Raw genomic sequence first — 72,089 nt, 5'->3', positions numbered from 1 at the left:
GTCGAAAGCCAAACCTGATCCACCAGTACGTACACCGAGCGTTTGAACCATTCGTCCAGGAGCTTCGATCTGGCTCTGATGCCACGGTGCCCGAACCGGCTGATACCCCAGTACACACTGGAAAGGAGAGAGGTTAGTGGAGGAGTGGCGGGATGAGTTTTGGGCCATCTCTGCCCAGGGGATGAACGTTGCCCACTCCCCCCGGCCAATCCTGGCAATATGACCTCAGAAACTACTTACCCTCTGGGCAGGTGCCTGGGAGCCTTGCACTCGGTGCACACCGAGCAGGAGGAAACATAAACCCTCACGTCCTTGGCCAAGGTGGGCCACCAGTACCTCCCACTAAGGCAACGCATCGTCGGAACGATGCCAGGATGACCAGAGGAGGGTGACTATGGCCCCCAATAGATCAAACAGTCGCGGACAGCGGACGGAACGTACAGGAGCCCAGCTGGACACTGGGAGGGAGTGGGCTCTGTGCATAATGCCCGCTCGATGTCTGCGTCCAGCTCCCACACCACCGGTGCCACCAGGCAAGAGACCAGAAGTATGGGAGTGTGATCCATGGACCGCTCCTCTGTGTCGTACATCTGGGACAGTGCGTCTGCCTTAGCATTCTGGGAACCTGGTCTGTAGGATAGAGTGAAAACAAAACGGGTAAAGAACATAGCCCACCTTGCCTGGCGAGGGTTCAGTCTCCTCGCAATCCAGATGTACTCTGGAAGAACAGACATTTCTCAGCCTTGACGTACAGGTCATGCTCCAACAGTCGACCAAGCACCCTGCGCACCAGGGACACATGCTCAGCGCATGTAGCGCTGGCTGTGCCAAGACGTTGCAACATGGTCGCGTGCTGCTGAAGGAGGGAGGGCGTCTGCTCCTGCTGACTCCTTTCTTCGGGTGAGTGATTCTGTAAAGGCGCCTGTGTGTAGCTGGTGAGATAAGTCAGGCGTAGGACAGCAGATATGAGTAATAAAATACTTTACAAAAAAATTCAAACATAACACGTAATTTACACGGCCACACAAATAAGGACCATAATACAACAAACAATCACTCACAAATACAACATGTAGAACAGGGGGTTAAATAGTAAACAAGTAATTGATTAAGTGAAGTCAGGTGTGATAAGACAAAGACAGAACAAATGGAAAATAAAAATAAAAAAGTGGATCGGCGGTGGCTAGAAAGCCGGTGACGTCGACCGCCGAATGCCACCCGAACAAGGAGAGGGACCAACTTAGGCGGAAGTCATGACACATATTCAATCAATCCCTATCCCAGTCTGCTGTTCCCACATACTTCAAGATGGCCACCATGTTATGCAGGTGAATGAGGACCCAAAAGCGACTTGGCGAAAACAGAGTCTTTAATCCAGTAAAGTAAAAATACAATCATAAAGCACAATTTCCACTCGTAATGACGAGAACAGACTGGAGACTCGATCTTGAACTGCAGGTTGCCTCGGGAAGGCACTTGAACGTAGCAGACTCAGACACCTGCTCACCACGCAGCATCTGAGGGAAACACGACACGACAGGGCGATACACAGACACAGCACGGTGAACAATAGACAAGGATCCGACAGGGCAGAAACGGAAAACAAGGGGAGAAATAGGGACTCTAATCAGGGGAAAAGATAGGGAACAGGTGTGGGAAGACTAAATGATTGATTAGGGGAATAGGAACAGCTGGGAGCAGGAACGGAACGATAGAGAGAAGAGAGAGAGGAAGGGAGAGAGAAAAAGGGGAACGAACCTAAAAAGACCAGCAGGGGGAAAACGAACAGAGGGAAAAGCAAAATGACAAGACAATATAAGACAATACATGACAGTACCCCCCCACTCACCGAGCGCCTCCTGGCGCTCTCGAGGAGGAACACTGGCGGCAATGGAGGAAATCATAGATCACAAACGGTCCAGCACGTCCCGAGAAAGAACCCAACTCCTCTCCTCAGGACCGTAACGGAAAAACGAAAAAAGGGAAACTAGGGTACTACTCTAAAAAAAAAAAATGAGACACGGGTAGAGAACTGAAAGCTTTAGAGCAAACAGGACCAAACAGGCCAGGAGAGTAACAACTAGGGACAGACTGAGACACAGCAAGGGCAGGAACAAGAACAGGAGAGATGCGATGGCAGGGAACAGACTGAGACCCAGCAAGACCAGGAGCAGAAGCAGAAAAAAATTACCAGACTTCTTCTGCGCGCAGTCCGAACACGCAGCCACGAAACGGCGCGTGTCACGCTCCTGAGTAGGCCACCAAAACCGCTGGCGAATAGAAGCAAGCGTACCCCGAACGCCGGGATGGCCAGCTAACTTGGCAGAGTGAGCCCACTGAAGAACAGCCAGACGAGTAGAAACAGGAACGAAAAGAAGGTTACTAGGGCAAGCGCGCGGCGACGCAGTGTGCGTGAGTGCTTGCTTAACCTGTCTCTCAATTCCCCAGACAGTCAACCCGACAACACGCCCAACAGGAAGGATCCCCTCGGGATCGGTAGAAGCCACAGAAGAACTAAAGAGACGGGATAAAGCATGAGGCTTGGTGTTCTTAGTACCCGGGCAATAAGAAATAACGAATTCGAAACGAGCGAAAAACAACGCCCAACGAGCATGACGCGCATTCAGTCGTTTGGCAGAACGGATGTACTCAAGGTTCTTTTGGTCAGTCCAAACGACAAAAGGAACGGTCGCCCCCTCCAACCACTGTCACCATTTGCCTAGGGCTAAACGGATGGCGAGCAGTTCGCGGTTAGCCACATCATAGTTACGTTCCGACGGTGACAGGCGATGAGAAAAATACGCACAAGGGTGGACCCCATCGTCAGTATCGGAGCGCTGGGACAGAATGGCTCCCACGCCCACCCCCGACGCGTCAACCTCAACAATAAACGGTTTAGTGACGTCAGGTGCAACAAGGATAGGAGCGGATGCAAAACGCTTCTTGAAGAGATCAGGACAACAATCATACGACCGGTGAGGAGGAAGGGAGTTGGTTCTGGACCGACTGAAGACCGTGCGCAGACCATGATACTCCTCCGGCACTCCTGTCAAATCACCAGGTTCCTCCTGAGAAGAGGGGACAGAACAAACAGGAGAAATAGCAGACATTAAACACTTCACATGACAAGAAACGTTCCAGGAAAGGATAGAATTACTAGACCAATCAAAAGAAGGATTATGACACACTAGCCAGGGATGACCCAAAACAACAGGTGTAAAAGGTGAACAAAAAATCAAAAAAGAAATGGTCTCACTATGGTTACCAGATACAGTGAGGGTTAAAGGTAGTGTTTCATATAATATACTGGGGAGAGGACTACCAACCAAGGCAAACATGACCGTGGGCTCCCCTAACTGTCTGAGAGGAATGTCATGTTCCCGAGCCCAGGCTTCGTCCATAAAACAGCCCTCCGCCCCAGAGTCTATTAATGCACTGCAGGAAGCTGCCGATCCGGTCCAGCGTAGATGGACCGGTAAGGTAGTACAGGTACTTGACGGAGAGGACCGTCTAGTAGCGCTTATCAGTCGCCCTCCGCTTACTGATGAGCTCTGGCCTTTAACTGGACATGAAATGACAAAATGACCAGCGGAACCGCAATAGAGACAGAGGCGGTTGGTGATTCTCCGTTCCCTCTCCTTAGTCGAAATGCGAATACCCCCCAGCTGCATGGGCTCAACACCTGAGTCAGTGGGAAAAGATGGTAGTGTCGGAGAGAGGGGCTCTCTTCTATGAGCTCGGTGACGAAGATCTACCCGTCGTTCAATGCGAATAGCGAGTTCAATCAAAGAATCCACGCTGGATGGAACCTCCCGAGAGAGAATCTCATCCTTAACCTTAGCGTGGAGTCCCTCCAGAAAACGAGCGAGCAACGCCTGCTCGTTCCAGTTACTGGAGGCAGCAAGAGTGCGAAACTCTATAGAGTAATCCGTTATGGATCGATTACCTTGACATAGGGAAGACAGGGACCAGGAAGCTTCTTTCCCAAAAACTGAGCGATCAAAAACCCTTATCATCTCCTCTTTAAAGTTCAGATAATTGTTAGTACACTCAGCGCTTGCCTCCCAGATAGCTGTGCCCCACTGCCGAGCCCGACCAGTAAGGAGTGATATGACGTAGGCAATCCGAGCTCTCTCTCTTGAGTATGTGTTGGGTTGGAGAGAGAACATTATATCACACTGGGTGAGAAAGGAGCGGCACTCAGTGGGCTGCCCAGAATAACATGGTGGGTTATTAACCCTTGGGTCCGGAGGCTCGGAAGACCCGGAAGTAGCTGGTGGCACGAGACGAAGACTCTGATACTGTCCTGAGAGGTCGGAGACCTGAGCGGCCAGGGTCTCAACGGCATGCCGAGCAGCAGACAATTCCTGCTCGTGTCTGCCGAGCATCGCTCCCTGGAACTCGAGAGTAGAGTAGAGAGAATCCATAGTCGCTGGGTCCATTCTTGGTCGGATCCTTCTGTTATGCAGGTGAATGAGGACCCAAAAGCGACTTGGCGAAAACAGAGTCTTTAATCCAGTAAAGTAAAAATACAATCATAAAGCACAATTTCCACTCGTAATGACGAGAACAGACTGGAGACTCGATCTTGAACTGCAGGTTGCCTCGGGAAGGCACTTGAACGTAGCAGACTCAGACACCTGCTCACCACGCAGCATCTGAGGGAAACACGACACGACAGGGCGATACACAGACACAGCACGGTGAACAATAGACAAGGATCCGACAGGGCAGAAACGGAAAACAAGGGGAGAAATAGGGACTCTAATCAGGGGAAAAGATAGGGAACAGGTGTGGGAAGACTAAATGATTGATTAGGGGAATAGGAACAGCTGGGAGCAGGAACGGAACGATAGAGAGAAGAGAGAGAGGAAGGGAGAGAGAAAAAGGGGAATGAACCTAAAAAGACCAGCAGGGGGAAAACGAACAGAGGGAAAAGCAAAATGACAAGACAATATAAGACAATACATGACACACCATTGTTCCTATTCTCAAGAAAGCCAAGGTAACTGTACTAAATGACCATAGCACTCACTTCTGTCATCATGATGTGCTTTGAGAGACTAGTCAAGGATCATATCACCTCCACCCCACCTGTCTCCCTAGACCCACTTCAATTTGCTAACCGCCCCAATAGGTCCACAGACGATTCAATCGCCATCATACTGCACAGTGCCCTATTCCATCTTAACAAGAGGAATACCTATGTAAGAATGCTGTTCATTGACTACAGCTCAGCATTCAACACCATAGTACCGTCCAAACTCATAATTAAGCTTGAGTCCCTGGGTCTTGACCCCTGTCCTGTGTAACTGGTTCCTAGACTTCCTGAAGGGCTGTTCCCAGGTGGTAGGAAACAACATCTACACTCCGCTGATCCTCAACACTGGGGTCCCACAAGGGTGTATTCTCAGCCCCCTCCTGTACTCCCTGTTCACCCACAACTGCATGGCCATGCACGACTCCAACTCAATCATCAAGTTTGCAGACGACACAACAGTGGTAGATCTTGATTACCAACAACGACGAGACATCCTACAGGGAGAAGGTGAGGGCCCTCGGAGTGTGGTGTCAGGAAAATAACCTCACACTCAATGTCAGCAAAACAAAAGAGATTATCTTGGACTTCAGGAAACAGCAGAGGGAGCACCCCCATACCACATCGATGGGACAGCAGTGGAGAAGGTGGAAAGTTTTAAGTTCCTCGCACACAGACAGTGTGGTGAAGAAGGCGCAACAGAGCCTCTTCAACCTCAGGAGGCTGAAAAAATGTGTCTTGTCACCAAAAACCTTCACTAACTTTTACAGGTGCACAATCGAGAGCATCCTGTCAGGCTGTATCACCGCCTGGTAAGGCACCTTCACCGCCCACAAAGGCAGGGCTCACCTTAGGGTGGTGCGGTCTGAACAACGCATTTACCGGGAGCGAACTACCTGCCCTCCAGGACATCTACAACACCCGATGTCACAGGAAGGCAAAAAAGATCATCAAGGACAATAACCACCCGAGCCACTGCTTTTTCACCCTGCTCCCATCCAGAAGGCGAGGTCAGTACAGATGCATCAAAACTGGGACAGAGAGATTGAAAACAGCTTCTATCTCAAGGCCATCAGATTGTTAATTAAACAGCCACCACTAGCACAGGAAGCAGCTGCCTACCTACAGAGTTGATATCATTGGCCACTTTAATAAATGGAACACTAGACACTTTAATAATGCCACTATGAGAATGTTTACATATCTCACAATACTTATCTCACATGTATATACTGTATACTGTATACTACACTATCTATTATTTACTGTCTATTGCATCTTAGCTGCTCTGTCACTGCTCATCCATATATTTGATATTTATATATTCTTATCCCATTATTTTACTATATTGTGTTTATTTGTTGTGTTTATTTATTTTGTTGTAGAATTTGTTAGATATTAGGTTTTGTTGTGGAATTGTTAGATATTACCTGTTAGGTACTACTGTACTGAGGAATCTAGAAGCATAAGAATTTCGCTATACTCGCAATAACATCTGCTTCTTGTGAATAGCAAACTCACATTTTGTGAGTAATTTTTATACGACAGGGCAGCTCTAACCAACATCTTCAGTCTGGTCTCATTGATTGGACTCCAGGTTAGCTGACACCTGACTGCAATTATATTTTGGAGAAGTCATTAGCCTATGGGTTCACCTACTTTATCCAACCTGCACTGTGAATGTTAAAATGATGCATTCAATATAGGCAAGATAAATAAACTCAGCAAAAAAATAAACGTCATCTCACTGTCAACTGCGTTTATTTTTAGCAAACGTAATTAACATGCACTGCATCGCAGTGCCTAGCTGTGCCACCAGAGACTCTGCGTTCGCGCACAGGCTCTGCCACAGCCAGCCGCGACCGGGAGGTCCGTGGGGCGATGCACAATTGGCCTAGCCTCGTCCGGGTTAGGGAGGGTTTGGCTGGTAGGGATATCCTTGTCTCATCGCGCACCAGCGACTCCTGTGGCGGGCCTTGCGCAGTGCGCGCTAACCAAGGTAGCCAGGTGCACGGTGTTTCCTCCGACACATTGGTGCGGCTGGCTTCCGTGTTGGAGGCGAGCTGTGTTAAGAAGCAGTGCGGCTTGGTTGGGTTGTGTTTCGAAGGACGCAAGGTTTTCGACCTTCGTCTCTCCCGAGCCCGTACGGGAGTTGTAGCCATGAGACAAGATAGTAATTACTACTTCATTAACATGTGTAAATATTTGTATGAACATAACAAGATTCAACAACTGAGACATAAACTGAACAAGTTCCACAGACATGTGACTAACAGAAATGAAATAATGTGTCCCTGAACAAAGGGGGGTCAAAATCAAAAGTAACAGTCAGTATCTGGTGTGGCCACCAGCTGCATTAAGTACTGCAGTACATCTCCTCCTCATGGACTGCACCAGATTTGCCAGTTCTTGCTGTGAGATGTTACCCCACTCTTCCACCAAGGCACGCACCTGCAAGTTCCCGGACATTTCTGGGAGTAATGGCCCTAGCCCTCACCCTCCGATCCAACAGGTCCTAGACATGCTCAATGGGATTGAGATTCGGGCTCTTTGCTGGCCATGGCAGAACACTGACATTCCTGTCTTGCAGGAAATCACACACAGAACGAGTAGTATGGCTGGTGGCATTGTCATGCTGGAGGGTCATGTTAGAATGAGCCTGCAGGAAGTGTACCACATGAGGGAGGAGGATGCCTTCCCTGTAATGCTCAGCGTTGAGATTGCCTGCAATGACAACAAGCTCAGTCCGGTGATGCTGTGACACATCGCCCCAGACTATGACGGACTCTCCACCTCCAAAATGATCCTGCTCCAGAGTACGGTCCTAGGTGTAATGCTCATTCCTTCGACGATAAACGCAAATCCTACCATCATCCATGGTAAGACAAAACCACGACTTGTCAGTGAAGAGCACTTTTTGAAAGTCCTGTCTGGTCCAGCGATGGTGGGTTTGTGCCCATAGGCGTCGTTGTTGCCGGTGACCTGCCTTACATCAGGCCTACAAGCCCTCAGTCTAGCCTCTCTCAGCCGATTGTGCGTTCCTGGTGTAACTCGGGCAGATGTTGTTGCCATCCTGTACCTGTTCCGCAGGTGTGATGTTTGGATGTACCAATCCTGTGCAGGTGTTGTTACACATAGTCTGCCACTGCGAGGACAACCAGTTCTCTGTCCTGTCTCCCTGTAGCGCTGTCTTAGGCGTCTCACAGTACGGACATTGCAATTTATTGCCCTGGCCACATTTGCAGTCTTCATGCCTCCTTGCATCATGCCTAAGGCACATTTTGTTATGCAGGTGAATGAGGACCCAAAAGCGATTTAACGGAAACAGAGTCTTTATTCCAGTCTTAAACAAAAGCGATAATCCTGGATATTATCTAGGTAAATGCAAAAACAGGAAAACTGAAATCCACTCGTCAGTAGAGAGGAACGACTGGAGACGCGACCACAGACTGCAGGTCGCTTCGGGAAGGCACCGGCCGTAGCTGACATTGACACCTGCTCACACGCAGCATCTGAAGAAGGTAAAAACACGACAGGGCGGAACAAGGACACAGAACAGCGAACATCAAAACAGGATCCGACAAGGACAGAAGCGGAAAACAGAGGGAGAAATAGGGACTCTAATCAGAGGGTAAAATAGGGGACAGGTGTGAAAAGAGTAAATGAGGTAGTTAGGAGAATGAGGAACAGCTGGGAGCAGGAACGGAACGATAGAGAGAGAGAGCGAGAGAGGGAGAGAGGGAGGGGGAGAGAGAGGGATAGAAAGAGGGAAAGAACCTAATAAGACCAGCAGAGGGAAACGAATAGAAGGGAAGCACAGAGACAAGACATGATAATCAATGACAAAACATGACACATTTACGCAGATGAGCAGGGACCCTGTACATCTTTCTTTTGGTGTTTTTTGAGTCAGTAGAAACGCCTCTTTAGTGTCCTAAGTTTTCATAACTGTGACCTTAATTGCCTACTGTCTGTAAGCTGTTAGTGTCTTAACGATCATTCCATAGGTGCATGTTCATTAATTGTTTATGGTTCATTGAACAAGCATGAAAAACGGTGTTTAAACCCTTTACAATGAAGAGCTGTGAAGTTATTTGGATTTTTACGTAAGTATTCTCACCCCTGAGTCAAATCTTTGGTGAAGAAGCACCTTTGGCAGTGATTACAGCTGTGGGTGATTGTGCAACATTTGCCCGTTATTCTTTTAAATATTCTTCAAGCAATGTCAAATTGGTTGATGATCCTCGCCATGCAACCAATTTCGGTTCTTTCCATAGAATTCCAAGTAGATTTAAGTCAAAACTGGAACTTGGCCACTCAGGAGCATTAACTGTCTTCTTGGTAAGGAACTCCAGTGTAGATTTGGCCTTGTGTTTTAGATTATTGTTCTGCTGAAAGGTGAATTCATCTCCCAGTGTCTGGTGGAAACCAGACTGAACCAGGTTTTCCTCTAGGATTTTGCCTGTGATAAACTCCATTGCAATTCTTTTTTATCCTGAAAAACTCCCCAGCCTTACCGACTAAAAGCATACCCATAACATGATGCAGTCACCACTATGCTTGAAAATATGGAGAGTGGTACTCAGTCATTTGTTGTATTGGATACAGTATGACCCAAACATAACACTTTGTATTCATGACTAAAAGTTAATTGCTTTGCCACATTCTATTCAGTATTACTTTAGTGCCTTGTTGCATGTTTTGGAATATTTTTTATTCTGTACAAGCTTCCTTCTTGTCCCTCTGTCAATTAGGTTAGTATTGTGGTGTAACTACAATGTCGTTGATCCATCCTCATTTTTATCCTATCACAGCCATTAAACTCTGTTTTAAAGTCACCTCATGGTCAAGAGTGTGCAAAGCTGCCATCAAGGCAAAGAGTAGCTATTTTAAAGAATCTCAAATATAAAATAGATTTTGATTTGTTAACAAGTTTTTGGTTACTACGTGATTCCATATGTGTTATTTCATAGTTGAGATGTCTTCACTATTATTCTACAATGTGGAAAGTGTAACGGATTCCCCTGGCACTGCCTTTCACCAGCTCAGCTCCTGGGTCTATGTCACCAGCCTTCAGGGCGTCACTGAACTGGATCATTACCAGCAACCCCGGACTGCCTTGTCTCATTACGCACACCTGGTTCCCATTCCCCCTGATTACTATGTGTATATATGTGCCCTCTGTTCCACGTTGTTCTTGTAGATTATTGTTCCATGTCTGTTGGGCTTGTGAGTATGTGTGTTCTTTTGTATCGGCTTTCGTGTTTGTGTGCACTTGTTATTTTGGGGTCTCGTCCTATGTATTTATTAGACGTTTACACCTCGCTCTTTGTTTGGGTTACAGCCCTGTGTTTTTATATATATCCCCACATGTGTTTGCTTTGGGATCTGTCCCCATCATGTCCATGACATACGATATTTTGGGTAGAGATATTTTAACTTTTGTGCTCTTGCTCCTGTCTCCTATCATTATACATGACAGAAAATAGTTTAGAGAATAAGAAAAACCCTGGAATGAGTAGGAGTGTCAACTTTTGACTAGTACTGTATATAAACATGATTTTAATAGCAGGACACTGTAAAGTCCATTATTCCTCTGAAGAGTATGAATTAGGCTGTTTAAGGTTTGAATCCTAAGCAGCTGTCACGTCCTGACCTTAGTTCCTTTTTTTTATGCCTCTGTTTTAGTTTGGTCAGGGCGTGAGTTGAGGTGGGCTTCTATGTTGTGTAGTCTAGGTTTTGTATATCTGTTTGGCCTGGTATGGTTCTCAATCAGAGGCAGCTGTCGCTCGTTGTGTCTGATTGAGAACCATACTTAGGCAGCTTGTTTTCCCACTATGGGTTGTGGGTAGTTTTCCGTTTCTGTGTTTGCTCCATACGGGACTGTTTTGATTTTCATTTCTTTCCTGCACTTTGTTCTTTTGGTATTTTCTTGTGTTCTGAGTTATTAAAGTTATCATGGACACGTACCACGCTGCATTTTGGTCCGATCCTCCTTATTCCTCATCAGAAGAGGAAGACATTCGTTACAGCAATCAGCATACACATTGTTTTGAAGTACAAGATACCAACGTAACTACTGTAGTATATCAAAGCTGTGTGCTGAAAAACCTTGGTAGCACATGGGGGGAGTAGGCATTGTGTAGCGCATAATTCCCAAAACCATTGTTATTAAACTTACACTTGAAAACACTCATTATTTACCTATTGCCTCAGACCACTCATAGACCAGCTGGGTCGATTGATGCTTTTTTGCCTTTCGTCACTTTATACACAGATCATCTCTGCAAAACAAAATTAAGATGTTTCCGTCTCTGTGACTGCCAATAATTTAATGGGCTCCCGAGTGGCGTAGCGGTCTAAGGCACTGCATTTCAGTGCTAGAGGTATCACTACAGACCCTGGCTTGATTCCAGGCTGTACCACAACCGGCTATGAACAGGAGTCCCATAGGGCGGCGTACAATTGGCCCAACATCGTTAGGGTTTGGTGGGGGAGTTTGGCATTGTAAATAAGAATGTTTCTTAACTCACTTGCCTAGTTAAATAAAGGTTCAACAGTTAAGTTGACCAGTTTCTTTGCAATTGTAATAAACAAGCAAAGGGTAAAATATGCTTTAAATAAAAACCAAGATTACTGCATACGCCTATATATTCAATCAAGTTCTACTCGCTAATGTATACAGTTGGAGTCGGAAGTTCACATACACTTAGGTTGGTATCAATACAACTCATTTTTCAACCACTCTACAAATTTCTTGTTAACAAACTTTTGGCAAGTCGGATAGGACATCTACTTTGTGCATGACACAATTTTTCCAACAATTGTTTACAGACAGATTATTTCACTTAAAATTCACTGTATCACAATTCCAGTGGGTCAGAAGTTTACATACACTAAGTTGACTGTGCCTTCAAACAGCTTGGAAAATTCCAGAAAATTATGTTGTGGCTTTAGAAGCTTCTGATAGGCTAATTGACATAATTTGAGTCAATTGGAGGTGTACCTGTGGATGTATTTCAAGGCCTACCTTCAAACTCAGTGCCTCTTTCCTTGACATCATGGGGAAATGAAAATAAATCAGCCAAGACCTCAGAAAAACAATTGTAGACCACAAGTCTGGTTCATCCTTGGGAGCAATTTGCAAATGCCAGAAGGTACCACGTTCATCTGTACAAACAATAGTAGGCAAGTATAAACACCACGGGATCATGCAGTCGTCATACCGCTGAGGAAGGAGATGTTCTGTCTCCTAGAGATGAATGTACTTTGGTGCGAAAAGTGCAAATCAATCCCAGAACAACAGCAAAGGACCTTGAGAAGATGCTGGAGGAAGCAGGTACAAAAGTATCTATATCCACAGTAAAACGAGTCTTATATTGACAGAACCTGAAAGGCCGCTCAGCAAAGAAGCCACTGCTCCAAAACCATCATAAAAAAGCCACAGTTTGCAACTGCACGTGGACAAAGATCGTACCTTTGGAGAAATGTCCTCTGGTCTGATGAAACAAAAATATAACTATTTGGCCATAATGACCATCGTTAAGTTTGGAGGAAAAAGGGGGAGGCTTGCAAGACGTAGAACACCATCCAACCATGTAGCACCGGGGTGGCAGCATCATGTTGTGGGGGTGCTTTGGTGCAGGAGGGACTGGTGTACTTCACAAAATAGATGGCATCAAAAGGAAGGAAAATTGTGGATATATTGAAGCAACATCTGAAAACATCAGCCAGACAGTGTATATATATATATATATATATATATATATATATATAACATACTGTATCAACCCATGGAGGTCTGGATCTGGAGTCACACTCAACATTAAAGTGGAAAACCACACTACAGGCTGATCCAACCTTGATGTAATGTCCTTAAAACAAGTCAAAATTAGGCTCAGTAGTGTGTGTGGCCTCCACGTGCCTGTATGACCTCCCTACAATGCCTGGGCATGCTCCTGATGAGGTGGTGGATGGTCTCCTGAGGGATCTCCTTCCAGACCTGGATGAAAGCATCTGCCAACTCCTGGACAGTCTGTGGTGCAACATGGCGTTGGTGGATGGAGCGAGACATGATGTCCCAGATGTGCTCAATTGGATTCAGGTCTGGGGAACGGGCGGGCCAGTCCATAGCATCAATGCATTCCTCTTGCAGGAACTGCTGACACACTCCAGCCACATGAGGTCTAGCATTGTCTTGCATTAGGAGGAACCCAGGGCCAACCGCACCAGCATATGGTCTCACAAGGGGTCTGAGGATCTCATCTCGGTACCTAATGGCAGTCAGGCTACCTCTGGCGAGCACTTGGAAGTTGTGCGCCCCCCCCAAAGAAATGCCACCCCACACCATGACCGACCCACCGCCAAACCGGTCATGCTGGAGGATGTTGCAGGCAGCAGAACGTTCTCCACGGCGTGTGAACCTGCTTTCATCTGTGAAGAGCACAGGGCACCAGTGGTGAATTTGCCAATCTTGGTGTTATCTGGCAAATGCCAAACGTCCTGCACGGTGTTGGGCTGTAAGCACTACCCCCACCTGTGGACGTCCGGCCCACATACCACCCTCATTGAGTCTGTTTCTGACCGTTTGAGCAGACACATGCACATTTGTGGCCTGCTGGAAGTCATTTTGCAGGGCTCTGGCAGTGCTCCTCCTTGCACAAAGGCAGAGGTAGCGGTCCTGCTGCTGGGTTGTTGCCCTCCTACGGCCTCCTCCATGTCTCCTGATGTACTGGCCTGTCTCCTGGTAGTGCCTCCATGCTCTGGACACTAGGCTGACAGACACAGCAAACCTTCTTGCCACAGCTCGCATTGATGTGCCATCCTGGATGAGCTGCACTACCTGAGCCACTTATGTGGGTTGTAGACTCCGTCTCATGCTACCACTAGAGTGAAAGCACTGCCAACATTCAAAAGTAACCAAAACATCAGCCAGGAAGCATAGGAACTGAGAAGTGGTCTGTGGTCCCCACCTGCACAACCACTCCTTTATTGGGGGTGTCTTGCTAATTGCCTATAATTTCCACCTGTTGTCTATTCCATTTGCACAACAGCATGTGAAATGTATTGTCAATCAGTGTTGCTTCCGAAATGGACAGTTTGATTTCACAAAAGTGGGTTAGCGCAGAAGTGGGTTAGCTAGCCAGGTTAGCTAGCCAGCTATTGTCGTTCTTTTAACGCAATGTAACGTAATCAACACTGCTAGCTAGCCAGCTAGCCCCCGAATAGCAGCACTGTAGAAACTATTACATTCAACGGAACGACTTGATTAGTGTAGTGTCAACAACGCAGCCACTGCCAGCTAGCCTACAAAGTCAACAACGCAGCCACTGCCAGCTAGCCTACTTCAGCAGTACTGTATCATTTTAATCATTTTAGTCAATAAGATTCTTGCTACATAAGCTTAACTTTCTGAACATTCGAGACATGTAGTCCACTTGTCATTCCAATCTCCTTTGCATTAGCGTAGCCTCTTCTGTAGCCTGTCAACTATGTGTCTGTCTATCCCTGTTCTCTCCTCTCTGCACAGACCATACAAACGCTCCACACCGCGTGGCCGCGGCCACCCTAATCTGGTGGTCCCAGCGCGCACGACCCACGTGGAGTTCCAGGTCTCCGGTAGCCTCTGGAACTGCCGATCTGCGGCCAACAAGGCAGAGTTCATCTCAGCCTATGCCTCCCTCCAGTCCCTCGACTTCTTGGCACTGACAGAAACATGGATCACCACAGATAACACTGCTACTCCTACTGCTCTCTCTTCGTCCGCCCACGTGTTCTCGCACACCCCGAGAGCTTCTGGTCAGTGGGGCGGTGGCACCGGGATCCTCATCTCTCCCAAGTGGTCATTCTCTCTTTCTCCCCTTACCCATCTGTCTATCGCCTCCTTTGAATTCCATGCTGTCACAGTTACCAGCCCTTTCAAGCTTAACATCCTTATCATTTATCGCCCTCCAGGTTCCCTCGGAGAGTTCATCAATGAGCTTGATGCCTTGATAAGCTCCTTTCCTGAGGACGGCTCACCTCTCACAGTTCTGGGCGACTTTAACCTCCCCACGTCTACCTTTGACTCATTCCTCTCTGCCTCCTTCTTTCCACTCCTCTCCTCTTTTGACCTCACCCTCTCACCTTCCCCCCCCCTACTCACAAGGCAGGCAATACGCTCGACCTCATCTTTACTAGATGCTGTTCTTCCACTAACCTCATTGCAACTCCCCTCCAAGTCTCCGACCACCACCTTGTATCCTTTTCCCTCTCGCTCTCATCGAACACTTCCCACACTGCCCCTACTCGGATGGTATCGCGCCGTCCCAACCTTCGCTCTCTCTCCCCCGCTACTCTCTCCTCTTCCATTCTATCATCTCTTTCCTCTGCTCAAACCTTCTCCAACCTATCTCCTGATTCTGCCTCCTCAACCCTCCTCTCCTCCCTTTCTGCATCCTTTGACTCTCTATGTCCCCTATCCTCCAGGCCGGCCCGGTCCTCCCCTCCCGCTCCGTGGCTCGACGACTCATTGCGAGCTCACAGAACAGGGCTCCGGGCAGCCGAGCGGAAATGGAGGAAAACTCGCCTCCCTGCGGACCTGGCATCCTTTCACTCCCTCCTCTCTACATTTTCCTCCTCTGTCTCTGTTGCTAAAGCCACTTTCTACCACTCTAAATTCCAAGCATCTGCCTCTAACCCTAGGAAGCTCTTTGCCACCTTCTCCTCCCTCCTGAATCCTCCTCCCCCTCCCCCCCCTCCTCCCTCTCTGCAGATGACTTCGTCAACCTTTTTGAAAAGAAGGTCGACGACATCCGATCCTCGTTTGCTAAGTCAAACGACACCGCTGGTTCTGCTCACACTGCCCTACCCTGTGCTCTGACCTCTTTCTCCCCTCTCTCTCCAGATGAAATCTCGCGTCTTGTGACGGCCGGCCGCCCAACAACCTGCCCGCTTGACCCTATCCCCTCCTCTTCTCCAGACCATTTCCGGAGACCTTCTCCCTTACCTCACCTCGCTCATCAACTCATCCCTGACTGCTGGCTACGTCCCTTCCGTCTTCAAGAGAGCGAGAGTTGCACCCCTTCTGAAAAAACCTACACTCGATCCCTCCAATGTCAACAACTACAGACCAGTATCCCTTTCTTTTCTCTCCAAAACTCTTGAACGTGCCGTCCTTGGCCAGCTCTCCCGCTATCTCTCTCTGAATGACCTTCTTGATCCAAATCAGTCAGGTTTCAAGACTAGTCATTCAACTGAGACTGCTCTCCTCTGTATCACGGAGGCGCTCCGCACTGCTAAAGCTAACTCTCTCTCCTCTGCTCTCATCCTTCTAGACCTATCGGCTGCCTTCGATACTGTGAACCATCAGATCCTCCTCTCCACCGTCTCCGAGTTGGGCATCTCGGGCGCGGCCCACGCTTGGATTGCGTCCTACCTGACAGGTCGCTCCTACCAGGTGGCGTGGCGAGAATCTTTCTCCTCACCACGCGCTCTCACCACTGGTGTCCCCCAGGGCTCTGTTCTAGGCCCTCTCCTATTCTCGCTATACACCAATTCACTTGGCTCTGTCATAACCTCACATGGTCTCTCCTATCATTGCTATGCAGACGACACACAATTAATCTTCTCCTTCCCCCTTCTGATGACCAGGTGGCGAATCGCATCTCTGCATGTCTGGCAGACATATCAGTGTGGATGACGGATCACCACCTCAAGCTGAACCTCGGCAAGACGGAGCTGCTCTTCCTCCCGGGGAAGGACTGCCCGTTCCATGATCTCGCCATCACGGTTGACAACTCCATTGTGTCCTCCTCCCAGAGCGCTAAGAACCTTGGCGTGATCCTGGACAACACCCTGTCGTTCTCAACTAACATCAAGGCGGTGGCCCGTTCCTGTAGGTTCATGCTCTACAACATCCGCAGAGTACGACCCTGCCTCACACAGGAAGCGGCGCAGGTCCTAATCCAGGCATTTGTCATCTCCCGTCTGGATTACTGCAACTCTCAACCTTCCCAAGTTCTCTCACGTCACCCCGCTCCTCCGCTCTCTCCACTGGCTTCCAGTTGAAGCTCGCATCCGCTACAAGACCATGGTGCTTGCCTACGGAGCTGTGAGGGGAACGGCACCTCAGTACCTCCAGGCTCTGATCAGGCCCTACACCCAAACAAGGGCACTGCGTTCATCCACCTCTGGCCTGCTCGCCTCCCTACCACTGAGGAAGTACAGTTCCCGCTCAGCCCAGTCAAAACTGTTCGCTGCTCTGGCCCCCCAATGGTGGAACAAACCCCCTCACGACGCCTGGACAGTGGAGTCAATCACCACCTTCCGGAGACACCTGAAACCCCACCTCTTTAAGGAATACCTAGGATAGGATAAGTAATCCCTCTCACCCCCCCTTTAAGATTTAGATGCACTATTGTAAAGTGACTGTTCCACTGGATGTCATAAGGTGAATGCACCAATTTGTAAGTCGCTCTGGATAAGAGCGTCTGCTAAATGACTTAAATGTAATGTAAATGTGATTGACTTGGAGTTACATTGTGTTGTTTAAGTGTTCCCTTTATTTTTTTGAGCAGTGTATATAAACTTTGAACAAATTCTTAATTAAAATGACAACCAAACACAAAAGATACTGGGCAAATTTTGCTCTGCCCTATTGGACTCTCAATCTCAGCCGTATGTGATTCAGCCTGGATTCAAACCAGTGAGTGTAGCGTTGCCTCTTGCACTGAGATGCAGCGCCTTAGACCGCTGCACCACGATACCAGTTCCTATAAGTGACTCTGAAAGTATTGAATAAATTGGCTGAGTGAGAATTTGTAAATTAATTAATACATCTGGGTGGAATCTCACATGTTGTGCAGCAAGAGGCTGCATGTTCCTCAAACAGTGGTTGATGTGTATCGTGAAATAACAGAGTAGCCTGCTGGCAGGAAAGTTGCCCCTATTAGCTATTCAAGTGCATAAGGATTACATATATTTTTGTTTTGCCCATTTGATAATGTACCATTCTAAATCGAAACTCATTTGACATATTAGTGAAGACAAGATTCAATTGAAAAGAGTCCGATGGGTCAAAATACAATCACTTGATGACACTTTAAATACATTTTCTTCATATCACAACGTTTCTTTAGAGCTGCCTAAAATAAATCATGGATTTATTATGATGGTGTATATTCAATTGATTTATTGACTTGTTAAAATGTAAACGTTCCAATGGAGCGAATCAGTGGTTTGTTTGCGGCTTGTATGTATGGAGATGCTAAAAGCTTCCTTTGCTTGAAGCATGCTTCTCATCCGACTGATGTTAATGAGCTAATTATAGCTCTTAGCCTGCTACTAGCTAGCTGCTGTTGAGAAGCAACCGAGTTGCTGGTCCTGGTTTTGGAATTCTGAAAATTGGCTGAAAATATGTTAACATCAGATATGCTACAAAAAGGTAGCTCATCGTTTGTTCTTAATGGACAGTAATGAGCCCATGTGAGCGATAAACTATACTTTTTATAGAAACTTGCACCAACAAACTTGGTCACTTTATGGACGCTATAGTCTCGTTTTAAGATGACGTCTAGAATGTGAGCTAGGTACAGTAGGTGCAAAATGAAATTAACATTGAGCTTCAACCAATGGCATACTATATATAGCCACGCCTATAATTAGGCAATAAGGCCACAGGGGGTGTGGTATATGGCCAATAGTTTACATAGCTCATATGCAACTTCAAGCAGCTTAAATATGAAGTCCCTTTGATGTCTCTCTTGCATACATGTCTCTCTTGCATATGGCCAATATACCACGGCTAAGAGCTGTTCTTAGGCACGACGCAGCGTGGAGCACTAGGACACAGCCCTTAACCGTGGTATATTGGCCATATTTCACAGAACCCTGAGGTGCCTTATTGCTATTATAAACTGGTTACCTACGTAATTAGAGTAGTAAAAATAAATGTTTCAGCCAATCAGCATTCAGGGCTTGAACCACACAGTTTATAATATATATTTATATTCCGGACTCTTAAATGGCTCGTTCTGATATTTCTTAATTTATTTTTGGATTATGTGTGTATTGTTTTGTAGATAGGTATTACGGCACTTTAAGAGCTAGAAACACAAGCATTTCGCTGCACCTGCGAAAACATCTGCAAATCTGTATACGCAACCAATAAACTTTGATTTGATTTGCCCTGTCCTGGGAAAGTAGTTGGTGTGCTTTCAAACTAAATGTACTGTATTTATTCGTCACCGTGTAATCATACATCTTCCCATGGGAACCGAGTCCCCCCACAGTATATTGGAGCCTCGGAGTTACTAAAGACGTTTCTCCCGGGGCATCACACTCATTGTAACATGGAAACTGGAGCAAGAATGAGCATGTATAAACTGTCATTGATTCTCTGTCCATCATATCACATTTCAGGTAAGTATGTGGCATTACAACTGCTAAGCTTTAAAGAACTCATGTAGGTTCATGCTGAAGGCAATAAGACGGCTAAAGATTTCAGGCGTGAAGCAATTGTCTATTTTCTTTTTACAATGAAATGTGTATAAAGAGTTCAGGTACAGGTAGTGTGCAGTAAACTGTCCTTAGAATCATACAAATTAAAAGTATGAAGGGGAGATTATTGATATAGACAGGTGAACAAATCCTGAATGAATAAACACATAAATATGTATGAGGCTAATAAACATTTTGTTATCATTTTTTGCTTTATTACAAAAGTGAAGTTATACAAATATTGCTTTTAACACATAGTACTGATAGAAAAATATACTATATATACAAAAGTATGTGGACACCCTTTCAAAGTGGATTTGTCTATTTCAACCACACCTTTTGCTGACAGGTGTATAAAATCGAGCAACCAGCCATGCAATCTCCAAAGACAAACATTGGCAGTAGAATGGCCTTACTGAAGAGCTCAGTGACTTTCAACGTGGCACCATCATAGAATGCCACCTTTCCAACAAGTCAGTTCGGGAAATTTCTGCCCTACTTGAGCTACCCCGGGCAACTTTAAGTGCTGTTATTGTGAAGTGGAAACATCTAGGAGCAAAAACGGCTCAGCAGTAAAGGGGTAGGCCACACAAGCTCACAGAATGCGAAGCACTCAGCGCTTAAAAATGGTCTGTTCTCGGTTACACCACTCACTACTGAGTTCCAAACTGCCTCTGGCACACAAGCCTAAGATCACCATGCGCAATGCTAAGCAGCTGAAGTGGTGTAAAGCTCACCGCCATTGGACTGGAGCTTTGGAAACGCACTCTCTGGAGTGATGAATCACGCTTCACCATCTGGCAGTCCGACGGATGAATCTTGGTTTGGCGGATGCCAGTAAAACCCTACCTGTCCCAATGCATAGTGCCAACTGTAAAGTTTGGTGGAGGAGGAATAATGGTCTGGGGCTGTTATTCATGGTTCGGGCTAGGCCCCTTAGTCCCAGTGAAGGGAAATCTTAACTTGACTGGCATACACAGAGCCCTGACCTCAACCTCATTGAACACCTTTGGGATGAATTGGAACATCGACTGTAAGCCAGGCCTAATCGCCCATCATCAATGCCAACCTCACATTTGTTCTTGTGGCTGAATGGAAGCAAGTCCCCGCAGCAAGGTTCCAACATAAAGTGGAAAGCCTTCCTAGGAGAGTGGAGGCTGTTGTAGCAGCAAAGGGCGGACCAACTCCATATTAATGCTATGATTTTTGGAATGAGATATTTGACTAGAGCAGGTGTACACATACTTTTGGTCATGTAGTGTCTCAAGGTTTAACAAAATAGTAATTGTAGCTTTTCAATGCATTCTGCCCCACCCCCCACCAAAAATTGATTTCCATTCAAAATCTTATTTTCCCTAACCTCTAACCTGAACCCTAACCCTGAACCTACACCTAACCCCTAAGCTTAAAATAGCCTTTGTCCTCATGGGGATGTGGGAAATGTCCCCATGAGGGAAAATGTCCCGTAATTGACTATTCTTGTGAGGACTTTTGGGGGATTTCCATTGAGGATAGTGAATAACCCCCCCACTCCATCCCCTCCGCCCCTCACACACAATAATGCTAAGCTGCCGTGGCACATTACAAGCAGGCACGGTTAGTCACCTCATGCTAACAGCCATCTAAACCATGGAATCTCAGGTATCCTCCCAAAAGCATGTAATATAAACTCATTCAGCCAAACTGTAATATAATGAGTAATATAATGATGAAGTTCACATTCTAGTTACAGGATGATATGACTGTCTTATTTTTGGAAATTGGCATACACTGGTTGAAAGATCCTCCAACGAAGCAACTGATCAACTAGATCCCCTCATTCCCTTGAGTCTATGGATGAGAAAAGGCAATAATTAGATACTGGAAACTTGTCAAACATACATGAATTGACAAAATAATGTAGTTATAAGAGTGAGAGTAGTACCTTATCGACCACAGTCCTCAGATGCTGTACCCATTTGTGGCTGGGATTGGCACAAACAGTCTTCCCTTTCTTCAGTATAAACCTATGGATATTAGACATATTGTGGGAGATATATATATATATATATATATATATATATATATATATATATATATATATATATATATATATATATATATATATATATATATATATGATTTTTTTCATTAGACTCTCATTGCCAATATTGATTTTTAGATTCATATTCTATGAGGAGAAAAAATGGAAATCAAACAATTTCATATTTCTCTTTTCAACAAGTCCTCTTGACACATGACTTGAGGACATTTTCCTACCAGTGTCACAATGATTGACTGTAATGCTTGGCTTTGTTTTTATCTGGACACTTAATTGTGCTAAAAGGCAGGCTGACAGAAGGTGAGGACATGTTGCAACACACTCACACAACGGCCTTGATGTTGCAGCCTCCATCTGTTTCCTGTATCCTGTAGCTTACAACATTCCTCTTGGTACTCTTCTTCAGGCCAGTAACATGCCTCAGGCAGCAGTTCTCATACGACCCTAACAACAAGCACAAGGAAGTTAAATGGTTACAATCTTCTCTATACTCTTATTGTGCTGACCCATGACCTACTGTCATGTAGGGATATTTCAGGAGCAAAAGGTTTGAATTGTGCAATTGTAATAGCAACCTAGTGTAATGAGTAGTTTCTGTACTTTGAGAAAGAATTACGAGTTAAGGTATTGCAGATGTACGCAAGAGAGACATCAAAGGGACTTCATATTTAAGTTGCTTGAAGTTGCATATGAGCTGTGTAAACCCCCGTCAAAGTCAAAGTGTTGTGAAATCTGGTTCCAGGCCATTTGAGACAATGTTTTGAAGGGAGGGGGAGACAGACATATCCCAACACATCAGTCTAACATTTTCCCATAAATAATTATCTACATTATTTTGAGTGGCAAAATATTCCTCTTCTGGACAAAGTATGGACCATTGGAAGCTTGTAAAAAAACACATAGAACAACTTTTCTCCGTTCCAGAGGCACAAGGAGGGTCTCCAGGCACAACAATGCATTAAGTGTACAAATGTGGAGTATAGGCTATGTACAGAAGATTTATTTTCAACAAGAAGTACATTACAAGAAGTACTGAGAATGAACCAAAACATATGAAAGGCTTGCTTTACACTGTTACACCAATTTCAGTGAACATAAACTTCATAATAATGAATCTACAGAATATGAATACCGTTCCTTAGATTGTTTAATGGTGCCTACCTTGAGCCAGAGTGAGATACATGCATGTCAGGAGCAGGAGAAAGAACAGAGCCTGGAACCTCATGGTGTCACTGCTGCTGTGGGGTCTGCTACAAGAACAGGACAGAATGTAAAGCAAGTGAAGCGTCCTCTTTTTAATACCTCCTCCACATCATCAACGTGATGTTTTGTATTGAGACCACCCTGTCTATAATACCCGTATGTTCCCATTCTAGACCCCAATACTAGACCCCCACACTGACCCCTTGATTACAAACACATCCTTCTTGGTAACAGACAACCAGATCCAGATGTCTTCAGCTGTTTTCTCCAGCTATCATTTGTTTGGCTGAAACTCTGACCATGTTCTAATAAATCAACAACCAATCAGATAAAGCCAAACTCTGTCTCTCGAGCCAGCTGTATAAACTTGTGTCTTTTATTAGTTAGAAATGCAAAAGTACAGAATGTTTACAGCATTAATCCGAAAGCTAGTGAAGTATGAATTCAGCATTAGGCAAGGATATAAACACGCAAAAGGTCAACATATAAACAGTCCTGACAACCTCTCAACACAAAAGCCTACACCCAACCAACAACATGCCGCAAATAAGCTCCTCAAAACTTACAAAGTCTCTCAGAAGAAATGTCCTCGTTGAGTTCCCTTGGCTGTTTTATAGCTGCTATATGATACCTTCACCTCTCCACCAACCCTGTTACCTCAATCAGCCACACCTCCTCTGGCATGACGACCACAGTATGTTTTACAATTGCTGGGAAGAGGTACAATTTGAACAAGATTCACAATCGAATGTCACTGAACAGTTTCTCTTCGCTCAGTCCAGTGAAAGATGAGTGACAAACTGTGGAACTGTTCCCTTCTCAGGAGGGCTTACATAGGGCCCCTCCTTCCTATTAGAGAATGATCTGAGGTTCAGGGAGCCAGGCCAGCACTCAGTATACATGTTCAGAACTTGTTTTAGTCATTTAACCAACTGTTAAAATCAACTACATCATTTGAACCAAGAAAATGCGGACCACACACAGACTCCTTCTTAAATATATTTTGTACAACAGCAGTGAAAGCACTTTCTGGAAATCCACTGTCTGCAATTGATTGAATACCAGCCTGTGTGTTCATGTAAGATCCGATGCCTGATCTTTATCCAAGCAATTATGTCAAAAGTAGCTTCCGCTGTTGAAGCGTCATTGAATCACAAGTTCATTACAAGCTAATAGGAAGCATTGAATTGCAATCAAATATTGTCTAATATTACATAACAATACATATGGGCTGAGGAAAGAAACTTGTATCTATGATGTCTCGGGTGGCAGTTTTTCTTTGTGTTGATGCACATTAATAAAACATTGCTTAGGGACTTGAATAAAGTTCTGAAATGCAATTGTCCCATCAGTATGGATTTAAATCATTGCACCTGTTTCCTTTTGAGACCATCGTACTTGTAAAAAAATGATATTGACAAGACAAGCCACAATGTGATGTCTCACAGTCAAATAACCACTGGCAAAATACTTGTAACTCCTTTTCGCAACGTGTTATTGAGACACAATAACATGTAAATATCTTCTGTTCAATTTGAAAACATGACTTCCTGCCAGTTATATGCTCTAATTCTCCCAGTCCTGTTCATCTTTGATACTTTTCTTCGAAAATGGGGGATCTACGATCCGTTTGCATTCATTGAAAAGTCCTTGAAGGACTGACAAAATAACCAATTAAAACTCACAGTGGGAAGGATATATGTTGCCATCCAGTCATGTTGTTGGTATCCTTTGCCCCCCCAAAAATGTGCCCTAATGACCTTTAGCATGGAGCAACGTGTTTTTTTTTTTTTTACCCCATCTTAACATTTGGCAGTAACTTCAGATGTATGAGTTTCTGTTTACTGTGAAACTAAATGTTCTGTAAGAAACTGCCAAAGAAATTATAACAAAACTGTTGGGATAAAAAAGTAACATGACCCTGTTACGCTGTTACAGGAAAATGATTCATCTTCTTGTCAAGAGTATAGGGGTCACCTTCAAGTGAACCCGTAGGCCTACAGTCATGATTAATTGAATGCACTGCAGTTCAGGATGTACTTTATTATAAGGACAAGCATGCTTTGGTGTTAATCCCAAAGGAAAACGTACCTACAATGTCTGCTGTTTCTGCTTTCATTGCAGGATGAGATGTATTTGGAAAATTAAGACTCTACAGGCTACTTTTTAGTGAAGGTGTTTCAAGTTTTATTGGCAAATGCACAGGATCTCTCCGGAACTTTCACTGCGCACACCTGGAACCTATTCCCACTGATTCTATTTGTATATATGTGCTCTTTGTTCACTATGGTCTTGTCGATTATTGTCACAATGTCTGTTGGTGAGTGTGAGTACCTGTGTTGTGTGTTTTGGGCTTTCGTGCCCTTGTGGATTGTGCAGATGATTACGGGTCTCATCCTCTGTGTTATTTATTCAAGGTACTCCTCGCTCTTTTGTTTGGGTTTCAACCTTGTGTTTTGTTTAGTGTTTGTTTGGTCTCCCTCCCCATGCCTTTACATGGCACGCCGTAATTTGGAGTATAATTTTAAAAACTATTATGCATTTCTGCACCTGTCTCCCGATCCTTCATGCCAACATGACAAACATGCGTAAAACAGTACAGGGAAATGCTTAACTTGCGAGCTCTTTCAGAACAATGCACAATACATGTGGTAATATAGATCAGAAACTAAAACATGTGAAATGCGAGAGAAGGAAAAAAAGAGAAGAAAATGTCATCTTGTACAGGTCAGTGCAGTGCCAGTATCGTTATTACAATGTGCAGGGGTACTGGTAACTGGACTGATTGAGGAAGGAAGTTACATGTCATCAAAAGGGGACCACCGCGCTCCCCCAGATGCTTGGCTGGTATGTAAAACCTGCGGTTTCAGACAAAGAGAAGGTGTATTAGGTCTGCACTCAAATATGTTGCATAATGCTTCATTTTCCATATGTATTTTTTAAATTTTCATTATCGGGGATAGCGTACGCTGTTTCGGCATTGCAGCCTTCTACAGTGTGTAGGTATGATTATCTTCTTCTCTGCGCTTTATTGGCAGACTACACTCACAAAGTGTATTGCTGCTACATGCTGTACGGGGTAATACAAAACATTTTTTGGGGGGGCATGAACAAATCATACTAATAACCAAAAACAATCCAAATAAACACAAACCAAATTCAGCCATTACCCTGAATTTCAAACAAAAAACGATACTATTCAAATCCCTACACAGGCTCAGTAACCTGGGAGGGGAGGATCAGTAAGCTGGGAGGCGGGGATCTTCCTGTCTGGGTTTGGCGCCCTCCGCGGGTTCATGCCGTGGGGGAGATCTTCGTGGGCTATACCCGGCCTTGTCTCAGGGTAGTAGGTTGGTGGTTGAAGATATCCCTCTAGGGGTGTGAGGGCTGTGCTTTGGCAAAGTGGGTGGGGTCATATCCTGCCTGTTTGGCCCTGTCAGGGGGTATCGTCAGACGGCCACAGTGTCTCCCGACTGCTGCTGTCTCAGCCTCCAGTATTTATGCTGCAATAGTTTGTGTCGGGGGTGCTAGGGTTAGTCTGTTATATCTGGAGTATTTCTCCTGTCTCATCCGGTGTCCTGTGTGAATTTAAGTATGCTCCCTCTAATTCTCTCTCTCTTGCTCTCTTTTCTCTCTCTCTTTCTCTCTCTTTCCCTCTTTTTCTTTCTCTCTCTCTCTTCTCACAGAGGACCTGAGCCCTAGGTCCATGCCTCAGGACTACCTGGCGACTCCTTGCTGTCCCCAGTCAACCTGGTCATCCTGCTGCTCCAGTTTCAACTGTTCTGCCTGCGGCTATGGAACCCTGACCTGTTCACTGGACGTGCTACCTTGTCCCGGACCTGCTGTTTTGAACTCTCTCTCTACCGCACAACTCTGAATAATCGGCTGACATTTACTCCTGACATTTACTCCTGAGGTGCTGTCTTGTTGCACCCTCTACAACCACTGTGATTATTATTATTATTATTATCAACGTTTGAACATCTTGGTCATGTTCTGTTATAATCTCCACCCGGCACAGCCAAAAGAGGACTGGCCACCCCTCCAGAGCCTGGTTCCTCTCTAGGTTTCTTCCTAGATTTTGGCCTTTCTAGGGAGTTTTTCCTAGCCACCGTGCTTTTACATCGGCATTGCTTGCTGTTTGGGGTTTTAGGCTGGTTTTCTGTACAGCACTTTGTGACATCAGCTGATGTAAAAAAGGGTGTTTATAAATACATTTAATTGATTGATTGATACAGTACTCCCTGTAACATTTTGTCTGTAAAGTCCTTGAGATCCAGAAATCTATTTGCCGCCTTCACAATGATGCCTAGCTTCTAAGTTTTGTTATTAGTTTGACTCGTGCAATTTATCACTTGGTCTATAAACGCAACAAAGTCCACCTTCACTATTAGTATGTCGGAATCCTTCTCCTGCATGGCATTCACAGCAGACTGTGGGACATCAAATACCATCTCCTCTCTGCTCACTCCTTCAGCTATTTTCACTGCCTCCATATGGGAGACCTGCTGGATGGCCCTTAACCTAGCTACTACCACCTCCCTCACCCATACAGGGCACTCCAGGACCTCGGGAACGTGATTCCCATCACAATTACAACAACACGCTTCATCTGACTGTCCAACTATTGTACTGCATATTTATTCCTTTCACAAACACTTGCCACGTGTCCAAACGTTTTACAATTGTAACATTGCAACGGCTTCTGTTCATACGGTCTCACCTCATATCTCACATACCCAAGTTTTACATAGAGTTGAAGTTGAAGTTTACATACACTTAGGTTGGAGTCATTAAAACTTGTTTTTCAACAACTCCACAAATGTCTTGTTAACAAACTATAGTTTTGGTAAGTCGGTTAGGACATCTACTTTGTGCATGACACAAGTACATTTTCCAACAATTTTTACAGACAGATTAATTCACTTATAATTCACTGTATCACAAATCCAGTGGCTCAGAAGTTCACATACACTAAGTTGACTGTGCCTTTAAACAGCTTGGAAAATTCCAGAAAATGATGTCATGGCTTTAGAAGGCTAATTGATATCATTTGAGCCAATTGGAGGTGTACCTGTGGATGTATTTCAAGGCATACCTTCAAACTCAGTGCCTCTTTGCTCGACATCATGGGAAAATCAAAAGATATCAGCCAAGATCTCAGAAAAACAAGTGTAGACCTCCACAAGTCTGGTTCATCCTTGGGAGCAACTTCCAAATGCCTGAAGGTACCATGTTCATCTGTACAAACAATAGTAGGCAAGTATAAACACCATGGGACCACGCAGCCGTCATATCGCTCAGGAAGGTGACACGTTCTGTCTCCTAGAGATGAACGTACTTTGATGCGAAAAGCGCAAATCAATCCCAGAACAACAGCAGAGGACTTTGTGAAGATGCTGAAGGATACAGGTACAAAAGTATCTATATCCACAGTAACAACGAGTCCTATATCGACATAACCTGAAAGGCCACTCCGCAAGGAAGAAGCCACTGCTCCAAAACCGCCATAAAAAAGCCAGACTACAGCTTGCAACTGCACATGGGGACAAAGATTGTACTTTTTGGAGAAATGTCCTCTGGTCTGATGAAACAAAAATATAACTTTTGGGCCATAATGATCATCGTTAAGTTTGGAGGAAAAGGGGGAGTCTTGCAAGCCGAAGAGCACCATCCCAACCGTGAAGCAAGGGGGTGGAAGCATCATGTTGTGGGGGTTCTTTGCTGCAGGAGGGACTGGTGCACTTCACAAAATAGATGGCATCATGAGGAAGGACAATTTATGTGGATATATTGAAGCAACATCTCAAGACATCAGTCAGGAAGTTAAAGCTTGGTCGCAAATGGGTCTTCCAAAGTTGTGGCAAAATGGCTTAAGGACAACAAAGTCAAGGTATTGGAGTGGCCATCACAAAGCCCTGACCTCAATCCTACAGAAGATTTGTGGCCAGAACTGAAAAAGCGTGTGCGAGCAAGGAGGCCTACAAACCTGACTCAGTTATACCAGATCTGTCAGGAGGAATGGGCCAAAATTCACCCAACTTATTGTGGGAAGCTTGTGGAAGGCTACCTGAAACGTTTGACCAAAGTTAAACAATTTAAAGGCAAGAAAGAAATTATGAAATAAATGATTCTCTCTACTATTATTTTGACATTTCACATTCTTAAAATAAAGTGGTGATCCTAACCGACCTAAGACAGGGAATTTCTACTAGGATTAAATGTCAGGAATTGTGAAAAACTGAGTTTAAATGTATTTGGCTAAGGTGTATGTAAACTTCAGACTTCAACTGTAAGTTGGGAAACCACTTCATCAAAAAACAGCAAAACTGATAGGCTTTGCTCCTTCCTTCCGTCTATCATTCGATTCAATCGGCGTGCGTCTACCACTCCTGGAACGTTACCTCTAAACCACACAGCCTCTATGTCCAACGAGACACCAGAGATGACACCTTTAACTGGTGCACTACTCTGAAAGTCATAACTTTCCACATCCATGTCGCCATCTTGTTGAGCCACAGAGCTTTCTCCTTTTGCACTGTTGACACACACGAAACCAGTATCATACCACTCCTGGTCATTCGCATTGATTCCACTATACCCAATTCGTCCTTCACCATCTTTGAGACCGCAAACGGGTCACCAAATAAAACATCCTTGCTCGTGAATCGCACTCCAACCATGAATTTCAGTTCATTTCCAACTTCAGCCCTTTTTAAAATATCTTGTCTCTAGGAACAGGGAAATCCCCTTAACCCAAACTTTTACTCCTACAACGACACCCAATAATTCTGATAATCCCTTCACATCATTTGTTTTAAATCTCTTGATGTATAATAATAAATAATAATAATATATATATATTATATATTATATGATGTATCATGTAACTTATTTTTCTATCTTCAAATTGTCGTCCCACAATATTTTTTCCACTGTCATACACTCAAACCACTGTGATTGACGTGCACTGTCCCTTTAAGATAAGACCTTATTTTTCCCCTTAAAGAAAAACTTTTTTTTTTTTGGATACTTTAACTTCTAGTTCGAATTCCCAGGCGTTACCTAACCAAAAATCAATACTCGGAAAATCACAACTTTTTACGATTAAACTATTCTTACCTATTTTATAGTCCAAAGCGTTGCACTATATAGCCCATTTAGTGCTTGGCACTTCCGTTGCAATCTGTGGCATCTTTACGATACTTCTCCTTCTTTACATTAAATGTATCTGGAACTTCTGGCCGCTTTTGAAAAGTAACTCTAAGCTATAATGAACGCATTTTTCCCTATTCAGATTGCGTTCAGTTTTAAATTCTAATCATCAAAGCATAACCAACCTAACTTCTCAACTTACCATACTCTAACATTTAAACGTACCACGTTTTGGGCTAAATTTTTCATATGTCAGTCGATACATAAATAGCTATAACGTCCGGATAGCCCGAAATTGTATCGTATCTCTCCGTTATCCCCTACATTTAACTTTTAGGTGACTTTCTCTTCTATGATACATTTATTTAAATACGACTCCCATCTCAATACATTATTACTATAACCTCAATTCAGAGGTCAGGTCTTTAGTAAAACGAGTCAAAAACTCGTCCGTGCACGATTTTCAGCGTACTACCTCCAGATAACAGGGAGGGGTATTTAGATCCGGAATCGAAGGACCAAATTGTTAGTGGAATTTCTAAATTCCTGTATGTTTTATAGCCAAAACCAAATTCGCACTCATTTCTAATTCATTAATGATTTGTAAGTTCATTAATTATGCATGAAGTAGATTGAGACCAGTCTTAAAAGCCAAGGTAACGGCGTTTAATTCCAGAGAGTACTGCCACATACACATATTTCCACAGGTTATAAACTGAAAATGATGTCAGCGTTTTCTAAACGTTCTATCTATTTCACCAGTAGAGGGGCCCTCTAGCTCTCGAGCCTTCGCGTTATCAGCACGAAGTCAAGGTCAGTCAGTATAAATCAACATTCTAGACAGTCTGGAGATGGGCCGTTCCTGCCACCTGGAGATTGTACAAATGTATGAACTAAGGAACAGACCTTCATTGTTACTAAACTCCTGACTACATTATATACAATTGGGAATGGGAGCAAGAGAGGAAATTCACATGTACAGTACATTATAGCATTTGGACTAGTCAGTTCCGATTGGAATGTATACATAATTAGTCATTTCAACCATAATTTCCTCTAACAAAAACAAATCGGAAATTTACAGTACCAGTCAAAAGTTTGGACACACTTACTCATTCAAGGGTTTTCCGTTATTTTGACAATTGTCTACATTGTAGAATAATAGTGAAGACGTCAAAACTATGAAATAACACATATGGAATCATGCAGTGACCAAAAAATTGTTAAACAAATCTAAATATATTTTATATTTGAGATTCTTCAAAGTAGCCACCCTTTGCCTTGATGACAGCTTTGCACACTCTTGGCATTCTCTCAAACAGCTTCATGAGTTAGTCACCTAGAATGCAATTCAATTAACAGGTGTGCCTTGTTAAAAGTTAATTTATGGATTTTTCCCCCCTTTTTAATGCATTTGAGGCAATAAGTTTGTGACAAGGTAGGGGTCCTGTACAGAAGATAGCCTTATTTGGTAAAAGACCAAGTCCATATTATGGCAAGAACAGCTCAAATAAGGAAAGAGAAACGACAGTCCATCATTACTTAAGACATGAAGGTCAGTCAATATGGAACATTTCAAGAACTTGCAGTCGCAAAAAAATCAAGCGCTATGATGAAACTGGCTCTCATGAGGACCGCCACAGGAAAGGAAGACCCAAGAGTTACCTCTGCTGCCGAGTATAAGTTAATTAGAGTTACCAACCTCAGAAATTGCAGCCCAAATAAATGCTTCACAGAATTCAAGTAACAGACACATCTCAACATCAACTGTTCAGAGGAGACTGCGTGAATCAGGCTTTCATGGTCGAATTGCTGCAAAGAAACCACTACTAAAGGACACCAATAATAATAAGAGATTTAGTTGGGCCAAAAAACACGAGCAATGGACATTAGATTGATGGAAATCTGTCCTTTGGTCTGATGAGACCAAATTTGAGATTTTTGATTCCAACCGCCGTGTCTGTTTGAGACGCAGAGAGGGTGAACGGATGATCTCTGCATATGTGGTTCCCACAGTGAAGTATGGAGGTGGAGCATGTCACTACACTCGCAAAAACATCTGCCAACCATGTGTATGTGACCAATACAATTTGATTTGATATGATGGTGCTTTGCTGGTGACACTGTCAGTGATTTGTTTAGAATGCAAGGCACATAACAAGCATGGCTACGACCACATTCTGCAAAGATACGCCATCCCATCTGGTTTGCACTTAGTGGGGCTAACATTTGTTTTTCAACAGGACAATGACCCAAAACACACCTCCAGGCAGTGTAAGAGCTATTTGACCAAGAAGGAGAGTAATGAGGTGCAGCATCAGATGACCTGGCCGCAACAATCAACAACCTGGGGAGGCAGGGTAGCCTAGTGGTTAGAGCGTTGGACTAGTAACCGGAAGGTTGCAAGTTCAAATCCCCAAGCTGACAAGGTACAAATCTGTCGTGCTGCCCCTGAACAGGCAGTTAACCCACTGTTCCTAGGCCATCATTGAAAATAAGAATTTGTTCTTAACTGACTTGCCTAGTAAAATAAAGGTTAAAAATAATAATAATAATTTTGAAATGGTTTGGAATGAGTTGGACCACAGAGTGAAGGAAAAGCAGCCAGTAAGTGCTCAGCATATGTAGGAGCTCCTTCAAGACTGTTGGGAAAACATTCCTCATGAAGCTGGTTGAGAGTTTGCAATGCTGTCATCATGGCAAAGGATGGCTACTGTGAAGAATCTAAAATCTAAAATATATTTTGATTTGTTTAACACTTTTTAAATTACTACATGATTCCATATGTGTTATTTCGTAATTGTGATGTCTTCACTATTATTCTACAATGTAGAAAACAGTACAAATAAAGAAAAAACATTGAATGAGTAGGTATGTCCATACTTTTGACTGGTATTTTACATTTACATAAGTCATCAGACCCTTTACTCAGTAAAAAAAAGTACTTTGTTGAAGCACCTTTGGCAGCGATTGCAGCCTCGAGTCTTCTTGGTTATGACGCTATAATCTTGGTACACCTGTATTTGGGGAGTTTCTCCCATTCTTCTTTGCAGATCCTCTCAAGCTCTGTCAGGTTGGATGGGGAGAATCGCTGCACAGCTATTTTCAGGTCTCTCCAGAGATGTTCGATTGGGTTCAAGTCCGGGCTCTGGCTGGGCCCTTCATGTACATTCAGAGACTTGTCCCGAAGCCACTCCTGCATTGTCTTGGCTGTATGCTTAAGGTCGTTGTCCTATTGGACGGTGAACCTTTGCCCCAGTCTGAGGTCCTGAGTGCTCTGGAGCAGGTTTTCATCAAGGATCTCTCAGTACTTTTCTCCGTTCATCTTTCCCTCGATCTTGACTTGTCTCCCAGTCCCTGCCGCTGAAAAACATTCCAAAAGCATGATGCTGCAGCCACCATTCTTCACCGTAGGGATTGTGCCTGGTTTCCTCCAGAATTTTGGCATTCAGGCCAAATAGTTCCATCTGGGTTTCATCAGAGCAGAAAATCTTGTTTCTCATGGTCTGAGAGTCTTTAGGTGCCTTTTGGCAAACTCCAAGTGGCTGTCATGTACCTTTTACTGAGGATTGGCTTTTGTCTGGTCACTCTACCATAAAGGCCTAATTGGTGGAGTACTGCAGAGATGGTTGTCCTTCTGGAAGGTTCTCCCATCTCCACAGAGGAACTCTGGAGCTCTTTCAGAGTGACCATCAGGCTTTTGGTCACCTCCCTGACCAAGGCCCTTCTCCCCGGAATGCTCAGTTTGGCTGGGTGGCCAGCACTAGGATGAATCTAGGTGGTTCCAAAATTTTTCCATTTGAGAATGTTGGTGGCCACTATGTTCTTGGGGAAATTCAATGCTACTTACATTTTGTCGTACCCTTCCCCAGATCCCTGCCTCAACACAATTCTGTCTCAGAGCTCTACGGACAATTCCTTCGACCTCATGGCTTCGTTTTTGCTCTGACATGCACTGCCAACTGTAGGACCTTATATAGACAGTTTTGTGATTTTCGAAATCATGTCCAATCAATTGAATTTAACACAGGGGGACTCCTATGAAGTTGTAGAAACATCTCAAGGATGATCAATGGAAATAGGATGCACCTGAACACAATTTTGTGTCTCATAACAAAGGGTCTGAATACTTATGTAAATCGGGTATTTCTGTTTTGAATTTTTTAAGAATTTCTAAAAACGTTTTTTGCTTTGTCATTATGGGGTATTGTATGTAGATTGATGAGGAAATGTTTTTATTTAATCCATTTTAGAATAGGGCTGTAACTAATGCGGAAAAAGTCAAGGGGTCTGAACACTTTCTCCGAATGCACTGTAGCTTATCATAAAGAACATCAGGCTCAGCCGTTCATAAATATGTCATCTCAGTTAGTCAGTATGTGTTACACCTGTGCTGGTTGCTGTCTCGTTAGGGGGAAGGTGTCTCACCTGTGCTGGCCCAGGTGCTATTTAAGAGTGGCTGGCCCAGTGCTTCAATTGTCTTGAGAGATGTGGAGGGTCAACACCTGTAGTTGGTGTGCCCTTTTATTTATAATAAATGTCAATAAAAAAAATGTAATGCATTTTTTAAATTTTATTTATGCTCTTTCTCTAGACAAACATTCCTTTATCTGATTTTGTTTTGCTCCACATTTTGTTTTGTTTCTGTCTTTAAGTTTGGTGTTGGTTTTTATTTTGTTTGCCTGTCCTTGGGCAGATTCCGTAGGTGCTAATGGTGGGTTTCTTTTAGGTTCCAGTTTTTGCAGTCAACTTTCAGGGGACTCCCCGTGAGTGTATTTCAGAACCCCTCCTTAAACTCCACCTGTTTTGGTTGTAATTGACTTTGTTATTTTCCCCCTTCTGTTTGAGTGATATTTTCGGTGTTCTTGCTAGGGAACATAACAAAATAAATTCATTAGGTCCTACTATATGGGTTTCACATGACTAGGCAGGGGCTCAGCCATGGGTGGGCCTGGGAGGGAATGGGCCCACCCATGTGAGAGCCAGGCCCACCCACTCAGAAGGAGGTTTTTCCCCACTAAAGGGATTTATTACAGACCAGATATACTCCTCAGTTTCATCAGCTGTCTGGGTGGCTGGTCTCAGATGATCCCGCAGGTGAAGAAGCCAGATGTGAAGGTCGTGGGCTGGTGTGGTTACACGTGGTCTGCAGTTGTTAAGCCGGGTGGATGTACTGCCATAGTCTCTAAAACGACAGAGGCGGCTTATGGTAGATAAAATATCATTAAAATCTCTGGTAACAACTCTGGTGGACATTCCTGCAGTCAGAATGCTAATTGCACGCTCCCTCAACTTAAGACATCAAATCTGTGGTGTTGTGTAACAGGGACATAAACACTTTTGTGCACAACATTTGAGGAATCAAGCTTTTTGTGCGTATGGAATATTTCTGGGATTATTTTTCAGCTCACGAACCATGGAACCAACACTTTCCATGTTTTGTTTATATTTTTGTTTCACTGACACGAAGCAATCTATGAAGTTGGCTGACTAGTAAACCTCTTTTTAGGGAGAGAGGGTGAAAACTATCAGCTGTGTGCATATTTTATCTATTGTAGTACTTAGATTGTCCATTTGTAAGAACTACATCAATGAATTGTACAGAGTTATTTTCCATAGTGAAGGAAATTGATTGTAATCTAGAGTTAATGTAGTTTAAAAAAAGAATGTAAATGGACTGAAGTAGCAGGATAAATACTAATAATAATTGTAATTAACAATATAGCACTATCGAATGATATTAAACACTATATTCAATTAATTAATTATGGCAGCTGCGAGTGTGTGTGTGTTTGTCAGTAGTATGTGAGCATGTGTGAATGTGCAGAGTCATTGTAAGTCTCCCCACACAGACAGTGTGGTGAAGAAGGAGCATGACAAACCCAACTCTGCAAACAATATCTCCACTTCAAGAATGACAACGGTAAATGCCTAATTCATGCATTAACAGAAATGAATGTAACCAAATGACGGGGATTGACGGTACATTTACTAGACCTACTGGTTACATAGGTAATGGGGAATTTATTAAATTAACAAAGGGCAAACAATTCACACAATGGCTACAAGTAACAAAAATCTAAGGAAATATATATGGAAGTAGTTTAGTGCACCACCAAAAAAAGGGGTGACAAATGGATGAAAATCTAATTGGTCAATGTGTTTCTATGGACTCAAACCAGTAAAGGCAAAATTCAATGTTTCATCAAATTATTTGGAGGTCCTAAAATTCCAAATAGAATAGCTAAATGATCCTTGGTATGGCCATCTTAAAACAATTCCATATGTCAGCTTAGTAGAACACCCTCTTTAGGATTGCTTTAACTTCGCGTGTTAAACATCCCACAACATTGAAAATCTTGAACGCACCCTAGACAACGCGTCATAGCCTACAGACGTGCCAAGTCATATGACCTTACATTAGTGCAAGCTCACGGAAACAGAGGAAAACAAAGGACTGCTCAGCTGCGGTAATGTATAATTAGTTGATTTCAGGATTTGTTAGATACTGTGTTGAACTAGCTAACTATTGTTGTTAAGACGAAGCTTTTTTCCGTGCTATATATGGTACATTTCTGTTGTACTTACGGATTGGTATGGAGACATATGTTGCCTAATGCAGATTGTTTGTCCCTCATACAAATCGGTCATCTCTTCTTCTTTTGCACTTTTGAGTTCAGCTATCCCTCGAGATGGCAGATACGAACTTTCTGTTCTTGTTCATAACACTCTGTACGGTCATTACATGTGGTGAGTTTGGCCTTGTCCAACTAACATAACCTCTGATTGAATATCTTTCCATATAAACATCCCCTATTTGAATACTGAAATGTCATATTCCTTCCAACAGATGGGAGTGTATCCCTATCTGCTCCAGCCACTGTAAATCTGGAGGAGAACAGTTCAGCCAATATCACCATAACGCCTAGGTAACTATGCTTATAGCTGGTTCTCTACTACCAGTTTTTATCACTATTATATACATTTGTTGTGATGCAGTGTTTGGCATTTCTTCATTTTTGCAGCTCTCCTCAGAATGTCTCAACACTCATTATTTTTAACTTCACCGACTCCTCTGCAAATGTTACCTCAATACTTCAACTGCCTCAACAGGTATGCATTTTGTTTAATTCAAACTGACTGAAGAGCAAGAACCAATAACCATGTAATTGATTATCAATGCACTTTGATATCTGCATCTATCATATTTAAATGAACTACAGTGGCCACTGTGTGTAAAATAAATACTAGCACTTACGTGGTAGGCATAAATGCATATTATGTCTAAATGTAACCATTGTTTACAGTGACTTTTTATATATTTAAGTGCAGTGTTTCCGACATTATATGTCCTGTATTTCTGATCTCCAGGTAGAGTTGCCTGCAAACGCCACATCAAGCACTTTTGAGGTTCATGCAGAACATGTGGGTCAGGTGACAGCCTATTTATACAGCAACAACACTGACATTGCAAGGTGAGCTGTACAGAGTTTCTGTCAGTGAATTTCAACTCCATGAACATGTCTCACTTTCAGACTGATTTTTAAACCAACATAATGTACTGTAATGTCTCTCATTTATATTTTTCAGCCTCAAGACCCGAATCCGTTTCTTGGTTATTAGAAGCAACACTGTTGATATCATTAACCAAGTAATTGGTTGGATTTACTTCCTAGCATGGTCTATATCATTCTACCCTCAAGTATATGAGAACTGGAGAAGAAAAAGGTAGTGCCTCTGATACTTGGACTTTTTTCAAAATCCTCTGCATCACAGGATTTAGATCTAAAGGACTTTTGGATATGGTTTCTGACTAACTTTGTCTGTTTGACAGTGTGGTGGGGCTGAACTTTGATTTTCTGGCACTCAACTTGACAGGATTCATTGCCTACAGTGTCTTCAATGTAGGCCTCTTCTGGGTTCCGTACATGAAGGTAATCGTTTGCATGCCATCACAAACGGTGTAACAAATTGGGACGAATACTGACTTGAGGTCTGCACACACAGCTCTGCAAATGTTGTCAGTCATGCATTGATACCAATGGGGATTTGCGCTGGATAGTCTATGGTCCTATTGACTCAGTTTTTACTCCACATCGTTATATAGCAGTGTGTTTTTCATTTACAGGAAGAGTTTTTGAAGATAAATCCAAATGGTGTAAACCCAGTGGATGCCAACGATGTGTTCTTCAGTCTCCATGCAGTTGTGCTGACTCTTGTATATGTCTCTCAGTGTGCCATCTATGAAGTGAGTAACAATAGACCAGTCTTTAGTGACTTCCTAAATGTCCCCCTTGGTTATAAACAGGAGACAGATGTTGGCTGGCTAAATAATGATTAGCTTATGTTTTGATTGTTGGCAAAGACAGATATTCATCTGATCCTTTGAGCATTTTTTGTTGTTGTTGGAAGGAAATCATTTTTGTCAAGGCCTCAATGAAACATTGACAGTTAAAATCATTGTGAAAGTGATTGTGTTCCTGTGTTGCAGAGAGGAGGGCAGATGGTGTCCAAGATTGCTATTGGCCTTCTGGTGATTGGTTGGACATTTGCCCTGGTTACCCTCTTTGTTGCTGTGGCCAGTAAGATCACCTGGCTGGAATATCTCTACTATTTTTCTTACATCAAGCTAGGTGTCACCCTCGTCAAATACATCCCACAGGTATGGATTTCACAATATTTTACTGCATATCGGATGGTTTTCGCTTATGCAATTAGCATTTGTTACAGTAGATGTTGTTGCGCCTCACTTGGAAATGTATGATGTTATTGATTTTCATGATCACACACTCTGTCCCCTCAGGTCTACATGAACTACCAAAGACAAAGCACAGTGGGGTGGAGCATTGGCAATGTGTTGCTGGACTTCACAGGAGGCAGCTTCAGTCTCATTCAGATGTTCCTTCAGTCGTATAACAACGGTAAGGCTGCCCACGCTTCCCGTAGTAGACTAATGTGCACATGCCTCAGTAGAACAGGCAATAATTAGTCAGTGAAAATATTTACAGGACAGTCCCAAAAATTCAAAACACGTCTTCAGTTGCAGGCATTTAACATTTTTATTGTAGTCATTGTTTGTCATTTATAAATCATTCATTGTGTGTATAAAGTACATTTGGAAAGTACTAAGACCCCTTCACTTTCCACATTTTGTTATGTTACAGCCTTATTCTAAAATGGATTAAATCATTTTTTCCCCCACATCAATCTACACACAATACCCCATAATGAAAAATCAAAAACAGGTTATGACATTTTTGCAAATGTATTAATTATTCAAGCTGAAATATCACATTTACATAAATACTCAGACCCTTTACTCAGTACTTTGTTGAAGCACCTTTGGCGTTGATTACAACCTTGAGTCTTCTTGGGTATGACGCTACAAACTTGGCACACCTGTATTTTGGGAGAAATTCCCCTTCTCTGCAGATGCTCTCATGCGCTGTCAGGTTGGATGTGGAGCATCACTGCACAGCTATTTTCAGGTCGTCTCCAGAGATGTTTGATCAAGTTCAAGTCCGGTCTCTGGCTGGGCCACTCAAGGACATTCAGACACTTGTCCCGAAGCCACTCCTGCGTGGTCTAGGCTGTGTGCTTAGGGTTGTTGTCCTGTTGGAAGGTGAACCTTCGTCCCAGTCTGATGTCCTGAGCGCTCTGGAGCAGGTTTTCATCAAGGATTTCTCTATAATTTGCTCCGTTCATCTTTCCCTCGATCCGGACTTGTCTCCCAGCCCCTTCCTCTGAAAAACATCCCCACAGCATGATGCTGCCACCACCATGCTTCACTGTAGAGATGGTATTGGGCAGGTGGTGAGCGCTGCCTGGTCTCCTCCAGACGTGATGCTTGGCATTCAGGCCAAAGAGTTCAGTCTTGGTTTCATCAGACCAGAGAATCTTGTTTCTCATGGTCTGAGAGTCCATTAGATTCCTTTTGGCATCTCGGAGCTCTACAGACAATTTCTTCGACCTAATGACTTGGTTTTTGCTCTGACATGCGCTGTCAACTGTGGGACCTTATATAGAGAGGTGTGTGAGCCTTTCCAAATCATGTCCAATCAATGGAAATAGGATGCACCTGTGGTAAATTCAAATCAAGTAGAAACATTAAGGATGATGAATGGAAATAGGATGCACTTGAGCTCAATTGAGTCTCAGTAACGTCTGAATAACTATGTGAAAAGGTATTTTATTTTTAATAAGTAATTCTAAATACATTTTAGATTTTTCAAAGTAGCCACCCTTTGCCATGACAGCTTAGCACACTCTTGGTATTCTCTCAACCAGCTTCACGAGGAATGCTTTTCCAACAGTCTTGATGGAGTTCCTATATGCTGAGCACTTGGCTGCTTTTCCTTCACTCTGCGGTCCAACTCATCCCAAACCATCTCAATTGGGTTGAGGCCAGGTCATCTGATGCAGCACCATCACTCTCCTTCTTGGTCAAAAAGCCCTGACACAGTCCGGAGGTGTGTTTTGGGTCATTGTCCTGTTGAAAAACAAATTATAGTCCCACTAAGTGCAAACCGGATGGGATGGTGTATTGCTGCAGAATGCTGTCATAGTCATGCTGGTTAAGTGTGCCTTGAATTCTAAGGAAATCAGACAGTGTCACTAGCAAAGCACCCCCACACCACCTCCATGTTTCACGATGGGAACAACACATGCGGAGATCAGCCTTTCACCTACTCTGTGTCTCACAGACAAGGTGGTTGGAATCAACAATCTCAAATTTGGACTCATCAGACTAAAGGACAAATTCACAGATCTAATGTACATTGCTTGTGTTTCTTGGCCCAAACAAGTCTCTTCTTCTTATTGGTGTTCTTTAGTAGTGGTTTCAATTCGACCATGAAGGCCTGATTCATGCAGTCTCCTCTGAACAGTTTTTGAGATGTCTATTACTTTTTTGGGGTTGCATTTTCTGAGGCTGGTTACACTTATGAACTTCTGTAGCAGAGAACTCTGGGTCTTCCTTTCATGTGGCGGTCCTCATGAGAGCCAGTTTCATCATAGCGCTTGATGGTTTTTGCAACTGCACTTGAAGAAACTTTAAAAGTTCTTGAAATTTTCCGTATTTACTGACCTTCGTGTCTTAAGTAATGATGGACTGTCATTTCTCTTTGCTTATTTGAGCTGTTCTTGCCATAATATGGTATTTTACCAAATAGGGCTATATTCTGTATACCACCCTACCTTGTCACAACACAACTGACTGGCTCAAACGCATTAAAAATGAAATTCCACAAATGAACCTTTAACAAGGCACACCTGTTAATGCATTCCAGGTGACTACCTCGTTCAATTCCAGGCTGTATCACAACCGGCCCTGATTGGGAGTCCCATAAGGTGGTGCACCATCGTTCGTGTTTGGCCGTTGTAGGCCGTCATTGTAAATAAGAATTTGTTCTTAACTGACTTGCCTCGTTAAATAAAGGTTACGTTTTATTTAAAAAAAAATAAAGGCTGGTTAAGATGATGCCAAGTGTGCAAAGCTGTCAAAGGCAAAGAAAGGGTGGAGAATCTCAAACACCTTTTTTGGTTACATTATTTCATATGTATTATTTAATAGTTTTGATGTCTTTACTATTATTCTACAATGTAGAAAATAGTAAAAATAAAGGAAAATCCTTCAATGAGTAGGTGTCCAAACTTTAGACTGGTAAGGTATAGATATATTTTCATGTTTATTTATATATATATATATATATATAAATGTCGTGTTAATGTTGCAAGAATAATTGTAAAATAAGTCATGCATATATATATATATATATATATATATATATATATATGCAACTTTTTTACAATTATTCCTGCACATTAACACGACAGTGTCACAATATTCATAATACAGGATTTCCTTTTCATGTCCACCCACCCACGAGCCCTGCCAACCCACCCAGCCAGCTCTTTCCCTGTGTCTGTGAGAAGAACAGACAAATCATAACATAAATAACTACAAAAACATACAGAAAAGAAAAAGGGTTATTTAAACAATGTATTAAAAAGGTTATAAAAGTACATTGAAATAGTGATGCATTTTTTTTTCAGAATAATTCCATCGATCTTAAACAGAATTGTGACTTATTACATCACTTGCTGAATTAATTGATGGTCTATGTCAGAGTTTCATGAGTTTTTCTATTGTTTCCTAGATGAATGGAAGCTCATCTTTGGGGACCCCACAAAGGCAGGACTTGGCTTGTTCTCCATATTATTTGATGTGGTGTTCATCATTCAGCATTACTGTCTGTACAGACATAAAACACATTATGAGCTTGTGGTTGACCAGGAATAGGCTAATTGTCTTTTACTGTTTACCTCTGCCAGTGAGTCCAGATGATTTACTGAAGGACTAATATAAGGGCTTTCTTCTATGTAGTGTTCCCAGTCATGTAGTGTTCCCAGTCATTGAATGGGAAGCTATTTAGACACAGGGGGGCCATACTTCCTCGTCTCAAAATGCATCAGCCAATTAAAATATTTGGTGTAGTTGCACGTGATCAAACACTATTGGTATTTTCAAGACAGCTGGGAATTCTGGGGGTTGGGGGGAATGAGGTTGAATCATGACATCAGTTATCAATCTACAGGTCGGAAAGTCAAAGCTCTAGAAAGAGGCTAGAGTTCCCGACTTGGAATTCCGAGTTGGAAGACTGCTTAAAATATGTGTCCGATTTTCCAGGTTCCGGTTGTTTTGAACGCGACATTAATGTTCCCTTCAGATAACCTGTCAGATTTAGGCTGCTTTCCAAACACTTAAAAGACACACCCTCAGCCCTCAAATTAAGTGGACACTTCTGATGCAGGGCAAGGGAAGAATGAATTCATTTGAAATGGACTGCTCTTGCCAGGACATGTGTCACTCGTTCATCCCACGGTTGTGTTTTCAGTCATCATGGAACTGTTGCGTGTGCCTTTTATATGCTCTACAGTCAATTATGATTGCATTTCATATCTTGGCTAGAAGACAACGCCTCGGCAGACATCGAATGTTAGCCTTCCTACTATATCCGAAAATTACAATGTATAAGTGTGATGTCAGGGAAAGTTATATGCGCAAGCAAACGTTTCCAAAAGCCAACCAAACATGTGTTTGAGCCGTCATGTGCATTTAGTAGCACAATTTCTAACTTATTTACATTTGTTTCTACTTACACTTGTGTGTTGACTTCTCCATATAATGTTGGTTTTAAGTTTTGGCTGACTTTTCTTAGTGGATGTACTATCATCGCAAATTGAATATGGGGCTTTTCAAGCCCTGGAGTGAACATAATTGTAAACTCGATCAAAAGCGAGGGCAGAAGGGCTTACGTTGCCAACTTCCCTTGCTTAGCTAATCATTTGGACCGAGACAAAGGAGGCTGCCGTGATTCCCCCAATTTAGATAAAGGTTACATTTAAAACATAATAATAATTTAACGTGCATAAGTGGTGGAGGGTGTTTATTTTATGGGTTTGAAATGCAACCTCAGCCTTTTGCTAACTTGCATAGCTGGCCCGTGATCATATCTGGTTCAAATGCTGTATCGATCAATTAAAATCGTTGATTTAGTTGGACCTGATCCAACACGTTATGATGAAAGTGTCCTTAACAAAAGTCCAACGACACGTTCTGATAATCAAAGCAACTAGATCACGTGTGTTTGACTGACTGCTAACTCCACGTAATTGTTGCAGATTGTGGCAAGGGTTTGAATCTCATGAGTTTATTTTCCCCCTTTTGAAATGCAGAATTACTTTTTGTGTCAGTGTGTTGAGAAGTGTAGCCAAAACCATGTGAATGAAGATTACGCATACATTGTAGCCAAAACCATGTGAATGAAGATTACGCATACATTTAATGAGGAGCATCTTGTTGGAGTCCCTCTTGCAGACCAACACAGGCTACTGGCACTGCTACATAAATAATCGTCACTTTTATAAACTATATTACCTAGATGTTAGTGCTGTGCGATTATTACCGGCATCGGTTCAATTATTTGAATTCTATTTCTTTCCGTTTTATTTCTGTGAACTAGATGTAACGTTTCTATACAGATATATTAGATCATGCATTACCAACAGTCCAATATTCTACATAGTTTAGTGCAGAAAACGTGGTGATTAATTACAATGAGAATAATCCATTGCGTGCCAGTTTTAAACTTGTCTGGTCTGTCTTGAGCAAGGCAATGGGGTGCGTTCGTAAATTCCTTTTTGCTATCTACACTGATTTCAGAGCACTCGTTTGAGTGTGCTAGAGTGCAGAATAATTGATATAATTTACGAATGCGCAACACCCGTTGAAATTGAAAGGTGTCAGTTAAGGTTGGGGGGAAAAAACGCAAATAAATTGTTGCTAGCAGCACAGTTAGTCACTAATGCTGTAGATAACGTGACAACAGCCTAACTAGCTCTGCTAGGGCAAGTAAAATGGTCACAGTGAGGTGTTGTCTCATTTGTGTGTGGAAGTAGCTAGCCAACTTTAGCCAGTTAGCTTTGGCACTTAACTGCCGTTGTGAGGTCAGAACACTCAGATCGACCCTACTCCTCGGCCAGAGGGTCCAGTGTGCGGCCTGAACGCTCCGAGAGTGAAACGCTCTGAATTTACTTAAGTGATAATGCCAGAGAAGCCGGTGTTTTGAAGATGTATTGGCACAGGTCTTTCGTCTTGGGCCTGCAAACCGTGCCATTATATCCTCCGAACTCAGGGTTTGAGGGCATTATCACTTTTATACAACGGGTTACCAACATATTTGAGTAATGATTGACATATTTTCATTAATGTTATTTTGATAAACGTATTCATATTATTTCATCCTTCCGCAAGATATAGTCCAGACACAAATCTAGGGTTGCTACCCAAGCCGGCTGGTCATTTCTTCTATGAGACACAGTCGTTCAATTATTTTTTCCCCCAGAATCTATGGACATGACCCAGTCGTTTTGTTCTAAATGTGCCATAACCATACTGGCTGGCAAAATTCGTATCCCTTGCCTGCTCTAGCTAGCCATAGTTGGCTAACTCACAGTCACGTCAAACAGTGCTGCCAGAATAACAACAGTAGCTTGCATTTGCTTTTGTTTAAGCTGTTTTCTAGTGATGACATGTATTTAGACATCCATAACAATGAGCTAATGAGGTGTGATTTCGCATAGCATAGAAAATGTGCTCTCCCATCAGGACAGTTGTTCAGAGGTTCAGAGCTTCAGTGCCATACAACACTCCTTCCGTGGCCTCCAACTGCTCTTAACCGCTGGGGCGGCAGGGTAGCCTAGTGGTTAGAGCGTTGGACTCGTAACCGGAAGGTTGCAAGTTCAAACCCCCGAGCTGACACCCACCCGTAGCATGCGCTCCAGCAGGTATCTCACTGATCATCCCTAAAGCCAACACTTCATTTGGCCGCCTTTCCTTCCAGTTCTCTGCTGCCTGTGACTGGAACAAATAGCAAAAATCGCTGAAGTTGGGAGACTTTTATCTCCCTCACCAACTTCAAACATCTGCTATCTGAGCAGCTAATCGATCGCTGCAGCTGTACATAGTCCATCGGTAAATAATTTACCTACCTCATCCCCATACTGTTTATATTGATTTACTTTTCTGCTCTTTTGCACACCAGTATCTCTACCTGCACATGACCATCTGAACATTTATCACTCCAGTGTTAATCTGCAAAATTATTTGCAGATTAAAAGTAATTATTTGCCTACCTCATTCCTTTTGCACACAATGTATATAGACTATTTTTTTTCTTTCTACTGTTATTAACTTGTTTATTGTTTACTCCATGTGTAACTCTGTGTTGTTGTCTGTTCACACTACTATGCTTTATCTTGGCCAGGTCGCAGTTGTAAATGAGAACTTGTTCTCAACTAGCCTACCTGGTTAAATAAAGGTGAAATAAAAAAATAAAGAGGAACTAGCCAACCACACAGCTAACACAATCACTTCAAACTGAAGCTGGAAAGATTGCAAAGTGGCTACAGTTTGTTTCATTTGACCTTTTTCAAATGGATATTTCTATGTATATATCCATAAAAATGATGCTAGCTGATTCAGGATTTTGACTGAATGAGAAACACTACCTGCCTGTCTGTCTCGTCCCGACATCTCCGCTGTTGATAACTAAATGTTAGTCTAAAAAAAGAGATATTGCCTAGATAATTTTTATAGTGGAGATAAAGTTTATAAATTGCCTGGCTGGGCTGATGAGTGGATTGCGCAGCCAGATGGAACAGGGTAAATAGGCATTTTAATGTCATATATTTCGCTGGTGGCAACTTGCAGAATAGACACCGACTGGAATGTGGTTTTAACCAATCAGCATTCAGGATTAGACCTGCCCGTTGTACAATAAACGACAACCTGACAACGCTCTGAATTTTACGAACGACCCAGAGCGCACTCTGACACTGGAGGCAATTTAAGAACACATACATGGAGAGAAGTGAGAACGTGCAATCCAGAGGGATAGAAAGCAGTTGCTTCGCCAGCCTGAAATGTGATTTATAGTTGGTATTCAGCAGTCATAAAAGTACACCTTATTTACTTTGAAGAACTACACCTTATTTACTTTGAAGAAATACTGAGATAGTGATTTTGTCAGACACCATAGACAGTAGCTCTTTATGAGGTGACTTTGAATTAAATAATAGTTATCAAATAAAACACATTTGATGCAAGTAATGTTGTGATGGGCAGTCACTACCACCATGGGACTTGTATTAATTGTTTTATTCTGTTACAGAATTCAACCCACATAATGCATTTAATGTATACAAAAACAATATGGAAACGCAAGTCGAAAAAGTGATTATTTTTCCAGAATCAAACCCGAAACCGAACCGACCTAAAAACACTAATCCCTCAGCACTAATATGTGTGTAGGCTACACACAATGTTTTATATGCATTATTATAATAATCCACTTCGTCACAAATGCATTATTTGAGTCTAGCATTGAGGACCAGCAATTAACAGTGTTTTTCTTAACAAAAATGCATGATGCAAGGTGGGCTTGAACTCATGGTTTATGAGCACTGTCATTTTATCGTCAACAGTGTGTGCCACCAGGACCGAATAATGACTGTACATGACAGCTATTTGACAAGTCCATAAGGCTCTTCAACTTTTTAAACAATATGATACACTTTAAATATTGTATAGACCTCTTATTTTTTTCCTGTAAAAGCACATTGATGTGTGTGGAATGGATGTGCGAAAATTTGGAATTTTGTCATATGTGAAAACGTGCATTTTGCAATCATGCAAAATTGGGGCACTATACTTGAAACATACCAAGCAGAATTTGTAGGTTTAAAATATCCTTCCTGGTGGCCATTTTGAACTATTTTAAGAAATGCCATTGGTTGGTAACGTTGATACAGGAAATAATCACTGCCACCTGCTCAGGTTAGCATAGGGCTAAATGTGTCAGGCTATGTAATGGGAACAGCTAACGTGTGGCGTTTGATCACGTGAAACTACATCAACGATTTTAATTCGCCAATGGACAATTTGAGAAACTTACTTTTTAAGCAAAGGCCCGTTTTTAAACTTTTTCTGGATGACTCCAGGGCCTTTGCTTAAACAAATTTCAAATGATTGTAGGATAATAGGGATTTCATTGTTCCATAAATTGTGAGTAAATTATGGTTTAATACCACTAAGGGAGGAACTTAAAAACAATTTTTTTACTGACTAGCATTGGCCTTGAATTTGTCAATCTGTCAAAGCAATGGCTCACTTTTGCAATACAATACGACTGTTTTTATTTTTATTTAATGTAATTTTTTTTTCAATATTTGAAAGATAATTGCTATTTTGAAATAGACAGAACATGATGCTTTATTGTCAAATTAATAAAATATTTTCAACTGAATTCAAATGTGATGTTTCATTATGCTTACATTGTGTGAACATGACTCCCTCTAGTGTTGGTAACATTTTGTTAGCCCAGCCATACACGCATGTCTACCGCGGAGTATTGTGGGTGTCAGTGAGGAAGTAAAATGGCGGACCTGGCAAACGAAGGTAAGGAACTGCTCGTTGGGAAAGATAAACAAATCTAATGAATCACCACAGTGAGTGCATGTAGTTCAGACAGCGACGGGACTGTCAGCAGATGTGCAGGTAATGCTCCGTTTTGCCAGCAACTCGATGTGGTGCCAGCGGTTTGACTAAACGGCATACGTTAAGAGTCCCGGCCTTTGCTATATTTGACGTGGGGGAGGAGTGGGGGCGGCTGGCCGACGGTGTGGCACAACCGGGGGAGGGGCAGTCGTCAGACGTGAAAATATCTGTAGCGAGCGAACTATACCTTCCGATTGAACTGCATTTTTGTAAATCTATGTGTGTTCCAATTTTAGAAATCAAGCACATGGAAGCACAAACAATAGACATGTAGGGCTCTGTCTGGGTCACATGGGAAATATACCGGGTGGAATTTTGCTCTTATCGAATAGCCTTTTTAAACCTCCCACTATTCCCATGTAGCTATCTACAGTACGCCGTCTATGGTCAACGCCTAAATTAGGTAGTCATCGTTAAAACACAGTTAACATGTCCCACCCAGCTTGGCTAGATTTTTTTTTTCATGGCCGTACTGTTTTCAGACAACTGGTTATTGTCATTGCTCCATGTTACAGGTGTCTATCCCATTGAGGTACAGCCTACAATGTTGCGAGTTCAATGCATAGCTATACTGTACCAGAAACCTAGATAGCCTAGTTGCGTAACAGGGTTTGCAAAGTACTTAGCTAAATGCATTTGAATTAATTACTTTTATACAGTTTCAAATCAATCCAATTTGATATACGTAGAATGATGCCAATACAGAAAGATATTGAATACTGAACAGTAGCTATCACGGAAATGTGCCATCTACTGAGCTGTACATAGAGCTAAGGCACAACTGCTCGAAAGTTCAAACCTTTAACTGGCTCTTTACTCTGGACTTCTTTTTCTGATTTCACCTCCAAAAATAACAATGGCTTGCTGTGATATCTTTTCTTCAGTGTATGCTGATTCATTCAAATGTGTGAGATTTAATGAAAATGTGAAGTCGTGCAGCTATCCCAAAAGTAAGAGGCTTAGACGTTATGTGAAAAGAAGACTAATGAGATTAATGCCTGTAGACACTTATTTTTTTTCCCCAGAATGTCACTGTAGAGGGGTCTGGAGTTAGTCTATTTGGCAGCTGCTCCATTGAAAGACACTAGAACCCCAATTCCATTTCAACGTAAAACCCCTCTAGCTTCTCTTTTGTTCCTTTCTCATTTCGTCCGGTGTTACTTACGACGCGTGAGGTCATAGGAGACATATCACACATCATTAATTTCCACCAGTTTCCAATTTCAATCGAATGACGAGGAATCAGTTGTTTTGGTCTTGACAATTTGTTCCCCATTACTGAAACACTTCTGATTTTCCTTCTGTTAGCAGGAATAATATTAGATGTTCAGTTTGTGATAGTTAGAGCCAAAGGTAAGGGATCAGAATTGACAGCATGGATGAGGACAAAGGTGAGGGGGGAGATGGGTGAGGGGGATCTATGCTGAGAAGGTAAGGGACCCAGAAACAACCAGTTTACACTCAATCTACCTTTAATGAGACAATGTTTTGGTACGAGGTGGATCCTTGGTTGTAAAATTGTGGACTTTTATTTAGTCCACCACCTGAGTTCTGGTGATGTAATAAGCAAATGTCACCTCACTTATTTTTAGGCAAACTACTCATGATAAAGAACTAAGGCTATAGGCTACATGAAGTAGATTGAGTTGCATTGTAGCCTTTACTTTAACTTAACAGACACTCCTCTGTCAATATCAAGAGACTGAAAGAACTAGCCAAGTCAGAAAGGCGAAAGACTGCATTTCAAACAAGTATAGACTAGTGTGTAGGCTATATCGAGTGTAACTCGGCATCGTTTCAAATTTAGATTAAATTAAGGAAGTGCAGTCTTTGATCCACTTCCTTAATTTGATAGTCTAAGTGCCATAGAGCTTATTTTGTGACAAGGAAAATCCATTTATTTTCCTTTTGGTTTTTATAAAAAGGGAGAATGTTTCATTGCTGTATCACAGAGAATAGCAGTGGTGTGGTTGGAGGCATCAGTAAAACACTATTTATGCAGAAGTCAAATACTTTTTAGTGTGAATCCACCATCTCTGGCAAGCATTTATGCATGTCTTTCACACCTCGAGGGCACATAAGTCATCACAAAGCCTTGTGCCTCAGCTGGGGATGACTGACCATATAAACCTTCAAGTTACTACGTCTATATATTGAGAAGCTATATTTTATTTCTGCTTTTACTGTTCAGTGTTAGTGGCTAGCACATTTGCCTGCCCAGCCTTCTAAAACAGGTCATGTCTTTGCCGCCCTTTCTTTCTGAAATGTTCTCCTCTCATGGCCATATCACCTTCACCATAGCTCCTTTTAGTTGTTGCTATATATTTATTGCCTGATTTATTGGGTCAACCCCAGTGTAGTTTCATCATGTTGACCCAGATCCCTAAAAATGCGAAGCACCCGTAGGCGGTCAAATTATATAAAGTCATACACACATCCTCGCAATCGGATCCTATCCACGTGGCTTACCCTAAAAATAGTCGAGGGCAAATTTTAGCAGCAGTGAGTCATTCTAGGGTTGATATCATCCTTCAAATCCATCTGCTGGGGCTGGCAGTCCTCCACTCATCCTACCTTATCACAACTAGCATGTCTCCCTCAGCTGTGGCAGGTAGCAGGCTATTCCAGCTGGACTGGGGTTAGTGGCTAGAGCCTCTTATTCAGGGAAGTCTCATGACTAGAGAGTTCAAGTTATAGCCTGGGGAGAAGATTTACTTGGTCCTGGCTGGGGTACTATCAAATATGAGTGGGTACTGACAGTGACAGGGGGCTCTATTTACACTGACTGGGATGCCTGAGCCCTGAGGTTAGTGGTGTTCTGGGGGAGATGAAGCAAGTGCACATTTCAACAAAACCTGTTACTTTTTCGCCTTAGCCTAACCTGCGGGTCTTTGCCAGCTCTGTAGAATTTAATTTAGGCTTGGGTGGTATCCATATTGTCATACCTTCATACTGACGTTGTGCCATACTGAGATATTCGGTAATACCGGCACTGTTTTCAAACCCCACTGATACTCTGTAATCTGAAGGTTAGCAATGCTAACAAGTACATGTAAAATCCCATAGAGAATGCTGTCTAAATGCTGAAGAGTGCATTGCGAACAGTTTCTGACCTAAACTATACAAGTATTATAGTGCAGAGCATTCATCACATTTTAGACAGTTAACTCAATAGTTAATAGTTATAAGTTAGTTATCTAACTGGAAAACATTTAGTTGTGAATTGCATACTGTAATTACACTACATGACCAAAAGTATGTGGACACCTGTTAGTTGAACATTTCATTCCAAAATCATGGGCATTAATATGGAGTTGGTCATCCCTTTTGCTTCTATAACAGCCTCCACTCTTCTGGGAAGGCTTCCGTTCAGCCACAAGCATTAGTGAGGTCGGGCACTGATGCTGGGTGTTTAGGCCTGGCTCGCAATCAGCGTTCTAATTTATCCCAAAGGTGTTCGATGAGGTTGAGATCCCAAAGGTGTTCGATGGGGTCAAGTTCTCCACACCGATCTCAACAAACCATTTCTGTATGGACCTCGCTTTGTGAACGGGGGCATTGTCATGCTTTGTTGCCACAAAGTTGGAAGCACAGATTTGTTTACAATGTTCTATGCTGTGGTGTTAAGATCTCTCTTCCCTAGAAATAGCCTGATCCATGAGAAACAGCCCTGATCCATTATTCCTCCTCCACCAAACTTTAGTTGGCACTATGCATTGGATCAGGTAGCATTCTCCTGGCATCTGTCAATCCCAGATTCATCCGTCGGAATGCCAGATGATGACGCGTGATTCATCACTCCAGAGAACGTGTTTCCACTGCTCCGAGCTTTACACCACTCCAGCCAACGCTCGGCATTGCGCAAGGTGATCTTAAGCTTGTGTGCGGTTGCTCGACAATGGGAACCGAAGCTCCCGATAAACAGTTCTTGCGCTGACGTTGCTTTCAGGGGCAGTTTTGAACTGAGTAGGGAGAGTTGCAACTAAGGACAGACAATCTGTACATGCTATGTGCTTCAACACTCGGCGGTCCCGTTCTGTGAGCTTGTGTGGCCTACCACTTTGCGGCTGAGCTGTTGTTGCTCCTAGATGTTTTAATTTCGCTATAACAGCACTTACAGTTGACTGGGGAAGTTATAGCAGGGCAGAAATTGTTGGCATCCTATGATGGTGGCATGTTGAAAGTCACTGAGCTCTTCATTAAGGCGATTGTTTATGGATATTGCATGGATATGTACTCTATTTTTATACACCTGTCAGCAACGGATGTTGCCAAATCCACTAATTTGAAGAGTGTCCACTGTCCACATACCTTTTGTGTATGTATATTGTAGATCACCTGTGAGTGACTTACAAGGCTCCGGTCTTTCATCATTGTGTGCTTGTAAACAAACACCACATGACTGGGGACTACCGTAAGCCTTTTAATAATGTGAAAGGAGAAATAAAGAACGTAATGTTTTCTCCTAATGTATTACAAACATTGACTGTAAAGTATTTAAAAAAGTAGCTACAAATATTCAAATGTATTAAAATATCCTCCAAGGAAATAATTTTGACGGTATTGAAAAACCATTCCGTGTCTTTTTCTAAATGCCCCAGTATACGGTATACCGCCCAAGCCTAATTAGTAATATTTGTAATTTAGGAGTACTGAGAAGGCTCATGAATAGAGTTAGGGGTTTTATGGACAATGTCAAGAGACGTCATCATAAAGGTTAATCCGTTACAGTTTATGCCTGGGGTAGGGGTTCTACTAAGATATATGGAATTGTTTTTTAAGAAGGTCATACCAAGGATCATTTTAGCTATTTGATTTAGAATTTTAAGACCTCTTGAAGTATCAAAATAAAAAAATATTTGATGAAAAATGTTATTTGGTGTTACTGCTGTTAGCCCATACAAAAGCATTGAATAACAGATTCACTAAATGGAACAGATGTTTGCGAGAGATGATAAACAGGAAACCCAATTTCTTTTATTATATTTTTTTATATGTATTTTTGGCACTAAACAGTCTCCATATACAATACCAGTCAAAAGTTTGGACACCTACTCATGCAAGGGTTTTTCTTTATTTTTACTATGAAATAACACATGGAATCATGTAGTAACCAAAAAAGTGTTAAACAAATCTAAATATATTTAAGATTCTAAAAAGTAGCCAAACTTTGCCTTGATGACAGCTTTGCACACTCTTGGCATTCTCTTAACCAGCTTAATGAGGTAGTCACCTGTAATGAATTTCAATGAACAGGTGTGCCTTGTTAAAAGTTCATTTGTGGAATGTCTTTCCTTAATGCGTTTGAGCCAAAACAGTTGTATTGTGACAAGGTAGGGTGGTATACCGATGATAGCCCTATTTGGTAAAAGACCAAGTCCATATTATGGCAAGAACAGCTCGAATAAGTGAAGAGAAACAACAGTCCATTACTTTAAGACATGAAGGTCAGTCAATCCGGAAAATGTCAAAAACCATCAAGCGTTATGATAAAACTGGCTCTCATGAGGACCACAACAGGAACGGAAGACAGAGTTACATCTGCTGCAGAGGATAAGTACATTAGAGTTAACAGCCTCAGATTGCAGCCCAAATAAATAATTCATAGAGAGCAAGTAACAGACACAACTCATCATCAACTGTTTAGACGATACTGCATGAATCAGGCCTTCACGGTCAAATTTCTGCAAAGAAACCACTACTAAAGGATCCCACAAGGAAGAAGAAACCTGCTTGTGCAAAGAAACACGAGAATGGACATTAGACCGGTGGAAATCTGTCCAAATTTGAGATTCTTGGTTCCAACTGCCATGTCTTTGTGAGACGCAGAGTAGGTGACCAGCATGGCCACCACAGCATTCTGCAATGATACGCCATCCCGTCTGGTTTGTGCTTAGTGGGACTGTCATTTGTTTTCAACAGAAGGACCAACCACACCTCCAGGCTGTGTAAGGGTTATTTTACCAAGAAGGAGAGTCATGGAGTGCTGTATCAAATTACCTGGCCTCCACAATCACCCGACCTCAACCCAATTGAGATGGTTTGGTATGAGTTGGACCGCAGAGTGAAGGAAAAGCAGCCAACAAGTGCTCAGCATATGTGGGAACTCCTTCAAGACTGTTGGAAAAGCATTCCAAGTGAAGCTGGTTGAGAGAATGCCAAGCATGTGCAAAGCTTTTATCAAGGCAAAGGGTGGCTACTTTGAAGAATCTCAAATATAAAATATATTTAGATTTGTTTAACACTTTTGGTTACTACATGATTCCATATGTTATTTCATTGTTTTATGACTTCACTATTCTACAATGTAGAAAATAGTTTAAAAAATAACAAACCCTTGAATGAGTAGGTGTGTCCAAACTTTTGACTAGTACTGTATACTTCCTTTCATTTTTTTCCCAACTTGTATCGGGGACCTTCGACTAGATTTTAGATTTTGAGTGGATTTTCCCTTTAAACTTTTGCCCAAAGATGTGCGAAATTATATCTTCAACAGTGACATCTGATTTCTCTTACAGAGAAGCCTGCCATAGCCCCACCTGTGTTTGTGTTCCAGGAAGATAAAGCACAGAAGGTGAGACACTCTTGTCACACCTCTGCTGAATATGGAAACAGTGTGACTGCACACTGTGTGTCAGGCTTGACTTCACACTGGCTGGATAATTCACTTAATTTCCTGTGTCTGACTGTTTCTTCCTCTCTCTCTCTCTCTATTTCTGTCATACACATAACAGAGATCAGCAGAAGGGTCCAGTGCTGAGGATGGAGAAGGTAAGGATGAGGAAGATAATCTAGCAGGTTATGGTTCTTTGGAAAAATTGACACGTCTATCTTATATTACTGTATTGTAGTTACTTTGCTAATCTTTGCTGATTCTATCTCCTCCAGACTCTGATAAAGATGAGAGTAGTTACTGTCCCCCGGCCAAGAGAGAAAGAACATCATCACTAACACAGTTCCCACCCGCACATTCAGGTAATTGTACATTTTGTTGAATTAAAATAGTATTTTGTTAGTGTGTAGAGAAAGGGTCTGTACTCATGTTATTTCTCATTGTCTCTTGCAGTTTCTAAGAACAATGTGTTCATGCCACCCAGTTTCTGTCAGTCCCCGTCAGGAAATAATTCAGATTCAGAACCCGGTGAGATCATGAATAGTTGTCTTATGTTCTCCTTTTCAATTAACTTGCTATTTGCATGATATAAGGAGAACGACCCTTGAAGAATCATGACAAGAATGGTTTGCTTTTTCTCCTTAATCACTGTTCTGGCCTAACCTCCATCTCATATTCCCTCTTTCTCCATCTTTCTCTGGTGTCAACAGAGGAGAAGACTGTTGGGTTTCGCTTGAAGCCTCCCACCCTGATCCATGGACAGGCTCCTCGTACAGGTGGCTGTTCTCTCCTGTCAATTTCAGAGGGGCTTATTGTCCATTGAGTGAAATGTGTTTCGGGGGTTTCAGCACACAGGCTCAGTCAAAAGCAATGTACAAAACATCACAATAAGTTGGAAAGAAGATGGCCCTTGTTTGTCTGGCACTGGTCTGTCCAGAGCCTTATATTTAGGCCAAGTATAATGTGTTGCAGGTGTCCCGAGCCAGAAGCCCAAGGAGCAGCAGCGCAGCGTACTACGACCCGCAGTACTGCAGGCCCCTCCACCTAGCAAATCACTAACCCTGACCGGTAAGTACACTGAGGAAAGCTTAACCTCAAAGTCTTCAGATACTCTCAGACAAACAGCTCTGCTACTTCGTTCTGCGTTGGCCATTCTCCTCCAGCTTTCTTTCATCTCAATGTGCTTGGACAAAACATCTGTTGAAGTGGAGAGAAATCTAGCCATTTCTGGAATTTCCCCGACTCTCCTCTTGTGGTCCTCATAGGGTTGAACAGTGGTACGAATGGAGTGAACAGATCGTCCGAGGGTCTGCCAGTCACCCAGAACAACACAGAGAACTGTGATGGCTCCACAGACAATATGGCCAAGTCACAGGTAAGCGGAGAGGTCAAAGGGTGCCACGCTAGCTACATGTTTCCTGATTGGAAGGGCTCCACAGTGGCTTATAATAACCTATATAGTTATCAAGCTTCTAACAACAACAAAGAACACCACAGGACACAAGGACGGTTTTATTCTTGGACATTCAGCATGGAATTTCCATGAATGTGTCTCGCTGCACTCATCTTTCAAGGAGAAGAAAAGCGAGAGCGGTGAGAGCAGGAATGAAGTGAGAACAGATCCTCCTGTGGAATCCACATTTGTATTTGGTCAGAATGTCAGAGACAGAGCCAAGGTGACTTGAATAGTTAACTAAAGTGCATGTCATATGGAATACATTTGAAAGATGCTCTGGGCTTTGCCTCATACATAACACCCCATTGAGGTGTGGGTAAATCAAATTGTAAACTGGGTAGTTCTGGCCCTGAATGCTGATTTTGCTGACAGCCGTGGTATATCAGACCTTATACCATGGGTATGACAAAACATGTAATTTTACTGCTCTAATTACGTTGGTGAACAGTTTATAACAGCAATAAGGCACCTTGGGGGTTTGTGGCATATGGTCAATATAAGGGCTGTATTCAGGCACTCCATGTTGCGTCGCACATAAGAACATGGTATATTGGTCGTAAACCACACTTCCTCTAGCCTTATTGCTTAAATATAGCAGCCTCTTGTGGCCTTGCATGCTTTATTACGTGACTCTTATGTTCTTTTTGTTATTATTTGTCTGATCTTTACCTTTTTTCCCCCCCATTCATCTAGGTTGAGGGAACCAGTGAAAAGAAAGTCTCTCTGTCAGCAGAATCAGGGGAAACCAATTATTTCCTGCAGTACAGAAGCACTCCTGGGTTAGTCTCTCATGGATTCTGGCTCCAATGGATATGACCAGTTATCACTTTTATTAGGTTAATACTTTATCACAATGTTGTAATCTTATTAATAGTACATCCTATCCGCTGTATGTTTTCCACCCAGCTTACAGAAGGCTGAGAACAACACTGACGACGGGGCTAAGTTTGTGTTTGGACAGAACATGTCGGATCGTGTCCTGGTGAGATGTGTTTTTTTTGTGTGAGGCTAATCTACTCATCTGTTATCTCTTGTTGTTTTTCTATCATTTGTTCCCCTGACAACTAAAGACAGGATCCACAAATTTGTGTTAAAGCATGTTGTATTACATTCTTGTTTTGCAGAGTCCGCTGAAATGTGAGCAGGCAGCAGAGAGCAGCAGAGATCCCCCTGCCACCCCGCCATGTGAGCCACCCTCTCTGGTCAGCAGCCCCGACAAAGGTGGGCAGAGAAAATAACATGCTGCATATTAAAAAATATGTAGTTCATGTTAATAAGCCCATATAATAATGGCAATCCAAGAAAAGAGAGGCTTATTTTCAGGTGTCCAAAGTGTCCTCGTTTTGCTGTTCATTTTCAAATGGGTTTGTTGTTCTCTTTGCAGATGCCAATGTGACAGAGTCTTTGGAGGAGTCGGCAGCGGCCTACACCAAAGCCACAGCCAAGAAGTGCTTGTTAGAGAAGGTAGAGGTCAGAACTGGAGAGGAGTCTGAGAGTAATGTACTACAGGTATGCACAAGCTCCAGTTGTTTGTTGTTCAATGTTAGTGTATTTATAGTAACATTCAATTTACTTCACCAGGACATTTAGCAATTATTGATATAAGGTTACCCACAGTAGTTTTGTGTTTACATGTCACCTTAGACAGGGTTGGAAATAGGCTGATATCGTCCATGATCACTCATCTGACAATGGAATGTTTTTTTTCTTTCTTTCTCAGGTCCAATGCAAGTTGTTTGTGTTTGACAAAGCATCCCAGTCTTGGGTGGAGAGAGGCAGAGGACTACTGAGGCTTAATGATATGGCCTCCACAGAGGAGGGATCGTTACAGTCCAGGCTAGGTACAGTCATTGCAGTGGCATAACACCTGAATCAAATCATGTCCAAACGCAACTCCCATTTGAATGTATTACATTGGTTATTATATGCATTGTGTATGACCTGAGTTTGTCCTGTTCTGGCCCTGTAGTGATGAGGACCCAGGGCAGTTTGCGTCTGATCCTCAACACCAAGCTGTGGCCCCAAATGCAGACGGACAAGGCCAGCGAGAAGAGCGTCCGCATCACAGCCATGGACACTGAGGACCAGGGGGTCAAGGTCTTCCTCATATCGGTACGAGTAAGACCACATTACTTATTACATAGTAATTACTGAGGATGCGCACGGTTATTGAAATACCCAATATGTGAACGGACGTTAGTGTGCGATTATTTGAGTATTCCTCTTAGGAGAAAAAAATTGTAGACCTATTTTAACAATGAAAAGGCTTTTGTCTCAATAAATGTATCCATTTGACATTTTTATCTACAAGGATAGACCATGACATTTGAAATTCCTTTGAATGTTGTTTTTTGAACGGTACTTTGAGCTACTGCTGCGCATTTATTCCTCCAGGCTGCCCTCACATTGGTATGCTATTTTCCTCACTTCAAATAGCTATTACAGGCGCTTGCCTAATAGAGTTTCCACAAAATCTGACATAGATCAATGCAAAACACTAACCAGAACCTTTTTGTAACAGAATAATTTCTATCATGGTGAAAATCATTCTTATCTCTGTTGCTGCAAGCCAAACTTTTGGAGAAAAGCAGATATCCGCTGTTTACTTCTGCCATGTGCATTTGCATCATTCAGAAAGGTCCAAGATATTGAAAAATATTTTTCTTTGAATTTCTGAATTCCCGGATATCGAACAAAATGTCATATTATTTGAATAGTAAAATATTTTGCCCATCCCTAGTAATTACACGGTAATAGATGAGTTGAGTATATCTGACACTGCCAGGACATTCTGTATAGTACTGATGTGTTAGTTATGTGTCTGTTCCAGGCAAGCTCTAAGGACACGGGTCAGCTGTACGCAGCGCTGCATCACCGTATCCTGGCACTGCGGAGCCGCTCAGACCAGGAGCCAGAGCCCCGGGTCCCCATTCCAGATGGCCACATCCCTCACCCCCAGTCTAACGAGGAGGATAGTGATGAGGATGAATCGCTCACACCCACTGCCAACATCGCAGGTAAACCATAGAACCCTTTTAGTGTAACTGTTACCCTAACTGATCTAATCACCCCAAACGGATCTGAAGACCTCTGTCGTGAAAATTCTTACACAGGGACACTCAGTCAATCTTAAACGAATCATTGTTTGTCAGCGCGCTGGAGAGGTTCCAAAAAACTTGAACGCCTGTCAGGAGCTCTAACGGGGCAGTCCCATTAGTTCCCTTACAAACTTATATTTGCACAATTTAGCTTGTTCATCATTCATAATTAATGTTTGCTTAAGTCATGTGATGACCAATACTGGGTCATGCATTTGACAGTCCAATACCTCACAAGGCTTCTTCCCTCTAAGCGGAGACCTTGAAACTGAGATATCCCTTTCTCTAAACAATGTTCAAAATCAAATCACATGTTATTTGTCACATGCGCCAAATACAACAGACCTTACAGTGAAATGCTTACTTACAAGCCCTTAACCAACAATGCAGTTTTAAGAAAAATAAGTTAAGTATTTACTAAAATAAACTGAAGTAAAAAAAAGACAAGAAAATAGAAAAGCGTAAGCGTAAGCGCAGTGTAAAAATGGGGGGTGATGGGGAGGTCAATGGAAATAGTCTGGGTAGCCATTTTGATTAGCTGTTCAGGAGTCTTATGGTTTTGGGGTAGAAGCTCTTAAGAACCCATTTGGACCAAGACTTGGCGCTCCGGTACCACTTGCCGTGCGGTAGCGGTAGCACAGAGAGCAGTCTATGACTACTTTGGGCACGCTTGTCATCCAGATGTCAAAATACTGCCCCCTAGACCAAAGAGGTTAATATTTATTTCAAATTTCTGTTGGATATTCACTTTCTGCTTCACACTTATTAAATATCTATTATTTTAAGATTCATATGTAATGTAACGAATTTATAAAATACATCGGCCAATTCAGAAACCGTTATTATAACTGGGCTAGCACTGCCTATCAGTCCACTGTCATTGGCATGTTCTATCCATAAGGTTTCTGGCACCTGAGACAACATAGATTGGGAGACAGTCTCAGACCCCCACTCCTCCTGGGGGAGTGGTTCAATTTGCCTTATTACTCATTGGTTTAACCTCTCTGGCCAAAAGCCAGGGAAAATGCAGAGCGCCAAATTCAAATAAATTACTATAAAAATCAAACTTTCGTTAAATCACACATGTAAGATACCACATTAAAGCTACACTTGTTATTAATCCAGCCAACATGTCAAATTTCAAAAAGGCTTTTCGGCGAAAGCAAACGATGCTATTATCTGAGAATATCACCTCTGTAAACAAAAGAGCGAAAGCATATTTCAACCCTGCATGCGCGACACAAAACGCAGAAATAACAAATATAATTCATGGCCTACTTTTGACGAGCTTCTTTTGTTGGCACTCCAATATGTCCCATAAACATCACAAATGGTCCTTTTGTTCGATTAATTCCGTCAATATATATCCAAAATGTCAATTTATTTGGCGCGTTTGATCCAGAAAAACACAGGTTCCAACTCAAAAGTTACCTGTAAACTTTGACAAAATATTTCAAACTACTTTTGTAACAACTTTAGATATTTTTTTACGTAAATAATCGATCAAATTGAAGACTGGAGGATCTGTGTTCAATACAGGAAGGAAACAAACTGAAGCATGCTTTCTGGTCACGCGCCTCTATCTAGCAGTACACTTCATTACACAAAGGAATAACCTCAACCAATTTCTAAAGACTGTTGACATCCAGTGGAAGCGATAGGAACTGCAAGAACGTCCTTTAGAAATCTGGATTCCCAATGAAAACCCATTGAAAAGAGTGACTTAAAAAAAAAAAATTCTGAATGGTTTGTCCTCGGGGGTTTCGCCTGCTAAATAAGTTTTGTTATACTCACAGACATGATCCAAACAGTTTTAGAAACTTCAGAGTGTTTTCTATCCATTTCTATTTCTACTAATAATATGCATATCTTATCTTCTGGAGATGAGTAGCAGGCAGTTGAATTTGGGCATGCATTTCATCCGGGCGTGAAAATACTGCCCCCTGTCACCAAGAAGTTAATATCTCATCGTTTTGGATATCAATAAAAACGCCAAGGAGTTCAATAAATTGTTTAGTTAACAGAAAATCATGTTCAACTTAATTGGTTCTATTTATAGTTTTTTTTTGTTAGGGGTAAGTCAAGTCCTTATTCAGGAATAATACTCTCTTCTTTCATATCTCCACACACATAATAATGTTATACCATCAAACTCCACGGATGGGTCATGTTATCCTCATGTAATCTAAAGTCATGTTATCCTCAGAGACATGTCTCATTAGTAACAAGGATAACATGTTATCTTCGTTACTAATGAGACGTGTTATGTTATCCTCGTCACTACTGCGACATGTTACTTATGAGATGTGAGACATGTTATCCTCTACCTGTAGATCCAACAGTGGTGGTGGACAGAACCCTAGATAACGTTACAGATCAAAAAACTCACAGAACTGGTTGAGGCATTCATTCACCTCTTTCACACATGAGCTAGTCCCCTGACCGCTCTCATTTACTCAATAATTTATAGCTATATTTCAATCTCAATCTTGTTATGCAAATTTCCGTCAGCTTGATATCCACATTTCAATTTTATAATCCTTATTCCAATCTTAATAGTAATAATTTAAGTCCATGTATTATCCAAATTTCAATCAGCTTAATATGTCATATCTCAGAATCACACTTTCACATCCATATTCACTTACTACTGTTCCCAAACATACCCCATGTGCATCTTCAAAGATTCTCTTGTCGTTACTTGCTATACATATAAATAACACCCTGTATTCAATAATACCTTGTTTTTTCGTAGTGGTGGTAAGACGTTTCTTATAAATGCCTACAGACAGCTGTCAGTGAGGCATTCCATGATATTATTACACCCTCACTGTAGTCTTCTCATAAAACTAGTGAATAATCTTCTCTCTAGAAGTGAAAAAATATCTGGCCCTTTTTATGGGTTTCTCGCCTTGATTTCATTCAGTTTTTTTCCCTCACTTTTATACATATTCAATTTAAATTGACTTAATGAAATCAGTTGCCATCCCTCAATTGTTAGCCGATGTGTCTCCTCCTGGGCAGTTCACAGTAAGGGTCTGGTTTGGGTGGGTCTCGTCATCTTTAGGTTAGACGGCAATTTCCCTCACGCTTCATAAAATGCTCCACCGATATCCTTGCAGACCCCCCACTGGAAAGTGAGGCTTCTTCTCTCCAAGCTGAGCCCTTGAAATTGAGATATCCCTTTCTCTAAACAAGTTTCTGGGCATACTGCCCAAAAAATTTCAATCAGTCACTTGCATGAACACCGATTGGTTTATAGGAAAGCACAAACAAAACTATTTTCACCACACCTCTTACTGTGATTTATTCAAAAAGTGGATTTATGTTATCTGGACAAAGTGATAGTCCAAAAGTGTAATTTGGTGTTCCAAGGAAGTGATCTGGGAGACCCCTATCAATGGTTTATAGAAAAGCACAAACAAAACCATTTCCACCACACCCCTTCCTGTGATTTATTCAAAAAAAGTGAATTGATGATATCTGGACAAAATTATAGTCCAAAAGTGTTATTTGTTGTTCCAAGGAAGTGATCTGGGAGACCCCTATCAATGGTCCATAAAAGTAATCTCGTGGTTAAAAAATGTCACCTGGACATGCCCCCTAACCGTCAAACAAACATATTTGAAAGTCCAAGTAAGTGATCTTGGACACCCCCACTGAAGTTATCTGGGGGTCCAAGGAAGTTGTCTGGGCATCTTTGAATGGGACTTTTTTACTTTTGTACTTTTTCGTTGGATGTTGTCAATTGTCTTGTATTTTGTCTTATTTTATTCAAGCTACATCTGGCCCATTCAAAAAGTCCAAGAATGTAATTTAAAACAGTCCAATGGCAACCACTCACCAGGCCTCCTCTCTCCTCTCCCCAGAGGGTCCAGAGGTCCAGGCCAGCGGGAGTGGGTCCTCATAGCGCCTGCCCCCCTCCACACGCTGCAGTCAGGAACCCTACAGGCACCTCAGTCCAGCATTTCCCCAATGGTCAGAGGTCACAGTGGAGTACGAGGAAGGATCCTATGCAGGTGCTACTAACTTAACTCTGTGCAGTTCAGTCTCTCTGCATTCACAGTATATCCAGGATGGATGGTCTTTTTGTTTGTTTTTTTATTTTTGTTTTTTTAACCTATAGAACTGAAAAATATATATTTTTTGGAGTTTGAATTGTCGCTCATCATATTGATGAGTGAGACGTTGCAAGACGGAATGAGAAAGCAGTTTTCTTCTCTCGCCGATGTAAGTACATTCTAAAGAGCTTGCCGTTAAAAGTGGGACCTCTTTATCCACCTTGCAAGAAAACAGACCTCAGGCACTTCAAATCCAGTGGGGCTTGTATTTTGTTCAGAGAGGTAAAGATCTAGTTGCCTAGCAAATAATTGTTTATAAAGTCTTCTTTTTATTTCACTGAGTTGTGTCTGAACTCTCCAAGTTTTATTTTGTATTTTAAGTCCGTCGATACCGCCTTTGGCCACTTAGTTTTTTAGTCTGTAGTCAACATTAGAAATTATTTTTGACCACAAATCATTGAAATAGAAGCCATTGTGCAAACACCTGCTTTGACGTAAATTATTTAAAGAATTCCATTTAATAATGGAGTTGACCTGTGTTCATTATTATGATGATTATTATTATTGATAGTTGATATATCGACTTTGATTTTGAAGTTCATTCGAAAATGAACCCATTTTTCAAATAAGCTAGTTGGATTTGATAGTTTTACAGCAGGTTTTTTTCCATGACCCCAACATTTTCCCTAAATATAGATGGTAGATGTGTTTGTTTCAAAAAGATAAAACATTTTTAGATGGATCTGAAAAGAAATCATCTTCCCAAATATATATTGAATAAACCAATTTTATTAGTTGTTTACAATTGTTTATTTAGTTTGCTTTAAATAAGTTACACAGACATTGTTTATAACAACCTTGATCATTGCGAACATATTTTTCCTATGTTTTTTTCACACCATGAGAAAGGTCAATATATTAACTTCTAGGTTTGGGTGTTGGCAGTTGGATTCTCCGAACATGTCGTTATTTGCATCAATCCTAAATGGGTTTGACCTCAAAACCCTACAGAATGCACATATACTCTCAGAACAACTAATGCTGCCATTTTAATTCAAAGAGCTATAGGCATTGGAACAGGTGGTTCTACACGCACATGATTGGAAGACTACAAGTACATTGTTTCTCACCAATCGTCTGGTGCTGAGCCCTCTTTATTCCACTGTTCATCGGTGGCTTTGGTTTGGTGTATTTAAAACGGATCCCCTATGAGAATAGATGACTGCAGTTATATTTCCTTCAGTGAAGTGTGGCGCCTCTTGTTTTAAGCCTTTCTTCTTCATATCAGTGGAATTAGTCATATCTCGAAACTGTTGTATTATAGTGTGATCCTTTTTCATGTACTACAAGCCTTTCATGTGAAAATATGTATTTTTAACACAAAAAAAAGCACACTAAGAAAACTGGGGGGGAAAAAACAAAAAAACAGGCAAGTAGAAATGTTTGTGGTTAAAATGTATATATCCCGTAATGTATATTATTGAGCAGCCTTTAAGTGTAAAAAAAAAAAAAAAAAAAAGAGAGGATGCCCCTCTTTATTTTGCACTCTTCTTCACCGTTGTCTGTAGAAACCTCACCATGTAGTGTGCTCTGTATGTTTGTGTTCTCTCCATTCTTCACATTCTGCTTATGTAGCAACAAACATAGGACTATTCCTCCGGACATGGGGCTCAGACATGAATGTATGGCACCTTGGGACTGAATAAAGAGCCAGGGGCCGACGTTCTTCAGCACTTTTCCTTCTCTGTTATATTTCTCCCATCAATATGAATTTTTAAATGTTCGTAAATGCAAATGAACTTGGACTGTCCATTAATAAAATGGCAAAAGGTGGTCAATGATGAAGTGTTGAATGTTGTTTACATTGGGGTTGTTGGTGGTTATTTGCTGGGGAGTGACTGTAAGACAGAAACACTTTTGTTCATGTTATATTTTTGTTGCTGTATTGTTTGTCATGTCTGCTATTGTCCCTCAAAATGTCCACCTGTTTTCTGTTTGAAGTTAGGTGTAGTTCCATAACCTGGTGCTATTTTGTTACCGTTCCTATCACTATACAAGTCAATGTTGATATTCCGTTAGAATTATATCAAAACGGAACATCTTTGAATGGAAGGCAAGTGGTGAAGATGTTCTGCAACGTTAGTTGACATGACGAGCCCTTGACGCTATTGTACAAGAGCACCTGTCCCATCCCATACTCTATCTGTGACTGGAATATGTTTTCATAATGTCATCTGCATTGGCTTCTAGACATGTCATTCATTACCTATACATTTGCTGACCGTTCACAGTCGTGGCATTGCTGCCTATTTTGATTAGTCCAATACAACGGAGATGTGGTCAGAGTAGGTGTGCCGGAGATGCGTAAGCGATCAGGAGTGGTCCATAATAGGCTGATGAAATGAACAGAAAAGGTTGTATTTTTTTCCCCACTTATGGGATAGGCTTTTTAACCAGCTATCTCCCCTCTTTCCAATGATCCGCAACTGCAATAGAGACATGTAAAGATATACCATACCTATCGGGAGAAAGATGCTTGTCATTGAGGAACATTAGAATAGCTACATGTCTCTTTTCAACAATGCCCACGTCGTTACCAGTCATTTTGATATCAGTCGCCCAGTATGTGTGGAACAAGGGCAAAGATGCAGTCATATCATAGCAATAGATAGGCTAAAAAGGTCATAGCGTCGTCATAGCAATTCTCCATTCAGGCAACACAGCAGTACTGTACCATTCAGCTCTGTTGATATGTGTATCACAGAATCCCTCCACATAAAGACCACTTTCAATCTCCTCTCTGATATCTTGTACGGCTGTCAGAGCATCCACTATCTGCAGTATATTTTTAATGAATCTCGAATGCATTAACTCGATGGAAGGCATCATTCTAATAACCTTAGTATAGTGCCGTCAAATGTCATTGACACATTTTAGCCTTTTGGACTTTTCTTCGATTTCTCCTTGAAGGTTTTGAGGATAACAAAGACAGTAATTGTCAACATGTTCCTCTCCCTTCCACCGCCCTATAGACATGTAAGAGATGAGGGACCAGGACATGAGTGCTAAGATTGCTGAGGGACATTGGGCTGGAGAACCACAGCATTGCAGCATTGTCATTTTAGTGGTCTGGACTTACTCAAGGAAGGCAAGGAAACATGTGACATAGACGTGTTTACAACACTGCTGTCCGTCACCAAACCATAGAGGTCTGTCCACCAGTCCAAACAAACCACAGGGATGCTGAAAGGTCTGGGGGTGGGGAACCCTCAGTCCAGGGATGGGCAACTCCGGACCTGGAGAGCTGCAGTGACTGCAGGCATTAGAGACTTGGTTATTTGCACATAATGATTTACAATACAATTGAAGGAATTGAATATTAGAATAAGCCCTGAACACTGGTGAAACAAAAGCCTGTACAGGTCTCCATGAATGGGGTTGCCCACCACTGCCCCAGTCCCTTTCCCTGAAATGTATTGTTGAGCCTACTGTCTTGCCAGGTTCAACAATCATAATGTTATTTTTTTGCTTTGAGCTTTAATATAAAATGGCTACAAAAAGAGGCAAAAAAAAACTTGTTATGGAAAAAAAAGTATGTAAAATTGTCATATCAAATGTATTTCAGAATTACATTAAAACTTTTAACAGAAAGCAAAACTTGTCTTCATTGTTTTACTGAGTTGTCTAAAGATTTTGTATTTGGACTGGTCAGTTAGCTTTGGTGGGATTCCTCACGAAACTAGAACAAAACAAGACCCTGATTTATTGGATTTTAAAATGTAAAACATAGAAGGATCCCATTTGTATCTTATACCATAATTGACTAATCATTAATTGAAGTTGTAACATTTTGGGCTTAACCAGGTCTTATTTCTAGTTGCAGTCATATCAGAAGCTAGCAGATTTATTACTTGCCAACAGCTGAAAATTCCAATAGAACTACATCACGTTTTGTAGTTCACTTTCCTTGCTTTTCTAACACTATCATGAATCTAGCAAATATGTTTTGTGGGTCAGTGCAGTATTTCTCATTTTATAGCACAAATGTTTATTAGCACCCTTTTTCACACTGGCTTTAGCCACAGAGGGACCAGGCCTGCCCAGAAAGGTGCATGGAGGTTGCCTAGCAACTCATGCTTTGGAGGGAGACCGTGTGCATAGCGCAACAAATTCCCATGATTTGTGAATCTGTTTTGGACTGAACAGCTAGTGTGACAGCTAAAATGGCTTTAAACAAATAATATTTCAGCTAATATGGAGAAGTATCTAACAAAATGGCTACATTATGGCATTAATTAAACTATTTACATATAATACAAATGTGGGTACTTTTGTGGACAGAATTTACTCAACCTTTAAGACCCCATAATGTTTAATCTGTAGGTACCACAAAGACAAAATTGGTTTGTTAAGTTTTACTGCTTGCTCTGTAATATAAGTAGTATTTGGATTGAAATAAAACACTAAATATTGACATATATATTGGCACATTTTTCACTAAATTATTGAACATAATATACTCCACGGGCATATCAAAGTTCCAGAGTGGGATATCTGCTGGTTGTATAGTTGAGTCCCATTTTATACAGAGAAATTGGCATAATAGGCAGTAACCAATCACAGCACTCTTTTTACTTTCATCATTGCACATCCAACAAATCATCAACAGAGGTGACCAATTTGAATCCATTTTCACATTCACCTTATTGGTAATGCTTAAAAATTGGATCATAACTCCAAAAGTATCAGAGATCCCAGTCTGGAACTTTGATATGCCCGTATAGTATGTTATGTTCAACAATATATATTTCTAAATATAAACATTTACTTGTTACTAGCTAAAAAATGAAATGCTATATGACGAGTTAATCCAGCCAGGTCACCTGTGATACAAGTCCATATTCGACGTCCATCTATGTCTGAGGATGACGTGGAAACCGACTATTCGGGGCAACAGTAGGGGCTGTTACCTTCAAGTAGGTTTAGGTTTTGTTAGGGTATTGTCTGATTCCAAAGGTTGCAAATTTGAATCCAGTGATTTTGTTTTAAGCCTATCCCAAACCTTAAACCTAACCTTAACCTTTCAGAGTTAATGCCAAAACTTAACATTGACCTTAAAAATGTAGGGTTAATGGATAAACTTAACCTTAAACACTTCAAAATGTGACATTTGCAATACGTTTGAACTTTGGATGAACATCTAATTCTGAAGTGAGACTGGAAGAGAAAGTTGAGTTAATCAGTGGATTTTACATTTGATGATAAACCCACACAAGGGGCCAGAGACAATTACAGACGCCCGTGATAATCGGAAGTACCCAAAAAGGCCACTAGATTTAATGTGATAAAATTAAAATTAAAAACTTGAAAGTTACCAAAATTCTGTTAGTTTACTGGTAAACTTTAAACGTTATCAATAACATGCCCTCCCTTTTAAACCCTATTAACATACATTAATGGTGTTTTTTTTTAAACAACTAATTGACCAATTATTCGAATTCTATTTAGTTCCGTTTTTGTGTGAGCTGGATGTGCAATGTCTAAACATAAATCAGATCAAGCCTGAACTGTGTTATGTAGTAGGGATTTGTAGTTTCCAACAGGTAAATATTATACATAGTTTAGCGCAGAAACGTGGTAATTAACTACAGTGACCACAATCCATTGCGCACCCGCTTAAACTTGTCCTAATGTGTGGAACAGACGCCGAAAATAAGAGAAGAAACTGAGAGAAGAATGTGCGATCGAGAGGGATAGAAAGCAGTTGCTTCGCAAGCCTTAAAATACATCATCTAAGTGATTGATAGTTGGTATTGAGCAGTCATAATAGTATACCTTATTTACTTGAAGAACTACTAAAATAGTGATTGTTTTTAGACAGCATAGACAGCAGCTCAATAGAGATGAGGACTTGGAATTAAAATATAGTCATCAAATAAAACAATTATTTTATTAAAGTAATGTGAGTAAATGATGCAGTAATGGGCAGTCACTACCATCATGGGACCTTTCATTGTTTTATTCAGTGCTGTTACAGCATCCAACCCACATAGTGCAAAAAAATATTTAAAAAAATATATGTAATAATAATCATCATTCATTTTTAATCATCGAACAAAAACAGAAGCAACAGCAAAAAGTACTAATCGCTCAGCACAACCTATGAGTAGACAAGCCTGAAAACTCAGTCCGTCTCTGTCCGTGTAAGTGTTGATATCTCACCACAGGAGGGTGCTCTTGGTTTGAAGATTGTACAGTGTCAAGAAAGGATCAACAGAGACTGCTCATCCTGTTAGTAATACCAAAGCCTCCAAATGTAATCAGAATTGTGTCAATGACATGGATCATATTTTTAAAACATTATACTTTTCGAATAATACCTCTGAAACCAATGCTAACACATGTATTTGTCTAATTATGCTATTTCTGCAGTTCCTACTGAATAAATAGCCTATAGTATAGTACTATGTATGTTCCATATTAAATGCTTGCAAGTGGTGCATAACTATTTTGCTAAGGCCACCCTGGCATCCCTATGCACTCAGATGATTTAGACCACAAATGATTGACTAAAACAGTAAATTCATTTCAACTTCCAGACAATTGGCATGTTCTTCTCCTGACTCACAACAACACATGTGAAAGGCTTAGACAGTGTATAACACACACACAACCGTATACACACACTAATTTCTAACAATATCAGTGAGTGCTCTGATACAGCCAGTGATTAAGGGCAGTGTGTCTGTAATAAAGGCTGGTAATTGGTTACACCTGCAGAGGATTGGATGACAATGAGGATTCCGGGTTCATCAGAGACACGTTAATCCCTATAATAAATCAGAGGGATTTGGACGCTGTTCTCTCCCAGCGCCATAGTTCACCTAACACTCTTCTGTAGCGCTGTCCCACAATATACAGTATCCAGCTGCAGCAAGGAGCAGCAGGCACGCTCAAATCTCACATATGCAGACTATGTCCCAGGCACTGTGATGTCCTGTTGGGGTAGAGACGTAGAGTTGGGGTTGATTTAGGGTTAAGGACTGGAACCTACATTTCTAAAAACCTGTTTTTGCTTCGTCGTCATGGGGTATTGTGTGTAGATTGATAAGGAAAAACAACTATTTAATACCTTTTAGAATAAGGCTGTAGCGCAACGAAATGTGGAAAAGGCGAAGCATTTACGAGTTTCGATGGTTCTCAAATTAATCAGGTCTCTGCATATAAATACTTAGGGATATGGTTGGACGATAAACTGTCTATTGACGAACTTTGTAAGCGGCAAAAAATGAAGCTAGGCTTCCTCTATAGAAACAGGACACGTTTGTCCTCTACAAATAGAAGACAAATTGTGCTAGCTCCTTTTATGTCTGTTATAGATTATGGGGATATTATTTACATGCATGCTACGGCATCAACACTTAAAATTATTGCGCATGTCGGTTTATTACGGGTGCAAGCTATAGAACTCACCACTGTGTTTTATATCAAAATGTGGGTTGGACTTCGTTGTCCGTGATACGAGAACAACGTGCTCTCTTGTTTGTCTATAATGCACTACTGAATAAGCTACCTTCTTATTTATCATCACTCATCAATATTAGAATTAGAATTCTTCAAAAATAGGTCTCAAACATGGATTACACTTGAGGCCCATGCGATTTCTACAGAGTTGGGTATGGGTATTTTTGTGTGTTATCTGTGATCGTTTTGTTTGTCTTGTGTAGTTTCTTAATCATTGTAGCTAAACTGTATGTGTAAACATGTACACGCTGGGCCCAGCTGTAAAAGAGACCTCGGTCTCAGTCTGTGTTCCTTGTTGAAATAAAGGTCTAATAATAATAATACTGAATGAATTCACTGGATCTGTTCCTGCTGGATTTTTGTCAGAAGTTTAATATTTGGATTATTTCCTGAGCACAAAACGACCTCACGCATGAGTTACAGGCCTATCTCTTGAGGAACCATGTAATACAGTCCATTTGGAAAGTATTCCGACCCCTTCACTTTTTACACATTTTGTTACATTACATACTTATTCTAAAATGTATTAAATAAATGTTTTTCCTCATCAATCTGCACACAATACCCATAAGGACAAAGCAAAACCAGGTTTTTAGACTTTTTTTTCATCATTGAAAGTCCCCAAGTCCTCATTCTTAAATGGAAGAGGTTTGGAACCACCAAGATTCTTCTTAGGCCAAACTGAGCAATCGGGGGAGAAGGGCTTTGGTCAGGGAGGTGACCAAGAACTCGATTGGCTCTCTAACATAGCTCCAGAGTTCTTCTGTGGAGATGGGAGAACCTTCCAGAAGGACAACCATCTTTGCAGCACTCCACCAATCAGGCCTTCATGGTAGAGTGGTCAGACAGAAGCCACTCCTCAGTAAAAGGCACATGATAGCCCGCTTGGAATTTGCCTAAAGCTACCTTTATTTTTGATTTATTTAACCTTTATTTAACTAGGCAAGTCAGTTAAGAACAGATTCTTATTTACAATGACGGCCTTCACCGGCCAAACCCAGACAACGCTTTGCCAATTGTGCGCTGCCCTATGGGACCCCAATCACGGTCAATTGTGATACAGCCTGGAATCAAACCAGGGTGTCTGTAGTGATGCCTCAAGCACTGAGATGCAGTGCCTTAGACTGCTGCGCCACTCGGGAGCCCCCACCTAAAGGACTCTCAGATGGTTCACCTTCCAACAGGACAATGACCCTAAGCACACAGCCTAAACAATGCAGCAGTAGCTTGGGGACTATTCTTTGAATGTCCTTGAGTGGCCCAGCCAGAGCCCGGACTTGAACCCGATCAAACACCTCTGGAGA

General features: G+C 42.0%; 3 protein-coding genes across 5 annotated transcripts; 2 read left to right on the top strand and 1 right to left on the bottom strand.

The window, feature by feature from the left end:
• Window positions 1-19,705: 19,705 nt before the first annotated feature.
• On the bottom strand, window positions 19,706-23,500 carry LOC123996498 (C-C motif chemokine 25-like). The gene is made up of 5 exons (XM_046299871.1): window positions 23,327-23,500; window positions 22,719-22,807; window positions 21,884-22,001; window positions 21,441-21,522; window positions 19,706-21,346 (listed from the first exon to the last, which is right to left on the bottom strand). Exons 2-5 carry the CDS (start codon window positions 22,780-22,782, stop codon window positions 21,323-21,325), a joined length of 288 nt encoding a protein of 95 aa, XP_046155827.1. The 5' UTR covers window positions 22,783-22,807; window positions 23,327-23,500; the 3' UTR covers window positions 19,706-21,322.
• A 12,798-nt stretch (window positions 23,501-36,298) lies between these two features.
• Window positions 36,299-45,240, top strand: LOC123997204 (cystinosin-like). 2 transcript variants are annotated; one of them, XM_046301355.1, is made up of 11 exons: window positions 36,299-36,385; window positions 36,596-36,665; window positions 36,766-36,844; window positions 36,941-37,028; window positions 37,287-37,390; window positions 37,506-37,643; window positions 37,750-37,849; window positions 38,044-38,163; window positions 38,407-38,577; window positions 38,719-38,836; window positions 42,074-45,240. In XM_046301355.1, the coding sequence occupies exons 2-11, from the start codon at window positions 36,608-36,610 to the stop codon at window positions 42,214-42,216; spliced, it is 1,119 nt and encodes a 372-aa protein (XP_046157311.1). In that variant the 5' UTR covers window positions 36,299-36,385; window positions 36,596-36,607; the 3' UTR covers window positions 42,217-45,240. The 2 variants fall into 2 exon arrangements, with proteins under 2 accessions (XP_046157311.1, XP_046157312.1); XM_046301356.1 differs by having other exon boundaries at window positions 36,329-36,665.
• A 2,629-nt stretch (window positions 45,241-47,869) lies between these two features.
• LOC123997130 (ran-binding protein 3-like) lies at window positions 47,870-65,094 on the top strand. Of its 2 annotated transcripts, none has more exons than XM_046301207.1 (16): window positions 47,870-47,934; window positions 54,552-54,607; window positions 54,768-54,804; window positions 54,922-55,008; window positions 55,100-55,174; window positions 55,357-55,422; window positions 55,619-55,714; window positions 55,912-56,021; window positions 56,796-56,881; window positions 57,009-57,084; window positions 57,227-57,323; window positions 57,487-57,611; window positions 57,823-57,943; window positions 58,072-58,214; window positions 58,933-59,119; window positions 63,070-65,094. In XM_046301207.1, exons 1-16 carry the CDS (start codon window positions 47,913-47,915, stop codon window positions 63,108-63,110), a joined length of 1,425 nt encoding a protein of 474 aa, XP_046157163.1. In that variant the 5' UTR covers window positions 47,870-47,912; the 3' UTR covers window positions 63,111-65,094. The 2 variants fall into 2 exon arrangements, with proteins under 2 accessions (XP_046157163.1, XP_046157164.1); XM_046301208.1 differs by lacking the exon at window positions 47,870-47,934 and adding an exon at window positions 47,968-48,033.
• Window positions 65,095-72,089: the final 6,995 nt, after the last annotated feature.

This window comes from Oncorhynchus gorbuscha, linkage group LG15 (assembly GCF_021184085.1).
Source record: "Oncorhynchus gorbuscha isolate QuinsamMale2020 ecotype Even-year linkage group LG15, OgorEven_v1.0, whole genome shotgun sequence".
NCBI classification, from domain to species: Eukaryota; Metazoa; Chordata; class Actinopteri; order Salmoniformes; family Salmonidae; genus Oncorhynchus; species Oncorhynchus gorbuscha.
The sequence above is the reverse complement of the archived record's forward strand: the minus strand, read 5'-3'. Positions and strand labels throughout refer to the sequence as shown.

Coding starts and splice junctions, on each gene's coding strand:
- LOC123997204 (XM_046301355.1), top strand. CDS start 36,608: ATGGCAGATACGAACTTTCTGTTCTTGTTCATAACACTCTGTACGGTC. Junction 37,850..38,043: donor TCTGGGTTCCGTACATGAAG/GTAATCGTTTGC, acceptor TTTCATTTACAG/GAAGAGTTTTTGAAGATAAA. Junction 38,164..38,406: donor CTCAGTGTGCCATCTATGAA/GTGAGTAACAAT, acceptor CCTGTGTTGCAG/AGAGGAGGGCAGATGGTGTC.
- LOC123996498 (XM_046299871.1), bottom strand. CDS start 22,782: ATGAGGTTCCAGGCTCTGTTCTTTCTCCTGCTCCTGACATGCATGTAT. Junction 22,002..22,718: donor GTATCTCACTCTGGCTCAAG/GTAGGCACCATT, acceptor GCTTGTTGTTAG/GGTCGTATGAGAACTGCTGC. Junction 21,347..21,440: donor TGAGGACTGTGGTCGATAAG/GTACTACTCTCA, acceptor TCTCATCCATAG/ACTCAAGGGAATGAGGGGAT.
- LOC123997130 (XM_046301207.1), top strand. CDS start 47,913: ATGGCGGACCTGGCAAACGAAG. Junction 54,805..54,921: donor CAGTGCTGAGGATGGAGAAG/GTAAGGATGAGG, acceptor TATCTCCTCCAG/ACTCTGATAAAGATGAGAGT. Junction 57,612..57,822: donor CTGAGAGTAATGTACTACAG/GTATGCACAAGC, acceptor TTTCTTTCTCAG/GTCCAATGCAAGTTGTTTGT.